The sequence below is a fragment of the Mya arenaria genome, chromosome 5 (assembly GCF_026914265.1).
Source record: "Mya arenaria isolate MELC-2E11 chromosome 5, ASM2691426v1".
Lineage (NCBI taxonomy): Eukaryota > Metazoa > Mollusca > Bivalvia > Myida > Myidae > Mya > Mya arenaria.
The window spans coordinates 46,787,184-46,859,272 of record NC_069126.1 but is presented as its reverse complement, the minus strand read 5'-3'; the positions used below and the strand labels follow the sequence as shown (position 1 = coordinate 46,859,272).

General features: G+C 35.8%; 1 protein-coding gene across 1 annotated transcript; it reads left to right on the top strand.

Annotated features, from left to right (window-relative positions):
• The first annotated feature begins 36,294 nt into the window (after window positions 1–36,294).
• On the top strand, window positions 36,295–51,062 carry LOC128236074 (26S proteasome non-ATPase regulatory subunit 3-like). The gene is made up of 10 exons (XM_052950894.1): window positions 36,295–36,581; window positions 41,281–41,477; window positions 42,766–42,909; window positions 43,760–43,896; window positions 44,675–44,865; window positions 46,407–46,510; window positions 47,951–48,065; window positions 48,791–49,014; window positions 49,722–49,877; window positions 50,351–51,062. Exons 1-10 carry the CDS (start codon window positions 36,467–36,469, stop codon window positions 50,477–50,479), a joined length of 1,512 nt encoding a protein of 503 aa, XP_052806854.1. The 5' UTR covers window positions 36,295–36,466; the 3' UTR covers window positions 50,480–51,062.
• The last annotated feature ends 21,027 nt before the right edge of the window (window positions 51,063–72,089 follow it).

Sequence of the window (72,089 nt, the reverse complement as noted above, 5' to 3'; positions counted from 1 at the left end):
TTAAAAGAAATATCTGATAATTAGTTTTTTACTGGTCGTATGCCTAACTCACTGATTTTGGTAGCCACAGAAAGGACTTTGTCCATTTCGTCCAGCGTTTCTATGGATACGGGGTAAGCGTCATGTCTCATACACTCTTCTATCCCTTCATTTCTGTTCTTCGCTATCCCCAGAAACTCGTAACAGTGCCCGTTAAGGTTCACCCAGCCATACTCGCAATCTGAAACAAGAGTTCAACTAGTGGGTACCGACGTCGCTAGTCTGGAAAAAGAGCTCAAATAGTAAGTACCAACGTTGCTAGTCTGGAACAAGAGCTCCATTAGCGGGTACCATCGTCGCTAGTCTGGAACAAGAGCTCCACTAGCGGGTACCAACGTCGCTAGTCTGGAACAAGAGCTCAACTAGTGGGTATCAACGTCGCTAGTCTGGAACAAGAGCTCAACTAATGGGTACCAACGTCGCTAGTCTGGAAAAAGAGTTGCACTAGTGGGTACCAACGTCGCTAGTCTGGAACAAGAGCTCAACTAGTGGGTATCAACGTCGCTAGTCTGGAACAAGAGTTGCACTAGCGGGTACCAACGTCGCTAGTCTGGAACAAGAGCTCAACTAGTGGGTACCAACGTCGCTAGTCTGGAACAAGAGCTCTACCAGTGGGTACCAACGTCGCTAGTCTGGAACAAGAGCTCCATTAGCGGGTACCATCGTCGCTAGTCTGGAACAAGAGCTCCACTAGCGGGTACCAACGTCGCTAGTCTGGAACAAGAGCTCAACTAGTGGGTATCAACGTCGCTAGTCTGGAACAAGAGCTCAACTAATGGGTACCAACGTCGCTAGTCTGGAAAAAGAGTTGCACTAGTGGGTACCAACGTCGCTAGTCTGGAACAAGAGCTCAACTAGTGGGTATCAACGTCGCTAGTCTGGAACAAGAGTTGCACTAGCGGGTACCAACGTCGCTAGTCTGGAACAAGAGCTCAACTAGTGGGTACCAACGTCGCTAGTCTGGAACAAGAGCTCTACCAGTGGGTACCAACGTCGCTAGTCTGGAACAAGAGCTCAACTAGTGGGTCTCAACGTCGCTAGTCTGGAACAAGGGCTCAACTAGCGGGTACCAACGTCGCTAGTCTGGAACAAGGGTTCAACTAGTGGGTATCAACGTCGCAAGTCTGGAACAAGAGCTCTACCAGTGGGTAACAACGTCGCTAGTCTGAAACAAGAGCGCAGCTAGCGGGTAACAGCATCGCTTGTCTGGAACAAGAGGTCTACTAGTGGGTATCAACGTCGCCAGTCTGGAACAAGAGCGCAGCTAGCGGGTAACAACGTCGCTAGTCTGGAACAAGAGCTCAACTAGTGGGTAACAACGTCGCTAGTCATGAACAAGAGCTCAACTAGTGGGTATCAACGTCGCTAGTCTGGAACAAGAGCTCAACTAGTGGGTACAAACGTCGCTAGTCTGGAACAAGAGCTCAACTAGCGGGTACCAACGTCGCTAGTCTGGAACAAGAGCTCAACTAGCGGGTACCATCGTCGCTAGTCTGGAACAAGAGCTCCACTAGCGGGTACCAAGGTCGCTAGACTGGAACAAGAGCTCAACTAGTGGGTATCATCGTCGCTAATCTGAAACAAGAGCTCTACCAGTGGGTATCAACGCCGCTAGTCTGGAACAAGAGCTCCACTAGCGGGAACCATTGTCGCTAGTCTGGAACAAGAGCTCAACTAGTGGGTACCAACGTCGCTTTTCTGGAACAAGAGCTCTACCAGTGGGTATCAACGTCGCTAGTCTAGAACAAGGGCTCAACTAGTGGGTATCAACGTCGCTAGTCTGGAACAAGGGCTCAACTAGTGGGTACCAACGTCGCTTGTCTAGAACAAGAGCTCTACCAGTGGGTATCAACGTCGCTAGTCTGGAACAAGAGCTCCACCGGCGGATACCATCGTCGCAAGTCTGGAACAAGAGCTCAACTAGTGGGTACCAACGTCGCTAGTCTGGAAAAAGAGTTGCACTAGTGGGTACCAACGTCGCTAGTCTGGAACAAGAGCTCAACTAGTGGGTACCAACGGTGCTAGTCTGAAACAAGAGCTCAACTAGTGGGTACCAACGTCGCTAGTCTGGAACAAGAGCTCAACTAGTGGGTACCAACGTCGCTAGTCTGGAACAAAAGCTCAACTAGTGGGTACCAACGTCGCTAGTCTGGAACAAGAGCTCAACTAGTGGGTACCAACGTCGCTAGTCTGGAACAAGAGCTCCACTAGTGGGTACCATCATCGCTAGTCTGGAACAAGGGCTGAGCTAGTGGGTACCAACGTCGCTAGTTTGGAACAAGAGCTCAACTAGTGGGTATCAACGTCGCTTGTCTGGAACAAGAGCTCTACCAGTGGGTACCAACGGTGCTAGTCTGGAACAAGGGTTCAACTAGTGGGTATCAACGTCGCAAGTCTGGAACAAGAGCTCTACCAGTGGGTAACAACGTCGCTAGTCTGGAACAAGAGCGCAGCTAGCGGGTAACAGCGTCGCTTGTCTGGAACAAGAGCTCTACTAGTGGGTATCAACGTCGCCAGTCTGGAACAAGAGCGCAGCTAGCGGGTAACAACGTCGCTAGTCATGAACAAGAGCTCAACTAGTGGGTACAAACGTCGCTAGTCTGGAACAAGAGCTCAACTAGTTGGTATCCACGTCGCTTGTCTGAAACAAGAGCTCCATTAGCTGGTACCATTGTCGCTAGTCTGGAACAAGAGCTCCACCAGCCAATACCAAGTTCGCTATTCTGGAACAAGAGCTCCACCAGCGGGTACCAACGTCACTAGTGTGTTTTTGTCGAACAGTGGACATAACTCGTACATTATTAAATAAAAGAGGCTCGCTCAAGTTTTTGGACTAAAAATATCAGTTTTTCCGGTTATGCGTCTATTAAAATATTGGATTTTTGTGGGGTGCAATCCAACACCGGTAAAGTCAAGAAAAGTTAAGAAATATCGACGCCTTAACCACAAGACTACAAGGACTTATACACAGTAATGGATATTTTGACATTTTCACATTACATTGATAGCATCATGTGATAATGTCAATCAACCAATTACGCAACAGTTGTCAAAAGCTTTGTGTAACACTCCAATTGATTTGACACACATTATTTCGTAATAAAAAGAAGTGCATTTTACAAACTATGAGCGAGTCCCTTAAATCAGTGTTATCAGCCTTACTACAAATGTGTTTGTCACCAGTGACATGTGTGCAACGTTTCATGTTAACATTCCAGAACGTTATGACCAAGTTTTGCTCTCCGATCACGGAAACAACGACACAAAGGCTATCATAATACCTCAACTTTTTTCTTCAAAACATAACAAAAACACACAAGCAAAGTCGGGGGAAGGCGATTATGTAACTTAAATACTAAACATGTTGTAGACATCCAGCAATATCCGCACATGTACAATGCAGTAAAATACTTTGAGCGACGTGCATCTCCATTTTGAGTAAAGAAAATAGTATGAACGATGTCATCGTCGGCAGCCATGCTACGTTTATCATTTACACTTCAAATTCAATGCGTAAGGCAGTAATTTATAAGGGATATTCGAAGATAGTATACTTTCGATATAAGGAGTTAAATATATCGACATATGTTTGTATCTTTACAATTGTGTCAACTCGTCTTTAGATATTAGAAAATACATGTTTGATAAATGCGATCAAACCTGTTACATGTGTTTCTTCTTCTTCTATTTGTTAACAGAGCACTTCGCCGACAGAGTCAATGGGCGGAACTAGGCATATCATTTACATCTTATATTGTTATGTTTTAGATAACAACCAGAAGCGCTTATGAATTGTTAAATGTTTGTCAATCAAACACATTATACAAGTAGTCCGGGTACCCTGCCGACTGCACCTATCTATCGTAGTCTATCCACCACACAAGTAGTCGCGGTACATTGCCGACCGCACTTATCCATCCGTCTACAATACAAGTAGTCCGGGTACCCTTCCGGCTACACCTACCTGTATGTCCACAATACAAGTAGCCGGGGTACCCTTCCGGCTGCACCTAGCCGTATTCCAGAACACAAGTAGCCGGGATACCCTGCCGGCTCCACCTACCCGTATTCCACAACACAAGTAGCCGGGTACCCTTCCGACTGCACCCACCTATATTCCACAACACCGGGATACCCTTCCGGCTGCACCTACCCGTGTTCCACAACCCAAGTATTCGGGATACCGTGGCGGTTGCACCTACCCGTTTTTCAACAATACAAATAGTCGGGGTAGCCTGCCGGTCGCACCTACCCGTATTCCACAACACAAGTAGCCGGGGTAGCCTGCCGGTCGCCCCTACCCGTATTCCACAACCCAAGTATTCGGGATACCCTGGCGGTTGCACCTACCCTTTTTTCAACAATACAAATAGTCGGGGTAGCCTGCCGGTCGCACCTACCTGTGTGTCCACAATACAAGTTATCGTGCTGCAATTCAAATGAAGCGTTGGCAATACCGACTAGCTGAAGCTCCTCGCAAGATTGTGCTGGCCGCAAACCGGTCACTGGAATAACGGAATTACCATAGTGAACAGTATGTAAAAAACGAGGGTGGTAGTTTAGTGACACCATGTGTATTACGTTCTGCGTGCACGTTACCATTTTCAGAGGCGATTACGATGCTAGGAGGAACCCTAAGCGAATCAAACGCATCATGAACATTTTCCTTTACAGCGATGTAAATTGAAAAAAAACATGACGGTAAAGTTCGGAGGTAGTTGGTTGTTGGGTATTCGAATATTAAACTACCTGCTACATGTGCTATATCAGTTGGGGATTTGAATATTCAACTACCTGCTAGTTGGCAGTTGGGAAATCGAATAATCAGAGCTAGATTTTGATGTTCATATAGTTATTCGCGAATATCCAACTACCTTGTACACAGATGTATCTTTAACTGTTTTATTTAAGTATGTTTTTTACATTCGCCAGCTGGATATTTGAACATTTCCAGTTAGTTATTCGCGATTTTGTCTTGTTTATGTATCTTGGTGCAAACACTGTTTTAAATCACTCTTTTTCGGGCATTGAACAGTAGGTAATTCAAACATTGCAAGTTGGTTATTCACAAATATCCAACAACCAACCGGTTGGTAGTTGGGGATTCAGATTTTGTCTAGTTTATGGTTGAAAGTACAAATGTAAACTAATCAAACAGTTAATGAATTTGTATTCATGTACAAATATGTATCCTCGTTAAAACACTGTTTTAAATCACTATTGTTCGTACATTCGCCAGTCGTATTTTCGACCATTTCCAGTCGGTTATTCGCAAATATTCAACTACAAACCAGTTGGTAGTTGGGGATTCAGATTTTGCCTTGTTTATGGTTGAAAGGTACACATGTGAAGAAATCACACGCCAGATGTACTTTATGCATGTACACAAATGTACATGCGTACCGAACACTGTTTCAAATCGCTATTGTTGGTACATTCGCCAGTCGTTTATTCGACAATTTCTTGTCGACTATTCAACTGCCAACAAGTTGGTAGTTGGGGGTTCAGACTACAAACCAGTTGGTAGTTGGGGATTCAGACTACAAACCAGTTGGTAGTTGGGGATTCAGACTGCCAACCAGTTGGTAGTTGGGGATTCAGATTTCCAACCAGTTGGTAGTTGGGGATTCAGACTACAAACCAGTTGGTAGTTGGGGATTCAGACTGCCAACCAGTTGGTAGTTGGGATTCAGACTGCCAACCAGTTGGTAGTTGGGAATTCATACTGCCAACCAGTTGGTAGTTGGGGATTCAGATTACACTTGTTCTCTATTTCAAAATTGTAAAGAAAGATCACGTTTTGGTATTTTTACACATGTATACATATGTTTTTTTGTTACACACACTGTTAAGTGCACAGTTTTGTACATTCGTACGTAGTTGGGACTACTAATATAATTTTGTTTTGATAATTATGAACACTTTTTGAGTGATCATTATAGCACACATCCTTTACAATGTTCGCTGTTCAAACCTAAAATAACTTTCGTTAAACACGATTTCCAACGGTTTCTGTCAAAATATACTATATTTAAGCTTTTTACACAGCCATAAATGTATGTACCCATGTTCTGCAGCCCATCCCATTTTAACATTCTGGCTTAAAGGTTAAATGAGCAGTGCATTACCGTCTTCAGCTGTGTTTACGACGAAAGCGCAGATCAATTTATTCATTAAATTATCAGCACTAGCATATAGCAAAGCGTGAATGTAACACCCTGTTCTAGCAGCTGTATGAACTTAAATCTATATAAAATAACTGGATTTGAGTAACTTAAGACCGCAACCTATTTCTGCAAGCTTCGAACAATGTGAAAATCTTCGTCGCATAAGGCATCCGTACATTTAACTTATGCATACCGTTTCTGACGGAGTATACACCAGACGCTCCACCGCACCGTTGCATCTCATTTCCCGGACAGACCGTGTCACAATCTGTCCTGTTAATTGCCACGTGAGTCGGCAATGCGTCTTCACAGTGGCACGTGGTTTCGTTAACGAACGCAAACTGTCTGTATCGGCCCTTGCAGTACTGGATACAGAACGTGAGGGACATGTCGTTACGTGTTTCTGTAATATTCCAACTGAATGCTGGAACTTGGCAGATTGCGCAGCTTGGCGTATGTCCTGAAGAGGTATCAAATTTATACATGTAATACCTTACAATTATTAAACGATATTAAACTTACTGAGATACATAGTGAAATAACGTTAAACATGACACTTCAGATAAGCAGTTAGATATTGAAACCATAGCGATTTCAGAACATGTGAACGGCTATTTAGTACCTTACAGTAATCAGAGGAGGGTGTGTGTGTGTGTGTGGGGGGGGGAGAATGCATTCCAAAAGTGTTTAAAACAATGGAGAAAATGAAAACATTGTAAGAATCACAACCATTCGGCAGGGTTTTGTGACAAAATCCCTGGGCTCGGGGATCGGAAATAAATTGTCCCGCTGTAGGAATTCACCCGCCGTCTACCGTCCACTTAAATCACGCTGCGCTCCCACCCACCAGCCTCCCCCGCACCACTACGTTTACCTGCAGGTTTCTTGCACATGACGTTATACGATTTATCTAGAGCGTCCTCAAGCCACTTGTAGGTCTTATTTTCAACGTCAACCATCACCCGCAACTCCACGGTCACGGGTGCTTTTAAAAACTTTGTGAACGCCATCATATTTCCATCTAGCCATGTGTAGATTGACGTATTCATGACGTCAACGTAGCCCAGCCAAAACCTCCCATTTTCCTGGTCTGCCCAGATGTCGTCAAACACTGTAGAATGAACAAATAAAGGATATGATAAATGGAAAGTCCCCAACGTTTTACTTTAAAGATAAATTGCATGATAATTTGCATTTATCTTTATATACGTTTGCTTTATGGTTATCAGTATACAGTTATGGACGCTTATCTGGAGCTTGTTAATGAGGTTGTAAATGGGTTTAAACTGGAAGGTCTGTGGACCGCGTTTGCCGCAGTCTTCTTAGAGTTAAGATGTGTCGTCATAAGGGCTTTGAAATAGGGCGTTCATTTGGATGTGTGGTGTGAAGCTATATGAAAGTGGCCATTGGGCTGTAGCTACAAAGGAGTAGCTCTAGGCGAGTTGTTATAGGGTGTGGCTACTTAGATGTGACTATAGAGATGAGGCTAATGGCGAGAGGCTTTAGGGGAATGGCTTTCTCCTAAAGCCACATCTCTATAGGAAACTTGCTATAGGGGTTACTGGAGCTTTGCTTTAAAGGCGTGGCTCAAGGGGAGTGGCTACAGGGGCTTGAGTATAGGGATGGGGCTATAGAGATTGGGCTATTGGGGCTACAAGGGAGTGGCTTTAGGGTGTGGGGCTATAGGGGATTCGCTATATCTGTGAAGCTTTATGGTGCGGCTTTAGGAATAAGACTTTTTGGGCATCGCTATAAGGGAATGTCATAACCATTGCGCAAAATACCTGCGATGACGTTTTGCGTTTAAACTAATGAATCATGTTATTACCGACTTAAAGTGTTGTTGTTGTGTTTTTAAAAAATCGTTCTTTTAAGATGGTGTTGTTTGTAGGCGTCCAAATTGCTCACAATGCCTGACCTAGCAGAAAGCATATAAATTCGGTACAGAATCAAACAAAGTTAACGTTATCAAGTCTATTTACATGTCCTGGTTTCCTTCAGAAATTCATACTCTACTTCTGACGTAATAGAGACGAGGTCGGCGTCCATTTCTTCACATACGCGTCTGGCGTCGTCAAAGTTCAGCAGGCTTTCCGCATAAAAGTAGAAACAGTTTCCTTGGAAACCAATCCATTCATCATCGCACACCGTGCCATCTACAAAACGTTCACAAACATAGTATTTAGTGTGTATGTGTAGTATTTAGTGTGTATGTATAGTATTTGGTGTGTATGTATAGTATTTAGTGTGTATGTCTAGTATTTAGTGTGTATTTATAGTATTTAGTGTGTATGTATAGCATTTATTGTGTATGTATAGTATTTAGTGTATAGTATTTAGTGTGTATGTGTAGTATTTAGTGTGCATTTATAGTATTTAGTGTGTATGTGCAGTATTTAGTGTGTATGTGTAGTATTTAGTGTGTATGTATAATATTTAGTGTGTATGTATAGTATATAGTGTGCATGTATAGTATTTAGTGTGTATGTCTAGTATTTAGTGTGCATGTCTAGTATTTAGTGTGTATTTATAGTATTTAGTGTATATGTGTAGTATTCAGTGTGTATGTATAGTATATAATGTGTATGTGTAGTATTTAGTGTGTATGTCTAGTATTTAGTGTGTATGTATAGTATTTAGTGTGTATGTCTAGTATTTAGTGTGCATGTGTAGTGTTTAGTGTGTATGTGTAGTATTTAGTGTGTATGTATAGTATTTAGTGTGTGTGTGTATAGTATTTAGTGTGTATTTATAGTATTTAGTGTGTATGTCTAGTATTTAGTGTGTATTTATAGTATTTAGTGTGTATGACTAGTATTTAGTGTGTATTTATAGTATTTAGTGTGTATGTCTAGTATTTAGTGTGTATGTATATTATTTAGTGTGTATGTATAGTATTTAGTGTGTATGTCTAGTATTTAGTGTGTATGTCTAGTATTTAGTGTGTATGTATAGTATTTAGTGTGTATGTATAGTATTGAGTGTGTATGTCTAGTATTGAGTGTGTATGTCTAGTATTTAGTGTGTATTTATAGTATTGAGTGTGTATGTCTAGTATTTAGTGTGTATTTATAGTATTGAGTGTGTATGTCTAGTATTTAGTGTGTATGTATAGTATTTAGTGTGTATGTCTAGTATTTAGTGTGCATTTATAGTATTTAGTGTGCATTTATAGTGTTTAGTGTGTATTTATTGTATTTAGTGTGTATATATAGCATTTAGTGTATATGTATAGTATTATGTGTGCATGTATAGTATTGAGTATGTATGTGTAGTATTTAGTGTGTATGTATAGTATTTAGTGTGTATGTCTAGTATTTAGTGTGTATGTATAGTATTTAGTGTGTATGTATAGTATTTAGTGTGTATGTCTAGTATTTAGTGTGTATTTATAGTATTTAGTGTGCATGTATAGTATTTAGTGTGTATGTCTAGTATTTAGTGTGTATGTCTAGTATTTAGTGTGCATTTATAGTATTTAGTGTGCATGTATAGTATTGAGTATGTATGTATAGTATTTAGTGTGTATGTATAGTATTTAGTGTGTATGTCTAGTATTTAGTGTGCATTTATAGTATTTAGTGTGTATGTATGCACATACAGATACAATTCACTACGAAAGCTAAGAAGAAGATAAAAGTGAAATTAGCAATCAGTCTATCATGCTTACAAGTGAGTTTTATATCTGAATTAAGGATTTTGTAATATTTAATTGCTACTGCCACGGACCTATATAACTTTATATAGGTCCGTGCTTCTGCCAAGATTCTGAATAATGAAATGTTCGTGTCAGGTCACTTTCAACTGCTGTTGAGACTTATAATTATTATCTGCTAAAATTGCAATATCAATAGAAACTAGTAACTCCTGTAAGATACACAATTTCGCCAACAGTTTAATAGTATACAACCTCTGCATTAGGGCCAAGACTAATACCAATATCTGTAGAACATTTAGCATTGTAGAGGCAAACCATGTAATTATCAACTGGACTGTTGTACTGCTACCATTGTTTACCCAATGTCTAGAATAACGAGGTATATTGATGGAGATAGAACAATATCTTTTCACTGTAAACTAAATAACACCTCCAACATGAATGACGCAACGCCGTTGGTCAAGACCATGACTGATTACGCGGTGGTCTCATATTTTTCCATATTGGGTCACTAATATTATATCGTAGCAAAATCGCATCTTTTCCGATTCCGACGAATGAATGAAACATTTATCAATTTAAGCAGGTTGTCGACGTGATATGTACGTTACGGGGTTAGTAGGTGACACGATATGGAATATACTTGGCGCAGGAAACCATATTCAGGGCTTCGCTCTCACCCGGTATGGTTTCCTTTGCCTCATATATCCTATATCGGGTCACCAACTGAACTTACCCCGTAACTTATGTTTCTTTACAGGTCTGTGGCCTTATAAGTGATACTGACTCAGATTATCTAAAGCCATTCACACAAGCTATATATTGGTCATATATTGACAGGTTATTAACTTGATTTGACTGGGAAACTATCCTTGAAAGTAGGTAGTTCGAGATTTCATCCTGAAGGTTAATATCGTTTGTTGTTGTTCAAAGTTATAAAAGAATGACTGTATTGTGATATATTTGGACGGTTCAACTCAACAACCGCTGAAGCCTGGTACATAGATTTCTGGCCAGGCTGGCTTAAAAGCTGCACTCTCACAGATTAAAAGTTTTTACTTTCATTTTATTTATGTTTCAGAATCAGCTGATTTGGGCATCAGTACCGTCAATTCAATCCTATTAATTAACTCACTAAAGTGCCGAAAAACTTTTTTTAAAGCGTTGGTAACGCTTTTAGCCATGAAAGTATCTGATCTTTTGTCAGCAGTCTCGTATCCCTGGTTTCCGGGCATTATAGCAAAAAATGGCTCATTCCCCCACACAAAAAAGTTGTTACAACAGTCAATCTTTGATGGTGCAGCTTTAATAACTGTTAAGCTTTGCCCCTTTTCGTTGCTCGTTGCACCCCCTCGCGGTGTTCTTGTTAGAATTTGGCCTGATGCATGTTACAACATGTATTTGGCAATGTTGTATATTTCTATTGCTACCATTAACCTAAACAGGGCATACATTTAAACGGTAGTTAGTACAAGGTAAGGTAGGCAGGAGTTGACAAACAACATGGATCGGTGTCTTTGATGAAAACTGCAAATAAACATTTGTTATGTACAGAAATCTATTCACATACTAGTATATTACAGGCATAATCGATGTATTTTTCTTGTTACTTCTCAAAACTGCAACTAAAGCATATGTACAGCAATTACGTCTCTATCATATACGTTACATACCTTTAAAGCGGCATAACTCGTCTCTCAGAGGGTCTGTGAGATAGAACCGTGACGACATCCTGACGCCTTTTTCAAAAAGGGTTTCGCACGTATCCGCCGTCAGCTTTACATTATCTGCGGACAAAACATACCACACGTGTCATTAACGAAAACCAGTGCTAAGGGATAATGTGCTGTGGGTGCCGACGCGGCAAAAGCTGAATACGTCGACTGCACCTTGTTCTATCAGTCCGCAAGAATCAGGATGATTTCGTTCAGGGCAAGTTAATTCAAAGCTTGTCCAAAATTGGCCAAGCGTTAGTGTGGCCCTATTGACATAAAGATATTTAGATTATCTACTCAACACAGCCAATGTAAGATACGTACATAGATCGATGACCTTGACGGATCCATTTGAGCACGCAAAGTCTTTCTGGAAGTCGTCTGTTAGAACCAGGAGTGACATATTTGCGCACGCGCACATTTTTGTATCGTATAAAAGCGCGTGCGTGGTGTTACGCCCACGACACACCTCCTGGCACGTGACTCCATACTTCCTTGGCACCGAAAATGAGATCAGTCCTGTCAGGTTCAAGCCCTTGTAACAGCCTCCTGTATTGTAAAGTAAACATTCATAGACAATTATACGTATCTAAATATTTGTAACAAATAATAAACATGTTGGTTGTATTACGGACAGAAAACTACTGCGTTTTTTTAGATCTATGCTCAAGTTATAAAAACACAGTGTATCTCTAAATCCAGCACTTACTACAAAATCTTACACAACACCCATATACCTTCTGCTGCTAAACCGTTATTAAAAAACTCGCAACTTACCAAACGTTGTGTACACGGATGAGAAGTTTCCATCCGAGCCTCCACAAAAAATCTGCTGAGTGGGCAAGGCGCTCTCGTCCGCTCCTGAGCACCGCAAGTCGCACTGGTCTGCTGAAACCGTCGCATTGCCAATATCCAGCTCACCACCGCATAGGCATGTGTCGCCTTGAACTGCCGTGAACCTTGGGTAAGAATATAAGAAGTTCAAAACAGAATGTTTCACCAAAAATGGTTACTGAAAGTTCGCATTGGGCGACAATTAATGTCATACGGCAGTGCGCCTTGGGTTGCTAAATGGCGAATGTCGACCGATGAGCATAATATAGCTAAAGGGCGGATATCGACTGGCACGGCCGTGAGCCTTTGATGGCTAAATTACGAATGTCGACCGACACGGCCGCGAGTCTTGGATGGTTAAATGACGAATGTCGACCGACACGGCAGTGAGCCTTGGATGGCTAATTGGCGAGTGTCGACCGGCAGGGCAGTGAGCCTTGGATTGATAAATGGCGAGTGTAGATTCACATGGCCGTGAGCCTTGGGCGGCTAAATGGCGAATGTCGACCGACACGGCCGTGAGTTTTGGATGGTTAAATGGTGAATGCCGACCGACACGGCCGTGAGCCATTGATGTCTGAATGGCGAATGTCGACCGGCACGGCTGTGAGCCTTGGGTGGCTAAATGGCGAATGTCGACCGGCACGGCCGTGAGCCTTTTATTGCTAAATGGCGAATGTTGACCGACACGGCCTTGGGCGGCTAAATGGCGAATGTCGACCGGCATGGCCGTGAACCTTGAGCGGCTAAATGGCGAATGTCGACCGACACGGCCGTGAGCCTTGGGCGGCTAAATGGCGAATGTCGACCGGCACGGCCGTGAGCCTTGGGCGGCTAAATGGCGAATGTCGACCGACACCGTCGTGAGTCTTGGATGGTTAAATAATGAATGTCGACCGAAACGGCCGTGAGCCATTGATGGCTAAATGGCGAATGTCGACCGGCACGGCCGTGAGCCTTTAATTGCTAAATGGCGAATGTCGACCGGCACGGCCTTGGGCGGCTAAATGGCGAATGTCGACTGGCACGGCTGTGAGCCTTGAGCGGCTAAATGGCGAATGTCGACCAACACGGCCGTGAGACTTGGGCGGCTAAATGGCGAATGTCGACCGGTACGGCCGTGAGCCTTGGGCGGCTTTATGGCGAATGTCGAATGTCACGACCGTGAGCCTTGGGTGGCTTAATGGCGAATGTCGACCGACACGGCCTTGAGCCTTGGGCGGCTTAATGGCGAATGTCGACAGACACGGCCGTGAGCCTTGGATAGATAAATGGCGAATGTCGACCGGCACGGCCGTGAGCCTTGGGCGGCTTAATGGCGAATGTCGACCGTCACGACCGAGAGCCTTGGGTGGCTTAATGGCGAATGTCGACCGACACGGCCGTGAGCCTTGGGCGGCTTAATGGCGAATGTCGACCGACACGGCCGTGAGCCTTGGATAGAGAAATGGCGAATGTCGACCGACACAGCCGTGAGCCTTGGGCGGCTAAATGGCGAATGTCGACAGACTCGACCGCGAGCTTTGGATGGATAAATGGCGAATGTCGATCGACACGGCCGTGAGCCTTGGGCGGCTAAATGGCGAATGTCGACCGACACGGCCGTGAGCCTTGTGCCGCTAAATGGCGAATGTCGACCGACACGGCCGTGAGTCTTGGGCGGCTGAATGGCGAATGTCGACCGACACGGCCGTGAGTCTTGGGTGGCTAAATGGCGAATGTCGACCGCCACGGCCGTGAGCTTTGGATGGCTAAATGGCGAATGTCGACCGGGACGGTCGTGATCCTTGTCTACATTTAATTAAAAGGTGCATAACTTAATAGGTAATAAGAGTTATATGTTTGGCTACACATGTGCATGTTGCCACTGGTAAGATGTGAATAAAGTAGCGTGAAATGATTGAACGGATTTTTTGCTCTTCGACGCCGATCGAAACCTAGACGAGCTAAAAATAAGTTTCCATCACTCATTTGCAATAACAGAACTATTGAGACATTTTTGTAATGCAATATTCGAACCATGTGAGCTACATTTTTTACATATTCAAAACTGATTTTATATCGAATACCGTTTTAGTTGAAGCGCACACCGTTGAGCGCATATGTTGTATCCGCCGCCGAAGACGCTGACTTCGTTCGTTGAGGAAAAAACCATCCCGCTCATACACCCGAGGTACTGGCTGCTTTCTGAAGTAACATGGTTTTAACAATAAGAGACTCATCAAAAAGTATTGATACAAGAAAATCAAAATATTTGTAAAAAAAATGAGTATTGCCTGAATGAATGTTAATAGACGACTTTGACGATACATTTGTCAAAAAAATATGTACATGAGGGTTCATGGTTGCGGGCACCGAAAATGAGTCTTATTCGTGCCAAACCAAGGCATATGGAAAAAATCCACACATAGAAAGGAAAAAGTTATTTTCCATAGCATTTTACAGTCGAGTTTTCATTGAATCGAACGCCCTGAAGTGACCTGACATCAACCTTTAGTTGGACCGATACACTTAACAACATTTACAATAGGTCTGTTTTCAAATTTCAATATATTTCAAGATGTATACGGATTATTAAATTGAACTTAATGATGAAGATGACAAACCGTTTCTAACCAAACGAAAAAAGTGTAACAAATGATATCAAAATGATGAACAACTTACTAACAAATCATGTGTTTATCATTCATTAATGGAATTTGTTTGTCATCCATTTAATGAAAGATTATAAAATAGTAAATATTCACTTACAACTGGTAATCAGTAGCCAATAAGATCAGTGTATTTCAAATGTTCGAGCGGTTTTCTTGATGTAAATACAGCCATGTTGATTAAACTTTCTGGTGATTCCTATTGTTTTGCTGGATATTATCAGTATTTCTCATGGTTTTAAGGCAAATAAACACTCAGTTCAAAGTGTATCTTGAATTATATGGCATTCATTGTATTTAGTACATAATGTGTCATTTAAAAAGTTCTGATATAGCTGGGTAAAATAATGCTTTTTCCGCACAGTTCATGACACAAGGTCTTTCAGACTGGACTTAATTGTTTTGAAAACATGGTCATAATTTTAAAATGTAGTTGGAAAGGGCAATGTTTAAATTGAGTGAATCATAAAGCCCTAAAAATTCACAAAACCTGGTTTATCTCGTATCATGAAACAAGATTTCCTGTTGTCCGAATAATATACCGGCCGGTATTAGCAAGTATCATACAAATGCAGGGCTACAAATAATCAAGCATTCATTCACTCAATCGATCATGCAAAAGTTTTGGTACTTTCAATCTTTCTGGGGAGGGGTGGGGGGGGGGGTAGTTCTCCAGCATTGCATGTATAAATTGATGTTTTAGGAAGCATTCTATGCATAGTGTATATATAGATTTGATATATAAACATTTTGAGATGGTCATTTCAGATAGCTGTGCCAGAAAAAAACAGCTATCCGCATTTTTTTTATCTATAATTATTATTTAATTGGTTGGTATTTTATTTTTCTCTTGCACCTGATTCTGTTATTGACAAGATATGGTAGTCATTTATTGATATGATTTGTTGATAATGCATCGATATGATTTGTTAATCATCTATTGACATGATTTGTAAATCATTTATTTGCATGATTTGAAAGTCATTTTTTACATGAGATTTGTTTGTCATTTAATTAATATGATTTGTTGATAATTCATTAAATATTTCCTTAGTTCTTCATTTGTCATTCATTGATATGATTTGTTTGTCATTCATTGATATGATTTGTTTGTCATTCATTGATATGATTTGTTTGTCATTTGTTTGTCATTCATTGATATGATTTGTTTGTCATTCATTGATATGATTTGTTTGTCATTCATTGATATGATTTGTTTGTCATTTGTTTGTCATCCATTGATATGATTTGTTTGTCATTCATTGATATGATTTGTTTGTCATTCATTGATATGATTTGTTTGTCATTCATCGATATGATTTGTTTGTCATTCATTGATATGATTTGTTTGTCATTTGTTTGTCATTCATTGATATGATTTGTTTGTCATTCATTGATATGATTTGTTTGTCATTCATTGATATGATTTGTTTGTCACTTGTTTGTCATTCATTGATATGATTTGTTTGTCACTTGTTTGTCATTCATTGATATGATTTGTTTGTCACTTGTTTGTCATTCGTTGATATGATTTGTTTGTCACTTGTTTGTCATTCATTGATATGATTTGTTTGTCTCTTGCTTGTTATTCATTGATATGATTTGTTTGTCACTTGTTTGTCATTCATTGATATGATTTGTTTGTCATTTGTTTGTCATTCATTGATATGATTTGTTTGTCACTTGTTTGTCATTCATTGATATGATTTGTTTGTCACTTGTTTGTCATTCATTGATATGATTTGTTTGTCATTCATTGATATGATTTGTTTGTCATTTGTTTGTCATTCATTGATATGATTTGTTTGTCATTCATTGATATGATTTGTTTGTCATTCATTGATATGATTTGTTTGTCATTTGTTTGTCATTCATTGATATGATTTGTTTGTCATTCATTGATATGATTTGTTTGTCATTCATTGATATGATTTGTTTGTCACTTGTTTGTCATTCATTGATATGATTTGTTTGTCACTTGTTTGTCATTCATTGATATGATTTGTTTGTGACTTGTTTGTCATTCATTGATATGATTTGTTTGTCATTTGTTTGTCATTCATTGATATGATTTGTTTGTCATTCATTGATATGATTTGTTTGTCATTCATTGATATGATTTGTTTGTCATTTGTTTGTCATTCATTGATATGATTTGTTTGTCATTCATTGATATGATTTGTTTGTCATTCATTGATATGATTTGTTTGTCATTTGTTTGTCATTCATTGATATGATTTGTTTGTCACTTGTTTGTCATTCATTGATATGATTTGTTTGTCACTTGTTTGTCATTCATTGATATGATTTGTTTGTCATTCATTGATATGATTTGTTTGTCATTTGTTTGTCATTCATTGATATGATTTGTTTGTCACTTGTTTGTCATTCATTGATATGATTTGTTTGTCACTTGTTTGTCATTCATTGATATGATTTGTTTGTCATTCATTGATATGATTTGTTTGTCATTTGTTTGTCATTCATTGATATGATTTGTTTGTCATTCATTGATATGATTTGTTTGTCATTCATTGATATGATTTGTTTGTCACTTGTTTGTCATTCATTGATATGATTTGTTTGTCACTTGTTTGTCATTCATTGATATGATTTGTTTGTCACTTGTTTGTCATTCATTGATATGATTTGTTTGTCACTTGTTTGTCATTCATTGATATGATTTGTTTGTCAATTGTTTACCTCATTTGCATGTGGTTTGGGTTACTATTAAATGACTATCAAATGTATAATTTGTATATTATTTATTATGGTCATCCATTCACACGTTTCTTTCGTTTGGGATATGTCACACTGTTAAGGCGTAGTTCCACCAAATATAGTGAGTAATAAACCCTTATGTGCATTACAGGAATACGTTCATTTCATAAACAGTTTCTTCTTTAAGATAAAAAATTTAAAGTCATGTTCAAATCAGTATTTTATTATCAGAAACATTTTATCTTTCCAAAACTCAGGAGTGGTTTGAACAAAACATGGCGTCAAGCATGAACATGTGAAATTACATCCATTTTGATTGAAAATAGAAGAAAAGTAAACCCTTAAAATAATTGTATCAGTGAATGTCAGCCCAATGAAACTTTCCATACATTATCTGCTGACCAATATTGATATTTCTATTTAGTTACATTTAAAACACTTTTGCGTTTAAAAGCTAATGAATAACTCATTACATTTGCATTGATTGGAATGGTAGAACATGATAAAGTCTCAAAGCTTGAAGTATTTCGATTAACAAGCATTATCGCTTTCAACTAAAACACAATTGCATTTTCTTTTATTCCCTATGAAAATATAATTTGTAAAATATGCCAACTAGAAACTGAAACTGAGTACCAATTTATGATTGTTAAAGAGTTGTACAAATACCTTCTACTGCATGCTTTCAAATGTATTATTTTCAATTTGAATGTATTTAAATAATGTAATGCCTAATGTGACTTTTGGGTTTGAGGGTTACCATTTTAAAGTTACCAAATTTCTTTTAATTCAAACGATATATGAAGCAAAATATTGCACGACAATTATGACCACAGGATTTGCAAAAAAATTGAAATGTTTTTGCTATTTTTATTTAAGAAAAGTGTAAATTATCGGCCCGAAATCGGTACCTTGATTTTGCAACATGGCCTGACATTGGTTAACAAAATCAACTTGTAAACAACATGACGTTGAACACACATATTCTACCGACCTGAAATAGCCCGACATCGGTTAAAAATCGTTTTGATATCGGTCGTCTTTGTTTCTGCATTACTGCGCCACATCAGTCCAAATACGGTTAACAAAATCGACAAAATATTTAAATGAAGTTGGATCGACATACTTTATCGACAATCGGTCCACATCAAATTAATGTCGCTAACACTATTGGCTAGACAACGGTTAAATTTCGGTTCGATATCGGTCCGCCTTGATATTGCAATACGGATGTGTGACGGTGAAGAGCACCAAAATGAAGTTGAATGGATGGATGCGTTATGCAAACAAGTATACATTATAACATTATATGTGAAGGTCCTCTGTTATAAGTGTTGGCTGGTCGTTATGCAAACAAGTATACATTATAACATTACGTGTGAAGGGCCTCTGTTATAATTGTTGGCTGGTCGTTATGCAAACAAGTATACATTATAACATTATATGTAAAGGTCCTCTGTTATAAGTGTTGGTTGGTCGTTATGCAAACAAGTATACATTATAACATTATATGTGAAGGGGCTCTGTTATAAGTGTTGGCTGGTCGTTATGCAAACAAGTATACATTATAACATTATATGTAAAGGTCCTCTGTTATAAGTGTTGGCTGGTCGTTATGCAAACAAGTATACATTATAACATTATATGTAAAGGTCCTCTGTTATAAGTGTTGGCTGGTCGTTATGCAAACAAGTATACATTATAACATTACGTGTGAAGGTCCTCTGTTATAAGTGTTGGCTGGTCGTTATGCAAACAAGTATACATTATAACATTACGTGTGAAGGGGCTCTGTTATAATTGTTGGCTGGTCGTTATGCAAACAAGTATACATTATAACATTACGTGTGAAGGGGCTCTGTTATAATTGTTGGCTGGTCGTTTTCTTGCAACGTGATTAAAGTGTTTGTTGTTGTTGTTTTTATTTACAGCGAATAACTATATTCTATAATAGTTCTATTTACAGAATGGGTAAGAACGGATTACTTAAAGGTTTTTTTTAAATGAAATGAAGAATTTTTTTAACAATTCTTGAATGAAAAATGAACTATTGTTAAAAAAATTCTTCATTTCATTTAAGAAAACCTTTAAGTAATCCGTTCTTACCCATTCTGTAAATAGAACGACCAGACTATAACCGGAAACATTTTTTTTCAAATGACGTCACAATAACGCGGGAAAAGATCAACCACTTGAAATCACTTTAAAACGTAAAATTGTAACACTTCTGGTACCAATATATTTAAAATATAATAAACTAACACTTTTAAAAATGTTGATCTATATTTTACGGGACCTGCAGACACAATACAACCAATAACAAGATCAATAGCTTTCATGTATATTGTTATGCAATGAATTACGATCCGAACATATCCGAAGATGTTGCGTTCATCGATTGATGAACGCAATTGCTGAAAGGCAGTTCATTTAAGGAATGGAAGTTGAGGTGTAAATATGGCGCGATGAACGTCAATAAATCGCCAAATGAACGTTACAGTCCCAAACAACGTATCTTACCTATACATTTGAACCTGCCGACCTCCACGTTAGCGCCATTGACCCAAACGGCTGACGAATTACATGTGGCGTCCAACCGGAACACAGTCTGGGATATTCCTGTACCGGAAACACACTCGTAACGTGCTGAGGCGTTCACCGTCATGTTTGTGTACGTAAGCAGGGCGTTATCTAGGTCAGGGGGTGTCTCGCACGTGATTTCTGAAAATCACGTACATTTGCTCTGCCAGTTTGAAAGTATGTATCTACTTTGTCATTGATGTTATAGTTTATGACATAAAGTAATATTTTAATGCTTAAGAATGGACAGAGTGAGCGTATCGAACGAACCCTTCCTAATCATCAGTATTTTTTTCAGGTCTTCTAACTGACTTAGAATACAACCTCATTAGCTGACACGTTGGCAATGCAAAATCTGACAAAGGGAGTGTGTATCGGATGAGTGGCAGTAGGTGGACCCTTAAATACCCGCGATTTGAAATTGAAATTCTTAATGTTTAAGACTGGTACTTGCCATTCTGCAATTTCATTGGCTGAAAATGAAGATTGTGTTCTAAATCAGTATTAGAACACTGATTATATTTAGATGACATCCTAAAATCCTTCCCAAACAATAGAAACGAACACATTTATGAATCAGTTATCTAAAGCAGTAGTAGATTTTGACCATTTCCAAACAGTCTACTCACTAATTAACGTTTCCCCCCTTTTCCCTGTCATTTGCTATGACTTTTTTCCGTGCTGGTATATGGAATGATAACTCGGTTCAGGCTACTTACTTTAGTTGTAAGCTGTTCATGACATACAGAGAAGAACAAACAATACCGGAACACAAAGCGCTGGACCACACGCCGTCAATGCCGGGGGAATCTAGACAGTCAAGCGTTAGCGTCTCAGTAACTCGTTCCTCGCCGGACCCAGCGTAGTTAACGTCAAACGCGTAGCCGTTTTGGCACTTTACGTTAATGGAATCACCGTAGTAGAACGTGTTATAGACCGATGGCTCAATACCGGTGTCGTTAACCAAACTGCTCAGGGTTGGACAGGCTTTTCCTGTGGTAATCAATGCGTGAAAATATTGTTTAATGGAATCAATGGCAAAATATTTCTACTATAAACTGATATTTGTATTTGATGGTAACTCATTATCAATAATGATAATAAAACTTTCAATAACAACTCTTTAAAATACGCTTGGTGTACAGAAATACTATTTTCTATATGTCACCAATATTGCTTCAGTCTCTATGGGAGCGGGAGTCGAGGGTTGCTGGGCAGTGGGCACTGTCCATCATCCATCAGGATATCGCTTTCAAGTATAATAACATCCATGAAGTAGTAAAACAATGTTTTTTTTATATCAAGGCCCCTGGCCTGGTAATTGTAAAGCGATATATCAATAGTACTAATGGCTTTGCATTTCAGCTTATAATTGATGATTTCATATGGGCATTTTGTTTTACTCATAAATATACCCACTTGCTTCTTAGACAACGGACATGGTTTTCCAGATGCTTTTATCTTCCTCTTGGAAGTTAACCATATAAATGACTTATGACGTATTCCCACTTTATGCATATCCTGTACAGTGTCAAAACTGGAGGAAGCCAGAATTAATTAAGTTGATTTATTTGATTCCAATAATGATTCGCTATTGAACACTGAAAACAGATCTGCCATTAATAATGTTAAATTAAAGTCAAGGTCACAGTTTATTAAAGTCAATGTCACAGTTTATTTGAATAAATAAGCCTCGAATTCAAAATATATTTTCTTTTAATAATTGTTGAAATAATTTTGAATGATTTTCATAAAGACCTCCAATAAAACAAAATTCTAACGAAGACAACATATAAAAATATACTATAACACCATAAAAACAAGGCATGATCTCATGGGTTTTTTTAACGGTAGAAATCGACTCTACTTTGAAACCAAAATGTATATCACTGAATGCAACAAGCTCATTGATTTTTTTCCATTAAACACAAACTTTTCCATAACGGTTTTTATACTGTGACAATTTTAATCACATGATTAACTGTTCTCTTTTTAATTGATAAGCATCACATTTTTTTCTGATTTACAAATCTGAAACTTTATTTGCTTAATTGGCAATATTTCAGCAGGTCATACGTTAACGTTCATTTTGCATTGACGATAAAGATTGTATTTGGATAAAGTAGTATTTTTTCACATAAATCATTAAGATGAAATTAATAAAAATACCTTAAAACGCTATTTAACCAGGGAATGACGTCATGAACACAGTACAAAAACTATGACGTTATCTAACCGGATGTGACGTCACCAATTAAAAGGAAGCCAATTTCGTTAAAAGTATAGTGTTTGTGTTGCGATTTTGAAGTATTCATACTACGTATAAGTTTAACAGTATATTCAGTAATTTCTTCGTGAATACGTAATGTTAGGGGCCTATAAATAAATACACAATTTTCTTTCATGCTTTTCGTTGAAATATGGGGTTTATCAGTGAAATAATAACAGTGAAAATATCAATTTGATATTTTTCACTGCAAAATAAGGAGTGAAAATATCAACTTTCAGAACTACTTTTAAAATCCTCCGTAGTTACTTCCCCTTGATCAAAACAGAAGGCTCCACTTTGAACCAGAAAATGTTGGCAAAAAAATGTTTAAAATTAAAAAAAAAAAATGTTTTATAAATTTGAATAAATATATATTTGGAAATTAACAACTTACCGTTTATTACCGTTTATTACCGGTTATCCCGTTTGTCAAACGTTTTCTTGATATTGAAGCTGACTGTTCGAACATTTGCTTTCATACCAAACAAATTAAAGACGAAAACAACTGTTCAAACATAAATATAATTTTATATCATCGTTCAAATGTATTTTGAACTGTTTCTCGTTGTTATACGTAAAATGAGCCTTCCAGAATATTCACACAGCAATTTACAGATAATCTGATATTTTTTACCCCACCTACGCCTCAAATTTGTCAACAAACTAGCGTGGCATTCACTCTTTACCTGTAAAACAAACCTGTTTTCAAGCGAAACAGACTGGTCTCTGACAGTAGGATGATTTAATATCCATGTATCATGAAACACCCTCTTAAACTAAATGAATGTTTTATATCCAATGAGTATCCGCATTTGTTTTGCTAACACATTTGACCTTCCAAATTTTCATTCATTAAATGGCGGCGTAGTAATTTGGTTATGTATTCATGCCCTGCTTACAATAAAGGTGTTTTCGTTATTTTTAGGAACATAGATGCACTAATAAAATTTCATTGATTACTGTTCATAAAATCCTTGCACTAAAAAACGAGCCAATAATTAACTATAAAAAAGAATATCAGAGATTTTTTTCTCAACAAACAGGAAATAGAAAATTGAAAAGCTACGTCATCAGCTACTGTATAAGTATAATTTTCGTGAGGGGCGTCCCACGTGTAGCGGCGTAAAAAAAACCTTATGTGCATTACAGGAATACATTCATTTCATAAACAGTTTCTTCTTTAAGATAATTTTTTTAAAGTCATGTTCAAATTAGTATTTTATTATCAGAAACATTTTATCTTTCCAAATCTCAGGAGTGGTTTGAACAAAACATGGCGTCAAGCATGAACATGTGAAATTACATCCATTTTCATTGAAAATAGAAGAAAAGTAAACCCTTAAAATAATTGTATCAGTGAATGTCAGCCCAATGAAACTTTCCATACATTATCTGCTGACCAATATTGATATTTCTATTTAGTTACATTTAAAACACTTTTGCGTTTAAAAGCTAATGAATAACTCATTACATATGCATTGATTGGAATGGTAGAACATGATAAAGTCTCAAAGCTTTAAGTATTTCGATTAACAAGCAACGTTAATGGAATCACCGTAGTAGAACGTGTTATAGACCGATGGCTCAATACCGGTGTCGTTAACCAAACTGCTCAGGGATGGACAGGCTTTTCCTGTGGTAATCAATGCGTGAAAATATTGTTTAATGGAATCAATGGCAAAATATTTCTACTATAAACTGATATTTGTATTTGATGGTAACTCATTATCAATAATGATAATAAAACATTCAATAACAACTCTTTAAAATACGCTTGGTGTACAGAAATACTATTTTCTATATGTCACCAAGATTGCTTCAGTCTCTATGGGAGCGGTAGTCGAGGGTTGCTGGGCAGTGGGCATTGTCCATCATCCATCAGGATATCGCTTTCAAGTATAACCACATCCATGAAGTAGTAAAATAATGTGTGTGTTTTTTTATATCAAGGCCCCTGGCCTGGTAATTGTAAAGCGATATATCAATAGTACTAATGGCTTTGCATTTCAACTTATAATTGATGATTTCATATGGGCATTTTGTTTTACTCATAAATATACCCACTTGCTTCTTAGACAACGGACATGGTTTTCCAGATGCTTTTATCTGCCTCTTGGAAGTGAACCATTCAAATGACTTATGACGTATTCCCACTTTATGCATATCCTGTACAGTGTCAAAACTGGAGGAAGCCAGAATTAATTAAGTTGATTTATTTGATTCCAATAATGATTCGCCATTGAACACTGAACACAGATCTGCCATTAATAATGTTAAATTAAAGTCAAGGTCACAGTTTATTTGAATAAAAAAAGCCTCGAATTCAAAATATATTTTCTTTTAATAATTGTTGAAATAATTTTGAATGATTTTCATAAAGACCTCCAATAAAACAAAATTCTAACGAAGACAACATATAAAAAATATACTATTACACCATAAAAACAAGGCATGATCTCATGGGTTTTTTTAACGGTAGAAATCGACTCTACTTTGAAACCAAAATGTATATCACTGAATGCAACAAGCTCATTGATTTTTTTCCATTAAACACAAACTTTTCCATAACGGTTTTTATACTGTGACAATTTTAATCACATGATTAACTGTTCTCTTTTTAATTGATAAGCATCACATTTTTTTTCTGATTTACAGATCTGAAACTTTATTTGCTTAATTGGCAATATTTCAGCAGGTCATACGTTAACGTTCATTTTGCATTGACGATAAAGATTGTATTTGGATAAAGTAGTATTTTTTCACATAAATCATTAAGATGAAATTAATAAAAATACCTTAAAACGCTATTTAACCAGGGAATGACGTCATGAACACAGTACAAAAACTATGACGTTATCTAACCGGATGTGACGTCACCAATTAAAAGGAAGCCAATTTCGTTAAAAGTATAGTGTTTGTGTTGCGATTTTGAAGTATTCATACTACGTATAAGTTTAACAGTATATTCAGTAATTTCTTCGTGAATACGTAATGTTAGGGGCCTATAAATAAATACACAATTTTCTTTCATGTTTTTCGATGAAATATGGGGTTTATCAGTGAAATAATAACAGTGAAAATATCAATTTGATATTTTTCACTGCAAAATAAGGAGTGAAAATATCAATTTTCAGAACTACTTTTAAATTCCTTTGTTGTAACATGTACTTGCCTTGGTCAAAACAGAACACTGGACTTCAGTAAATTATGTCAAAAAAGGTTAAAAAAAATAAAGAAATATTTTATAAATTTAAATAAATATATAATTGGAAATTAACAACTTACCGTTTATTACCGTTTATTACCGGTTATCCCGTTTATCAAACATTTTACTGATCTTTGAAGCTGAATGTTCGAACATTTGCTTTCATTCCAAACAAATTACAGACAAAAACAACTGTTCGAACATAAATAAAATTTTATAGCATCGATCAAATGTATTTTGAACTGTTAACCGTTGTAGTACGTAAAATGAGCTTCCTGGAGAATTCACACAACAATTTACAGATAGATCCGATATTTTTTACCCCACCCACATCTCAAAATGTGTCAACAAACTAGCGTGGCATTTACTCTTCTGGAAAACAAACATTTTAAAGCGAAACAGACTGGTCTCTGACAGTAAGATGACTGTATATTAACTTACTAAAAAACACGCGTATATGCAGTCTTAAACTAAGAAGAATGGTTAAAATCCAATGAGTATCCACATTTGTTTTGCTAACACATTTGACCTTCCAAATTTTCATTCTATAAATAGCGGCGTAGTAATTTGGTTAAAATAAAAAGTGTTTTCATTTTGGAACATTTGTGCACTAATAATACCTCATTTTTACTGTTCATAAAGCTTTGCAATAAAAACGAGCGAATATTAAGCTATAAGAATGAATAGCAGAGAACTATTTCTCAGCAAACCGAAAGTAAAAAAGTTGACAGCTATAATTATGCATGAGGGGCGCGCCACGGGTAGCGGCGTAAAGCCCATCCTTTTCAAAAAAAAGGGGGTAATTCAGAAATAAATAAAAAAACAACAAATAAAACTCCGAAAATAAGCATAAAAGAAACAGAAAATTTGTTTATTTCAGTGTAAGATCGTATTTAATTTCACTCGTGATCATAAAAAAACTACATTTTCACTCGTGGCTTGGCCACTCGTGAAAATATGTTTTTCTATGACACTCGTGAAATAAAATACGATCTTACACTGAAATAAACAAATATCCTCTATTTCTTTCATGCTTTTCGATGAAATTTGGGGTTTATCAGTGATATAACAACAGTGAAAATATCAATTTGATATTTTTCACTGCAAAATAAGGAGTGAAAATATCAACTTTCAGAACTACTTTTAAAATCATCCGTAGTTACTTCCCCTTGATCAAAACAGAAGGCTCCACTTTGAACCAGAAAATGTTGGCAAAAAAATGTTTAAAATTAAAAAAAAATGTTTTATAAATTTAAATAAATATATATTTGGAAATTAACAACTTACCGTTTATTACCGGTTATCCCGTTTGTCAAACGTTTTCTTGATATTGAAGCTGAATGTTCGAACATTTGCTTTCATACCAAACAAATTAAAGACGAAAACAACTGTTCAAACATAAATATAATTTTATATCATCGTTCAAATGTATTTTGAACTGTTTCTCGTTGTTATACGTAAAATGAGCCTTCCAGAATACTTACACAGCAATTTACAGATAATCTGATATTTTTTACCCCACCCACGCCTCAAAATTTGTCAACAAACTAGCGTGGCATTCACTCTTTACCTGTAAAACAAACCTGTTTTCAAGCGAAACAGACTGGTCTCTGACAGTAGGATGATTTAATATCCATGTATCATGAAACACCCTCTTAAACTAAATGAATGTTTTATATCCAATGAGTATCCGCATTTGTTTTGCTAACACATTTGACCTTCCAAATTTTCATTCATTAAATGGCGGCGTAGTAATTTGGTTATGTATTCATGCCCTGCTTAAAATAAAAGTGTTTTCGTTATTTTTAGGAACATAGATGCACTAATAAAATTTCATTGATTACTGTTCATAAAATCCTTGCACTAAAAAAACGAGCAAATAATTAACTATAAAAAAGAATATCAGAGATTTTTTTCTCAACAAACAGGAAATAGAAAATTGAAAAGCTACGTCATCAGCTACTGTATAAATATAATTTTCTTGAGGGGCGTCCCACGGGCAGCGGCGTAAAAAAAACTTTTCAAAAAGGGGTAATTAATAAAATAAATTAAAATACTAATAAAACTCCAAAAATGAACATAAAAGAAACAGAAAATTTGTTTATTTCAATGTAAGATCGTACTTTATTTCACTCGTGATCATATAAAAACTATATTTTCTATGACACTCGTGAAATAAAATACGATCTTACACTGAAATAAACAAATATCCTCTATATATTCAACGAGTTCAGGGATTGTTTTTAATATTGGACGACTCGTGAAAGATCTTATATATATGTATTAAATGAAAACGCATGTCGGATTATTTTAGTACACGAAACATTCGTCGCAAATATTAATAAATATAATTTTCAGTTAAAACCTTTAATGTTAAATTACTGAGGTGTAATTATGTTAATGTCAAATTTATTATATGCTTTACGGTGGTTAATAAAAAAAATGTAAGGGAAATAAACAGGCATTGTCACTGTTTCAAACAGTGACCATCAATTCCAGTAATAATATCAATTTTAGCCCGCTCTTACTTCTAAATAAAACGTCAGCGCGGACAGAGTTGGGACACAATTTCAACGACCTTATTTACGAAATGACGTTATGTTTTCCTATCATATGGCACACTTTTCTGAAAACCTACAGTTAATTTTTAACCCTTTTTAGGAATATAGTAAAAAAGGAAATGGTTTGTTTCAGTGTAAGATCGATACATATTATTAATGCCTATAAGAATGATATACAATTACGGTATGGATACGGGGGTCCGTGTATATACCCGTCATGATTTCAATTTTACTCACTTCACACAATTGGTGGACATTACCGTATATAGGAATATGTTCACACAATTGGTCATTTGGTCATGGACATTACCGTATATAGGAATATCTTCACACAATAGGCCAAGGACATTACCGTATATAGGGATATCTTCACACATCAAGATATTCAGTTGAACATTCAGACATTGTATACTACTGACCCAGGAACGTTTATTTGAAAAAGTGATCGCACGATACGTGCGTTGATTATATAACCCCAAACTTCACACACCAAGTTACTAAAATGATTCTTTATAAAGCTTTCACTTTCAAGTAAAAGTTATTAAGGCATTGTTTCCAAAATATATATGGTCGTTACAAACGTACAAAGAAAGTGGCTTGCCCCAATTTCTTAAACAATCTCAAGTCCATTATTTCACGATGAAGCTAAGCACTATTAGTAGTAGCAGATGGTGGTTGTGGTCGTGGTTGCGGTGTGGTAAAGGTAATGGTGGTAGTGCCAACGTGCATTCTACGTCTTTTCGTCATGGTGCCATATGATTGTATTACTGTTTTGGTCGAAATGTCGTTATATCGACAAAAATAAACTTGAGCTTTTACTGAATGTCAGTATTGCCCCCAAATGCCGCCCTCATAGGAAATGACAATATTGTGGATTCAGTAATGGTTCTCGTACACTGCTTTTCATCTCATTGTGCATTAACGCTGTATTCAGTTTAATTAAATTTCGTCCAGTAGTTTTCAAGTTATGCGCCGGAAAAGAAAAAGACCAAAGGAAAATAACTTTGAAATAAGCTTAAATGGAGTTGTAGTCCCTGTACAGTGCACTTCCCCTTTTTGTGCTTTACCATTGTAAGTAAGTTTTTTTAGATTCCATCAAATAGGTTTCAAGTCATGCTTCGGCAAAAAAAGTAACACAGTGCAGTACACTGAACTTCCTTTCATTTTACTGTTAACCACTGTATGGAGTGGAATTGAATTCCATCTGGTAAATTTCAAGTTACAGTCAGGACAAGCAAAAGTATTAAAGAGCAATCACTCTGTTTGCTCAAATAGAGCAATAATGATGCTTTTCTCACACTTACTTTGACACGTGCCTATGTCCTCACTCCACATCGTCACGTTACTGACCATCTGGCACGTGATGTTCTTCTCGAGCACATATGTGTCGAACACGTGACCCGGTTCACACGTGGCACTGATAGGTTGGTCCCCAACCCATCCGTCGGTCTGAGAGAGCAGCATATGATCACCGGGTACCAAATCAGGGCATTGGCCGGTTCCTGTAATGGTGCATTATAGGATATCTTTCATTTCGAGTGGAATTTTAAATTCGAAAGTGAGAGTGGTCATCAAACAGGTCATGGGTACGACTCTCGCCAGGAGCATGTTCTCTTGCCCTCTAGGCAAATGCTTCGACCAATGAAACAGCTATATCAGCTTATATTCGTTTTCACAATGAAGCTTTGCAGCTCCGTGTAAACCAAAAAAAGTATTTATATTTCTGGCAATTTGCGATGTAATTTATGAAAGTGATTACCAAAGCAGGCTTTTTTGTTCGATGCAAAGAACGCTTTTTATCGGCTTTTTTAATGAACAAAATCACTTCAAAAAAAAATATTGTCAATTATAGTTTAATATAATGGCACGTTGAAGTTGTGTAGGACTTCTTCGCTACATTATTTGGAAAGAAAATCCAGAAAAAAACACCATCAACAAAGATTGATACAATAAAAGATCAGACAAACCATAAGCACAGTTATCTGAATGTTTTGGAGAATTAATAAAATATATAAAAACTATCACATCCATACAAAGCAACCTTACTCAAAAGTTATTTTCTTTAAATTCAAGAGTTGTGTTTTGCAAAATGCTTACCATTTACTGTCAACATGAAAAATTCTTGTAGAAAAAACAAGCAAACTCCATACGATAATCTAAATCTCAACACACGCATACATTGTAAAAACATTTTGATATTTTCACAGCAATCCAATCACAATCTATGATAAGGATGTCATGTTATCACATAAAAATATATTTTTCACGCAAGAAATAGCTGTAACAGAATTACTTCAAGTATGTTAACACTCGAAATTTTCTTTCGTCTATGCCATGGTGTCAAAGCACATAAATACTCATGCTAGGAATGGTCGGTTTTGTATCCAGTTATTTGCTTCTCGGCGATTGGACAATAATACCCAATGAAACAGCATATCGCTTACAGCCATTGTCATTAAGAGGTATGTCACTATTTTTATAGCAGCCAATGCAAATGAAAATATCTAAAGAAGTCCGCTGCTTGACTTACTGTCATACGAACCAGCATCAGTGTCGTCATCAGATATAGATTTCAGGCGCTCACAACTCTTGTGTATGGATTCGAACACAGTATTTTGAAAGGCAAAAATATGTCCGTTTATGATGAAAGTATATGTATGTACGTATTCAAGTCTTTTTTGGGTATATTTATAAGGAAATCCGGTCATAATTGTTTTATGCAAAACACTTTGGATCAGTTGTACAAACATAAATACGCGCAAAGCCAGCACATTATTAGTCGGTGTCAGATTCGCATTTCCACTCGAAGTTAAGCTCCTGTGCATCTGCGACTTTTTGAGGTTTAACTAAAAATGCTTGAAGATTATTAGCAAGCAATATAAGACTACTATGCATGCAGCTAGAAATAAGTTAAACTAAAATACATTTAATCAATTAAGAGATTTGAAAATATATGACCCTAAAAATTGCAGAGAATCATTAGCTATGATTTAAAATAAAAACAATTGCATCCTTGGACGAATTTTGGAAGTATTTAGTATCGTTAATGAAAACGTCAATTCACCTTACACTTGATGTTTCCTATAGATGTAATTTTTCTTAATGCCATTCTAAAGAGTGGTTACATTCCAAACAGTTGAATGGAAGGCATTATTTAACCAATTTATAAAACAATAAAGGTGGAGAATAAAGACCGAAATCTCTTTTAGTTGCTTAGGCAAACTGTTTTCTTGCCCTTTAAATAATAGACATAACACCAATGCAGAAAATTCTAACCTGTTATCGAGAACCAAGCAGGCTTTCGTAGAAAATCCCCAACAGTAGATATAGAGGATATTTGTTTATTTCAGTGTAAGATCGTATTTTAAGATCGTCATAGAAAGACATATTTTCACGAATGGCGATTGGATTTTAAACATTTTTGTTTTGTTTTAGACTACATGTGTTTCATGATAAATGAATATTCAGTCATCTTACTGTCAGAGACCAGTTTGTTTCGCTTGAAAACAGGTTTGTTTTCCAGGTAAAGAGTGAATGCCACGCTAGTTTGTTGACAAATGAGGCGTGGGTTGTGTAATAATATCGGATTATCTGTAAATTGTCCGGGAAGCTCATTTTACGTAATACAACGGCAAACAGTTCAAAATGCATTTGAACGATGACATAAAATTATATTTATGTTCGAACAGTTGTTTTCGTCTGTAATTTGTTTGGTATGAAAGCAAATGTTCGAACATTCAGCTTCAAGATCAAGAAAATGTTTGAAAAACGGGAGAACCAGTAATAAACGGTTAGTTGTTAGTTTCCAAATATATATTTATTTTAATTTATAAAACATTTCTTTAAATTTTAAACATTTTTTGCCAATATTTACTGGTTCAAAGTGAAATGTTTTGTTTTGATCAAGGGAAGTAACTACAAATGAATTTAAAAGTAGCTCCTAAAGTTGATATTTTCATTCCTTATTTTGCAGTGAAAAATATCAAATTGATATTTTCATTGCTGTTATTTCACTGTTAGAACCCCATATTTCATCGAAAAGCATGAAAGAAATCATTTTCATACTATAGACTTTGATTGATATTCTGCATTCCGATAAGAACTTTAAAAAATAACACTTTATTTCTGGTTTGTGGATTTCAAGCATGAATTCGACTCTGTTTGGAGAGAAGGTTCATGGCAGAAATTAATCAGTAATGATATAAATGGACCTTGTTTCAAACGTATAGTTGATATGCACAAGAACATTAAATCCAAAATTAGGTCTTCAGAAGCAGTGTCTTAAACCTTTGTCTATGTTTATCGAGGGGTAGGCAAGGAGAAAACTTACATGTATATCCTTTCCTTTTTTGATGTTTTGAATGATATTGAATGAAGAAATGATATTCAAGGTGGGAATAAAGAAAGTACAATTGGTGGCTTACGGCTTAAACTTAAAGTAATCATACTTTTATATGCAGGTTATACAGTTATATTCAGTGATTTGATCATAGTTCTCCAAAACGCTTTAAATGCTTTCCAATATTATTGTAATACTTTGCAGTTAAAAGCATTAACAAGAAAAACAAAGGTATTAAATATTGGTAGAGGGAGGGCTAGAAACCCTCCGGAATTCAAGTTAGGTGACAATGTACTGGAAAATGTCGATGAATATTAACATCTTAAGTTATACTTGACCAAGAGTGGATCAAATGTTAAGACAAAAAAATCCATGCTGATCAGGCTACAAATGCTATGTTTACGCCCTTTAAGAAAATAAAAGAGACTTTTATGGCCGTATGATATTGAAATTGATTTACTTCATTTGATAAAACAGTTTCACCAATCTTACTTTACGGAAAAAACATATTGGGGTACGGTTATATGAATATATTAGAAGGAGTTTGATTACAATTTTATAGCTATATATTTAGGATGAAAAAACAACAACACCATCAACTGATAACTGATTATTGAGGTTATCAAATTTCTTATAATTATGATACTTAGTTGGTTTATACTAAACCATGTTGGAAATATAACTAGTACTAATTATGAAACATTCCTCTTAACATTTTGTTCTATTTTCTACTCAAGTAATACATGTACGTGTTGCTCATGGTGCAATTCTAAACATTTTCTATGTCTTTTGAACTGCCTTTTACGTTTTGGGATTAATGTTAATAAGTTCATTATACATATTAGTATAAACTGTTACAAATTTTCAGCAATCTTAAGATTTATGTCTTAATTATCAAAATTATGTCAAGTCAAATTTCAAGTCAATAATTTATTTTGTAAATAAAGGTCTTCGGCCCAGAATACATTTCAAAATAGGAAACAGCATACGTAATTCTTATAGTTGTGTCAAAGTACATTTATACATAAGATGAAAAAGTTTACAAAAAGTATAATAATTCTTATTCCTTAATACTGCTAATGGGGCATACAAACTATTCAGATCATCAAAAGATTATACAAAATTAACAAATATTGATTCCTTATATGTGTATATTTTTACAACAAAAAAGACATGATATTCACAATCAATTTCAGATATATTATAGTTCAGTATTATGCATTCCAAAATACATTAGACACAAAATGTTCACCCTGTTAAGATAATCGAATATAACCTTTCAACAATGCTACTGAGTTGCTTTACACTAGACCATATTGAAATTAACACAAATATATAAAGAAAAAAAGCAGCAAGTAACTTCTGCACTGTTATAAAAATGGTTTTCAGTGTTTATTTGTTGTTTATTTCATTTGCATATGTTTCCTGTATTGCGTGCAGGGTTTTACATATTTTTTACAAAAAAAAAACACCATCGAAAGTTGAAATTCTTTATAATTATGCATATTACTTAAGGTTAGAAGATAAGGCTAGCATATCTGCAATTTCTCTGCCTGAAAAATGTAAATTGTATTGTAAACGTTTGTCAGGAAATGCCTTTTCCGAGAATCAATATTATCAATGGATGGCCGTAATTAATGGTTTTATAGCCGTGCACATTAAAGCATATCCAAACATTGGGTCTGTTTTTGAGACAAATCTTGTCCGCTTCATTGTCAAGTACACGTAACAATGTCGCAGACACAGTCATGCCCGTCTGGGTCACGAGAAGCTTACAAAACATTAAACTTGAACCAGTTCCAAAAACAAATCAGCCGACAATAACGATAATAGCGTTTTACATGGTTAATGGTGTTGTCTTTATGCAAACAGATCTACAAAAATCACTCAGATTTCACTTTAAGTGTTTGTCTCATACACAACAAACAACACAAAAATGGAATAATCACATACAGCGTAAAACCTGTAATTTTCATTTTTTGTTCTACTAGTATTTGTTAAAAGGAGTATTCAATGAGCCTTCGGCTACTTCAGTTTAGTTTACATAAATGTGTCAAAATACACCTAGGCTCGATATCCGGTATAAGATCTTGTATAAAAAGAATATCGAGCAGGCGTTCTATAGATCATGTAGGTCATTAAGGGCATACTAATTATGTTAAATATATTTGAATGACGTTTGAAAAATGAACCGTTCCAAACTTTGGACACAATAATAGAAGAAGAGTTGGAGATCATTTATGACGACGAACATCGACTTTGTAAATAATAGCAACATAAGTCACTAGTTAGTTGTTATAACCATTCACTTTTCCAGGGCTAGTACTAAGTTTAACGCGGGGTTTGAATCCGGAACCTTCTGATCAGAGTCCAATGTGTTTAATATTGTAAAAACAAAACAAGTTTTCACTCTCTTTTAAACTAATATTATAATTTCTTGTTAGATATTGCCCTTCAAGTGTATACTAGGAAAGTGCGCAGCTCCTTTTCGAACAGCTTAGACAACCAAAAAAAATAATGTCGAGAATTCAAAATTCCATTTAGTAACGAAATTAACCATCTAATGTCCATTTCTTCATTAATTGGTTTTATTGAGTTATTCGAAGCTCGTACATGCGCACTCACTAGCGGATCCAGGGGTGGGGTGTGCCCCCCCCCCCCCTGAAAGCATCCAAGTTTACTTCAATTTCAATATAGAAAAAAAATAATTTAGGACTAGAAACTGTTACAATTTCGCTACCGAATTGTTTAGACACTAAGTATTACCTAGGAGTGGGAGTTTTGGTCCCAGCTAGTACATCCATGTAGTATGATCTTACTTGAGTTGCCATTTAAAACAACCAGTTATGAAACATTGAGTATGGGAAAACATTCATAAACCGAGCCTTTTACTTAAGGACTTTCATAAGTTTGTTTTGAATGGCAACGAATATTTCTAAATTTGGTATGATTTCATGTTTTCATTTCAACAGTGACATGAGTGAAGATCGAACAGTTGGCTTCTTCTTATTATTTATGAAAGACTGATACGTGGTATACTATTGATCTAAATATCGGCACGAGTGTGGAATTCCTCAAGAATGTGGCAGCAATCTACTGCGGCTGATAGGCGTTTATATACAGTTGTGACGGTGAACTAGATGTATTTGAAGAATATATTACCAGTATGTTGTAAAATGCATTGTTTTGTTGTTTTTTATTATATTTATGTATATTCGTATAAAGAAATTAGATTATTATATACATGTTTTCTATTTAATCAATATTTCATTAATATATGTTTTTATGTAGATTTACAAATCTCATTACAACTATATTGAACTGAAATTTGAACCTTTCTTTTGTTTTCGTTATATTTAAAATAAAAACTAAAATTAAATTAAGGGGCCGAAATCTATCTGTTGAAAATTAGTAAGGGCCGAAAAGTCTCGAGACAATATTTTTAAGGAGCTGAAAATGCAATACTAAAGGTCGAAATATCTCAACGGCCGATTTGGTATGAAACCGAATTGTCTCGCTCCCGTTCTAAACTATTAGTGATGTTTATCCTAATAGTGTAGGGTTGTGTATAATTGGCACTTCCGCCGATTTTTGTTTGTCACATTTGCAAAATCATTCTGTATTTTCGGGATGAATTTATGGTGATAATTGGTCATATCTTTGCACAAAAACTTTAGATTTCATTATAAAAAATTAAAACTCGTTCCAAACCAAGCCATTTGTAAAAATGCCCGTGACAACGGATGTCGAAATGAAGGAAGCGTCGACGCCAGAAAAGGCGAAAAAAGATGAAGAGAAGAAAGAAGAACCACCAAAAGACCCCGAACTTCTAACATTAGAAGGTATAAGTGTTGTTGTTTCACTGTTGTGTAGAAGGCCAATTATAATTTCTCTTTTTTGGTGTACTATTTCAGTTTTTTTTTAATTAAATGATTAAAATTAAGATCTCTTGTTCATATAGCTAAAGTAGTCTAAATTAATAGACGTGTTAACGGGATTCTTCCAATCCCTAACGTCTAAACGGGAATGTGCAAAAAACGGGGGTGTTTTAAAAATATTGAAATTGTTTTAAGTGAAGTATTTTATGGTTGAAATTGATCATAAAGAGTTATATTCATATTTTACCATGTAAGTGAAATGTTATTTTGCACTAAACAAGCATTTAGTGCATTAAAACAAGTTGTTTACCTTTCCAATGAAACGAAAGTTGACTGACACAGACAACAATTATGCGAAGGGGAACAACTCAATACAATCGTAATAGCTCGGCCTCCTCCGACAAAGCTTCGAGATAGACCTCGTTATACAATCGTAACAACTCGGCCATGGCCGAAATGTTCCGAGCGATTTAAAACTGTGCCCTAAAGCCTTGCAGGTGCCCTTCATGTATATATCGTTATGTTTTGACAGAATGAAATGAAAAAAGCCGTCAAACTCATTATTATAAGTTGGATATTTATTTTTTTTTGTACGAAACTAATATAAAATAACATTATCTGGTAATATTTCTTGTTTTTATGATATTTTATAGACGCTATATGCTTTAACCCGGAATCCTGATCGGAACAACTACCCACTTTTGATACTAAACAATTTGTACGTGAAGGATTTGCCATATCAAAAATCTAAAAAAAATCCGTCAACGTACAATTATTTGGACTAATAGCTAAAGATAGCATTGCAACATGACTTTTTTTTAAATAATTTGACATGCAAAAACCTTACATTTCTGTTAATATACATATTTTGTGAGTATAAAAATGCAAGAATTATTGAAATATCTCATTTCAAAGTGAAGATATAGACATTTGTATGCACCCACCCTTCACCGCCATTAAAATGCACTAACTGAAAAGTCACGAAATCCTGACCCAAGTTTTTATTTTCATTGTAAGGCATGTAGAACTGCTCAAAAGGCTTTTTTACTATGCAGACATAATAACTGAATAAAACACAGCAAATAAACAAACTAAAATAAATAAACAGTTTCGTTACAAACTGAAACGAGTTGTACATTAATTGCAATTACCGGTACAGTATTACACTGCTATTTAATAATGTGATATTGATGAAACCAATTATTATATTAATATTATATTATATTTAATAATGATTGTCAATTTATGAGTGAATTCCTTCTTTTTGCTGTTGTCTCCTGTTAAATGGTTTATAAATACTAATTTGTGATTGATTTTAAACATGATTCCCATTTGTAAGTTATAATCACATATAAACATCAACTCTGTATTTAAATAGTACATTTACATTACTTTAAGGCATAAAAAAAGAAATGGGAAACATGCTTATTAATTTTCCAAATAAGCTTAAGTTATTTGTGCAGACTTCCCGAAAGTTGAAAAAAAGTGGCAGACATTTGGTCTGACAAGACATAAAAATCTGTCAGACCGAAAGGAAATCTGTCAGACCGAAACAAAAAACAAATTAATAACATTGCTTTATTCATCAATAGCAGCTTATTTCTTTATAAAGGCTTTATCATAATCACTCTGTCAAAATTCAAAAGTTGATCTTGATATTCAAAACACTCCTCATCAATATCGGGGTTAAGGTCCTGTTTGTCACAGAGAGTGTTAAATCTCCATTTCAAGAGCCTGATGTAAGGACTGTTTCAGTGTTGGACAGGGTGACAACCTCCTGTGATGACAATGGTTCTGGTGTAGTCTGTTCGATTATATGCAGGCACATCTAGACTCTGCCTAAAAGTACAAAATTTATCATGGACAGTGGATGTACAAATAAACTTTTATCAATAAAATTAAAAAGAAATCACAAATAAAATGCCTTTCACAACATGCCAAATATTATATTAGTGGTGAATTTAGATAACACTTTTATGCCTTATTATGGATTTAGTTTTTGTTGTACAGGATATTTTCTTTTAAATTTATAAAGGTAGAGCTATTTTTAAGATAGAAGTAATAATTGCCTACCAGCAAAGTGTCCATAACTTTCTGTTTCTGGAGGTTTGAGTTTCACCATCATCATCGCAGGTTATTACTTGCTTTTCTTTGTCAATAACAAGTCATTTCCTATTTCTTTGCCATTTCGCAAAATAATTCTTTGATGACATTTCGTTTCATATTCATTTTCCTTTCAGAGCATTCATCGATTGATAATTTTCTCTTTATTAACTAGCATTCGTAAAATGTTAAAGAAGCCATGTTTGATGCGCAAATGACTGACAGTATATAACATGCGCATCGATTGGTTCTTCTACGGGCACTGTGCCGAAAGCGAACAATGAAAACTTGTGTAACGTTTTTCTAAGGCCCTCATGCAAAAACCCGGTTACCGGGATTTTATGATAAAACCCGGTCACCGGGAATAAAAAATAGCTGGACAGTCGGACCGATTTTTGTTCAGAAATCGTCGGACCGGATCAAAATTTGCCGGTCATGTCCGTCGGACCGACGACTTTCGGGAAGTCTGTTTGTGTTTAAAAAAAATTCAAAATGAAGCCTTATTTGCATTCACTAAATATGTTGCCTTACTGTTTCAATTTATTTTCTACATTATGTAATATATAATGTGATTTATATGTCATATAACATGACCCATGATTGGAATAAAATTTATCTTATCTTTTCTTATTACACAAAAACAACGTTTCAGTTTGAAAACTACTGATGTAACTTAAATCTGGCATTTTTCTCGGGCTTTATTTTATATCAACACGTCTTGATTACACACTGTAAACATATTTGAGAACGAAACGGTACGAAACTGGGGACGAACACAAACTTTGTGAAAAATTTATTTTACAATTATTTAAAGAATGGACATAAAATGTATTCATTCTTAATGTTTACACCTATTTACACAAGGTGTACTTGCAGTTTGAAGCTGTCAGCAACTGTTTCATGCATTAATCAAACATCTGACTAGGTGAAAACTGTAGTTTATAAAGGTAGTTTCATTTCGCGGCAGCCATTTTGGAATTTTGTTTACATTTTGGCAAAGTCTATAAATGGTCTAAGAACGTTCATAGTCCAATTGTTTTCGTATCAAAAGTTATAAAAAACTATGAGAGACCCCTCCCATGCTTAAAAACAAACCAAATAATCCTTTGTACTTGCCTTAAAACATGAAAAAAACGTTTAATCAAATTTTCACTTTGGTTTTTCTTTTAGAAAAACCACGTTTTCAGTGAACTTTGACTGATTTCCAAAATATTTCATCATCTAATTAACTATAAATAGCCACATGGTTCTCCGCAAATGTTGATATATGTGTTTTAAAGAGTGTATAAAACCGGTACCAACATTGGGTCGCCTTCCGTGAAAAATTAATATTCATGAGATTCATAAAGGGAGACTACTACAATCGACTTGGCATCGCTACTAAAGAACTTCAGCGAACACGTTGTATATTACCGTTTTGGATGTGTTCGCTGAAGAGAACGCCGTATCCAAACCCTACCAGAATACGTGACATTTTTTATGTCAGGCTGTTATTTCACTTGTATGCATCGTACATACAAAATAACTGTATCCTCGGGTAAACGTAGAATGTAGTACACAAACACATTTTCAACACCAAAAAACGCTTTTAAGATAGTTGATTTAGCATTTTAATAAATCACATTACAAGCATTCCTTAACTAGGTCGTAGTTGTGTTCAAATTTAATCACGTGACACCAAAGTTTTCAGAAAATACCCATGTGACCCCCATTTGACCTCACAAATCTAGTGTTTATTTTGCTGTTATTTTTTCTGTTTCGAATAATTAGTACATAACTAATAACAAATTTGTAATAAATCAATTGTTTTTACTTATCAAAAGGTATTTTCAGCCTTACTGCAATTGGATTCAACTAAATGAACAGTGTGATTCCGATACTATAAATAGAATCCATCGACGTCATCATGGTCATGTGATTGCATTGCATCATCACACTCAATTGATTCTGGTTGACTTTACTATGGGGGTTACGCCATAACTTTAATGTGTTGTAAACATCAAAAAAAATATATCAACATTAAAGTTATGGAAGCCAGAACTATTGTTCATACTGCATACAGTTTTATCCAAGTCTGCTATAAGGATAACTTTTATCCTTTTAATGCTTTTAGAAAGCTTAGTTTTATATTGTAACATGTATGTATCTTTATTAACTTAGCTCTTAACTTGTACAGGTTTATTATGTATGTATAAATCAGTGTAAAAAGCTTAGTAGAGCTTATAAATATTATTTGTTATATTGTCAGAGGTATGTTAATAAATGGTACTTGACGTCGGGGACTAAAAGGACCAAAATAAAAAAATATTATTCGTAGTTTATTTGGTATGACTATGAGCAGACTTGTGGCATCCATCACTATTTGGTACTCTGTAATTTTTCTTACCAATGTTTTAACTGCCTGCGCCCTTTTGATTGTTGTTCCTTATATTTTGTTGTTTCAGCCTGTACATTTCCTGAAACAAATCTCAGCACCAAACTTACCATAATTACCTCTATTTAAATGATAAACTTAAATACTGAATCACTTTACCAAATAACTGTTCATTTTCTACTTCAGATATACGTGACTATATTAAGAATATTGAAAAGTCAGTAGCAACTAAGGAGCCAAGGTTTATGCTGCGTGTTTCCCGTGGAATAAACTCAGTCCGACATCGATTGAATAACAACATTTTACGGAAACTTCTCCAGGCTTACCTGCAAGCACAAACACAGCTTCCTGTCAGAGATGAGTTGCTCTTATACCTTGATGAGGTAGGTCTAATAGAATTAATGAATCGATTTTAGGAATTTATTCAATTTCAGCTGGGTATATCTATTGATCAACTTACAATATTTTGAAAAAAAAACTATGTCTAAAATATCAACTTTAACTAAAGATAAAAATTAAAAGCCAAGTATTTTCTTCTTTTTTTCATTTTGAAGTTAATGATATAATTGCAAATACTGGTTGGTTGGTTGGATTATAAGTCAGTAGATTCTTCTCCCGGTGTGAAATATTTTAGACTTTTTGCCAAACTTTCAGCATTGCATCGTTCTACAAAATTCCGTTAATTTTCCAAATTTTGGCCTAAGAATAAGATTGCATCATCAAGTTTTCAAATTTTGGCAAAGGATTACATAATAAAGATACAAGCAAATCTGAAATATTTCACACATGTAAAAGCTGAAAATAGCTTGTCTTTAATAGACTAACAACTACTGCATATCTTTTCTATCACAAAAGAAATTAACATCACTTGTTTGTTTACATTGGTTGTGAGAACCCCTTTGAAGTCACATGATTCCTCTTCCTGAGGATGACCAATACTAGTATGATCCCTATTTTGGGTGATGTGTCAGTTAGTCATGGTCACTGTAAACAGACTCATGAGTTAAAATTTTTGTCTTCACTGAAATAAAAAAAACTTGATGCAACCATCTGATTATCACTGTACTCTTACTGAAAACTCTTTTATGCAATCACCGACATGTACATTTGTGAAACTGAAAAATGGGTGCTTTGAGGGCATAGTATTTAGACAAAACATCTCTTGTTTCTGAAATATTAGTCTAAGATGTTCTTTTCATTAAGAATCCAGAGTGCAGTCATCTGGTTACATTTGATTTGTTTGTATGGAGCATGGAATATACATGTACATACTCATACATGTAGGGACAACTTTGTACATGTCATCTGCGACATCACTCATTCTTTAACATTGAATCTATAATGTTTGAATAACTTGTTGAATCTATATTAAACTTGGTATGCATATTGGTTGTGGTCAGTAGATGACCTCTGTTCTTTGATCTCAATGTCATGGTGGCCTTATATATGATCAGCTAGGTGACACATCCAATTCTTGTTTTCTTTGTTGAACATGTGACTGATTATTTGTTCAATTATTTGACAGATTACAAAAGAGACAGAAAACAAAAGATTATACACACAAATGCGAAACTGAACTATGTGTAGGGGTTTAATACCTGTACAAAGAAAATAATTCTTATCTTCTTCAGTAATGTCGTTTTGATGTAATGTGTCATTTCTTCTATGCAGCCAATGCTGACGAATGGAACGGGTGCTCAGCCATTTCGGCCACGATCAGGCAAGCTGGCTGCCAACCCCGTGATCCCAGAGATTGAGGTGTACCTTAATCTGCTCCTTCTCATCCACCTCATAGACATTAAAAAGTTAGACAAGGTAAGTTAATCAAGTACAGGATCATGAAAAACACAAGAGGCAGTGTTGTTTTTTCTGGCCAATATGGGGCCGTATTTCAGCCACATTCTCAATACTAAAATTATTGTTTTCCTGTAAGTGAAAATAAAATGATGACAAGTTTCTGTTTTGAAAAAATATATAAAAAGATGCATCCCACAACAATAGAAGAACTGGTGTTTATTTAAAAAAAGTAACGCTATCATATTTTTTTAGCTTTTCTGTCTTATTCAGACATCATGAAAGTTAAAAAGTGTCAGTAAGTTGGTAAGACAACCTTTGAAATTTTGTCTTGGTATATAGGAGTTGATGAAGACCTTTCATGGGAGTGCGTTTAGGGCCCCTAGGGTCAAGGTCAAGGTCACTGTTACTATAATATAAAATTTAAAAAAAAAGTTGAAACTGAATCTTACAATGAAGGCTAAAGTTCTATCATATCATTGAAAACCTGGTTGCATTGCTTTGCAGCGTTTCTTGTTTACCTTTTTAATTTGACCTCTTTTTACTGCTTTTGACAGGCACATATTACAGCATTACTGTATTCTTTTTGTAAGACAAGGCAGCATATAGTGGAGCGGGATGTACTATGACAGCTCTTGTTTTCATTTCTAGGCATAATTGGAATTCCCAATTTCAGTCAAAATTGCATGTGGCTTTATTGGGCAAAGGAATTCAAATTGAGGTCTTGTTTAATAAGCCTCATTGATTTCTGATATTTTAACAGCTGTTTTGCCGTGACATCTACTAGTCATTGCCGTCTAATGTCATATAATAGCTGATTGTTAAATGAGGTGGTAGAGGCACATGTCTCAGTATTGACTGTGTGTTTCAGGCATTGGTGTGTTCCGAGAAGCTGATGGTAAAGATTGGCAGCCAGAACAGGCGTACCCTGGATATCCTCGCAGCCCGATGCTACTTCTACCACTCTAGGGTCTATGAACTTAAGAACCAACTAGAGAAAGTCAGGAAGTAAGCAAAGTGTAGTAAATTTGATTTACATTTACCTTCCATTGTTAAAATTGCTCAAATGCTGAAGTTGCAGGAGTTAAAAGATACAAGGAAAAATTATTTCATGTCAAAGAAATTACAATGCTAGCTCACAGAGCTATTTCCAACAAAATGCAAATCAGATAACATATCAAAGATGCAGCACAGAACCTGGAAGATTTAAAAAGTATTAGCAAAATAGTTAATATTAATATTAAAAAGACATTAAATTATATCATATTAAATGATTATTAATAAATCGATTCTAAATAAAAATATTACTTTTGACTTCAAAATTTGTTTTAAATATTAAAAATATGCTTACAAGATTATTGCAGACATTATGCTTATGTTTGACTTTAATATATTGAAAAAAATAGTTTGAACTAAAATTCAAAAATGCAAATAATGCATTAAGTTACACAGTATACTCCAAAGTCACCTGGCCTCATGTATATGACTCTATTGTATTAAGTCCAAGGGACATTACTTCCATGATTATTTTTTTTTCTCTCTAGAGGAAGACTTAAAAATCAATGCATTATAAAACAACGTTTACTATGGATATATAGTAGTGACCACCTTAACAAACGCACATATCGTAAAATTAGTTAATGGTTAGTTTGTTTGAGTTTGCAAGTACTTGAATTTATTGACATTTACTTATTATCTTACTGAAATTCTAAATGTCTGCATATTGTGTGCTCTACTTACCAATGAGATGGTTCTGGAGAATGACCTTTTTTATGCTTTATTTCAGTTTCTTCCACTCCCGGCTACAGACTGCAGTGTTGAGATCAGACTTTGATGGTCAAGCCAGCTTACTCAACCTCCTGTTAAGAAATTACCTGCACTACAATCTCATAGAGCAGGCTGACAAACTGGTATCAAAGTCCACGTTCCCGGACCATGCTTCCAACAATGACTGGGCTAGATACCTGTACTACTTAGGTGTGTATCTCAACTTCCTACACCTCAACCACATGGTGTTGTCCAGTTTGTCCTTCTGTCCTGGTGAATGGGGACAAGTCCACTTTTCCTCATTACTGCATATGTTTCTGAGGTATTGACATCAAACTTGATACACATTTTGACTGTGTTGGGGAGTGCTGTGCCAAAGAAACATTATTTTGTGTATGTTTAAGAGTTATTGCCCTTTTATTATATTTTTATACTTTATAACTCATGGGTGAAAGTTTTCCGGACTGCTCCGGAAGTTCCAGATTTTTGATGTCCTCAGGGATCCCTTTCCAAAACGTGTAAATCCGTTGAGATATCAGAGGGGGGTATAGGTCTACCTCAACCCTGACTTCGACTTTCAAACTGTTGAAACGAAAACGAAAGTAAATTCCAGTGACTCGATCTGTTTTGCGATTTATTTTTAGTAACGATTCGTCATTGCAAGGTGCTCGCTTACAGGTTTTTAAAAGGTAGCCCGGAGCGCGTTCAGCTACGGCCGTAAATAGACTAGCTGGGTTCGACCGTTTCTGCCAATAAGTTCCGAACGGGAAAGCCAATTGCTCCCAATCTGGAATGTTCGCGCTCATCAAGACATTGCAGACACTTTTTAAACGCCTAGGTAGCGGTGAATTACGATATAAAACGACAATTCTGATTGGCTTGCTTTACGCTGTAGTCCAATAAAATAGCTGGTCTTTAAACGGTGAGGTGATTCTTTCAAAAAACAACAACAATATTCTTGTGATAATAGATCGTTGCAAAAAATATTGAAAATGAAGTTTCTACCCCCAGCGTACAACACGAAGGACTTAGAAAGTAAACAAACTAACAAATGGAGATGGGCATGGCTATCTGAATGTGACACTAATGGTGAGAAATGGGGGATTTGGTTAAAAAAACCCAGACATTGCGGGATCTGTGAATGTTGTGCTAAACTGTTGAAGTATGGCGGGGGTGGTAAAAAGACATCAAGAAACATGCAACCTATGATCAATGGTGATATCATGCATTTTTTGCATGTGCATAATATCTGGGACCAATAATACATCTTACTCCCAGATTTTCTCAATTTTCTGGACTCACAAGATTTTCAACTTTCACCCATGATAACTTCTTTCCACATCTCCATTGATAATTACCAGTTGTTAAAAGACCTGTTTGAAACACGTGCTTGGTGAACACTAATGAATATGTGTATTTTGACTTGTTCTTGTTAGTGTTGAGTTGTTAGTTAGTTCAAACACAAAGTAAGATTAGAAGAACAAACTTTTACACTGACAATGTCTACAATGACATGTTGATGAATTCAATCCAATAGTATTGAATTTGTAGACTTCCAATTACTGCTAGTTCTTTGGTTTTTGTTGTTTTGGATCACTCTGGTAAAAGTTAAGATTTTCAAGCCCTATACTGAATTTCAATATTATAACATAAAGTACCAAATGTTATGCATGCCACACTCTATGTATTTAATAGAAGTATACAAATATGCAAAATCTGAGTGGTAACTGATACACATCTTGTTTCTACAGGAAAGATCAAAGCCCTACAGTTGGAGTACTCCGAGGCCCACAAGCACTTGCTACAGGCCCTAAGAAAGGCACCCCAGCATGCAGCCGTGGGATTCAAACAAACAGTATGTTATAGGATTTATGTATTCACACCTTTGGAAGTGTGTTTTAGGTCATGTTTTCAGCGCTGGAGAGCGTTGATCTTCATGCTCATGGAAGTTGAGTTTCGCGTAACAACAGGCCATTGAAAATATTTCAATGACTTGCTGCAATATTTAAATTTTGTTAAATCAAAACAGCAAATTAAAATATTTTTACTCATTTGAAAAAAAAAATCAAATGAAATTGATGGAATTATCTTTACTTCTGTGATATACCTATAGTTCTTTCTCAGCATGAAGTTCTCAGCTACCTTTTTAAGTATTCATCATATGTTTTTCTTAGTTTTGTGAACTGTGTGTTTCATGTCATGACCAGTAAACAAAATGCTCTCATATTTTGGTGAAATATATAGAAACTGTGTATTTAACACCAAATTTTATGGACTTGCCGCGTAATATGAAACACTGCAAGTATTGTTACAGTCCTTTGCATGTGCATTATTCTGGTGAGAATTTTCCATCCACTTCAGAAAAATACATGAAACAGCGTGTGTATACCACGTGATAAATTACGTCATAAATGCAACATCGGAAGGCAACATTTTGCTTAAAATAAAGACTTAAATCAAAGATAACTTTTCTTTACAACACCATCTTAACTAAAACAAAAGGCAGTCTATGCCGATTAAAGAGCCCCGCTTTTGTTTTATTACCGAAATTTGATCAAACACTTCTACGAACCTGTTTCCAAAAAAATGTTTTGACAGTGCTCCGTCAGACAACCGTCTTAAAAGGTTTGTCAAAGTGTTTTAAGAAACTAAACTCTCAATCTAAATTTGGTTACAGACCAAAGGAAGTGCTCCTTATGCGGCGTAGACTGCGCTATGTTTCATTTAAAATGGGGAGAAATAATGAAGTTATCTTTGTTTAAAGTATTTTTTTCAAACCAAAATATTGCCTTCTGATGTAGCATTTGTGACGGAATTCATCACATGGTATACACACACTATGAAAGATACTGAATCTTTTTTGCTAGCCTTTAATTCCTACATTGTTGCTCAAAGCTGGAGTTGAATAATTCTTAAGTTGGTCAGTCCTCACTGGCCTGTTTTCAATCCATCATGCATCACAGTATGTTACTAACTTGTAACATGGTCACACACAGGACTGCAAAATGGCTTTGAAATTTGGAGGCAAATGTTGCACATAGTTTACTAGTAATATTCAGTAAGCTTTGTAAAATACTACATAATTCAACTGAAGTCACAGTTTGGGGTGAAAAAAGCCCAAATATTCACACTAGTGATTGCAAGGAGAATTGTTCAACATGCCCTGCTTTATAAAATAAAAAAAAATTGAGCATGCCCGGAAAAGATTTTGCAAGTGCAGGGCTGGAAGCTTTGGGATAATTTTGTTCACTGACTTCATAGCTTCATCATACATGGCTGTTCTACATACTTGCAGGTACAGCGACTGGCGATAACAGTGGAGTTATTACTGGGAGACATACCGGACAGAGCAACCTTCAGGGTACCGACCTTGAAGAAAACATTAGCCCCGTATTTCCAACTCACACAAGGTCAGTAACTAGTGAATACAATGATAGCATGTGTTTTTAGCTCATCTATATTTTGAAGAAAAGCAGTTCAGGAATTGTCAAAGTCTTGGTGTCTTCAGCGTCTTTGTGCATTTTATTATACAAAAAATAATAAACAAGCATTTTGCTTTTGGCTATTTATTTTTTATACACCCTTTCATAAAAGGGGACATACAATAGTTTTACCTGTGGCGTATGGGCATGTGGTCAGAATTAGTATGGACATAATATTTTGGACAAGTTAAATAACCCAGCCATATCGCTCTAGTCACTAGAATAATTGCCCTTTATTTATAGAAATTACCTAAAATAGGTCTTGTCCAAATAATAATTTTAGAATTCTTCATCCAATCATCATCAAATTTGGTCAGAATGTGTATGGACAAAATGACATTATAAATGACATTATCAGGTTGGCTAACCGGCCAGGTTGCCTCAGTCAATCCAGTTATGTATATGAAACTATTGAATAATTGTGCATAAAGTTTTTATTGTAATGTCTAAATTCTGATAAGGCAATACTGTCTTCAATCTTGTGTATGATTTAGTCTACGGCAAATATCTTTTTATTCAATATTCTAAGTTTTTATGCTTAAAACTTGGATGTCTGCCTCTGACTTTGAAACTGTTCATCCTCTTGGACTTGATGTTTGGGAAAATCATTATGATCATAGCATAGTAAACGTTTTGTTTATATTATCCTACAGCTGTTAGGACAGGTAATCTGCCCCGGTTTAACGAGGTATTGCATCAGTTTGGGGCCAAGTTCCAGGGCGAGGATACATACACGTTGATCATCCGCCTGCGACACAACGTGATTAAGACTGGCGTACGCATGATCAATCTCTCCTACTCCCGGATCTCTCTCATGGATATTGCACAGAAACTGGCTCTTGACAGTCCTGAAGATGCTGAGTACATTGTAGCAAAGGTTAGTTATATCTTTAACACTAAGTGTTGTATGTCATGTTTTGTACTCTTCGAGACCATCTTAGTCACAAACATACGACAAAATGTTGTAAGATCATGATTTCCAATTGAATGCTAAGTGGGTGTTGGAAATAAAATAAAGAAGTAAAAAAAAAATCACTGTAAATCAGAACAAGCTTAGAGTAATGTTTCAAGCCTGGCATTTTGTTTATAAAGAATAAAGGATAAGAAAAAAATAATCATACAATACAGTCTTTGATAAAATGTTCCAATTGTTCTATGCGAAGAGTATTTGCGAATAGTATTACTGTTTATTAACTCATCACAAAATATACAATGACAATCTGGTTAATGATGCGGTACTGTATAGATTCATTGGTGATAGTTTAGCAGGATAGCTTAAACAAATTTGCCCTCAGAAAATACCTTTATCAAATTGAAACGTGTGTTTTTGTATAATTTGATATTTGGCTGACCAATGTTACCATTGACTATGTAATATTACATACATATATATATTTAACTGTTGGAGTAAATACTGTGTGGTCATATTGTCGAACAGATTTGAAATAAATTCTAGAATTACTCATAGCAATTTGAATGTGACATTCTACATGTAAGTCTTGTAAATTTGTTACAAAAGTGTTTTCACTATGTTTATGTGGTAATTTAGGTTATGAAAATATTTACAAGTATTTGTTCTCCCAGGCAATACGTGATGGTGTTATTGAGGCCACTATAGACCATGAGAAGGGCTACGTTCAGTCCAAGGAGACCCTGGACGTGTACAAGACGAGGGAACCAATGGCTGCCTTCCATCAGAGAATCACCTTCTGTCTCGACATACACAACAACTCTGTCAAGGTAATAATGTTAGTCAATGTACCCATTTCAAGGAATGAAAGCATACCAGTATTACATGTGTTTCCTGAGGGCATGTGGGATATCTGGTACCAAGTCACCAGCTAGGTAGTTTGCCTGAGATTTTTCCAGCCATGCACAGCCTTATTCATAAGTCTTTTGTTGGATTTGTTCATTATACTCAACAATGTGTTCTTGTGCTCAATATAAATATTAATTAGAAACTCAGGGATTACGTTGATGCAGAAAACCAGAGAACTTGACGCAATTTGGAAGTTAAGGACTCCTTTTTTGAAATAAGTACGTACATGTACATCTATGGAAGCACCTGAAATAACTATATAAGGACCCCATTTATTACTAGACACACCATGATGGTCACGCTTGGGCCCCTTAGCTGGAAATTAAGGGAAAAACTGTGATATTTGTGTTGTTGCAATACTTGTATAATAGTTATCCCCCTTTCTGTCCTCCAGGCAATGAGGTTCCCCCCGAAGTCTTACAACAAGGACCTTGAATCAGCCGAGGAAAGACGAGAACGGGAACAACAGGAGCTTGAAAGCGCCAAGGAAATAGCCGACGAGGATTTTGATGGCTTCCCTTAACACTTGCAGTGCAGTGTTTTCATGCTTGTACTGCCTCGTGTTATGTTAGACTTTTGTGTATATTTTGGTGCAGTCTTTGACCCATGCAGTTGAGAGTCTTCTATGACTTAATCGTTTATGAATATAGATACTGTTTCATTAATTGGAAGTATATTTGTGTAGGGACTGCATTTTAAAGTAAAAGATATTTCCAGATTGGAGATGAGATCAGAGGTAATAAAGGGAAATGCCTGAATGGAGGTTTTTCTGTTACAAGGTAGATGTTACCTTTTTTCAGAATTGCTCATTGACTATTTATTCAATGTGTTACAAGTGCTAGAAAGTATCATAATAACATATTTATAAGCAAAATGGTTCTGAGTGACATTAAACAAAGAAGGAGATATTTTTCATTTCAGCCCTCAAATTAAACCATATCTACGGTTTGCTTTGGAAATAAGGATTTATAATATGTAGTGAACTTCTAATGTATTTGCTTGTTAAAAGAGTTGGACTGAAGATTTCAAAGGCATCTTATAACACAATCCATTTTATAGTCTATGTCAACTATTATGTTCTATGAAATTAAATTCATATCAAAAAATTTAAATTTCTTTTTTGTTGCTGGTGTATCAACTGTTTGATATGGGATATACACTATTGAGATTAGGACACTATTTATGAATAATAAGTTTGTGGTTTCATGACTGACTCCCACCAAAACAAGAACCCAAATATTTTTGGCCTCTCCTTTGGTCATATTTTTTCAGTTTTCTTTTTCCGAATTTTATTCACCAGCTTCTCTAGATCATGAAGGCCTTGCTAATTTGAATATTCGTTTAGAGGGATGAATGTAAAGGTTTTCTAAACAAAACGTTTGTGTCTGTTGTACGGCGCAAGACTTAAAAACGCAAGTCCCTAGCGTACCAGGCAATCTGACTGGATATGTCCCGAGAATCACATGCCCGACAGACGGAAAAAATATTAGTTCGAATCTTCAATGGCCCATACGCAGATCTCTTATTTCAGCAAACTGTCCTTCGCTTTTAGCTCTACGAGTGAGGAGAACCATACAATGTTACTTACACAGGTCTGTTTCCCGTTATACTTCCAGTGGGGAAATTGTTAACTTCAACTACCGGGTAGTTCTACTGTAATCCAGACAAAACAACTGTGTGATATAAGTATGCAACCGCTGAACCGCCGGGCTCATTACAGAATAGGTGTATCCTTGGACATCCCTTGTGCTGCCCAACCTTTGTCCTTATTGATTCTGTAACTGTGGGAACAGTTATGACTTTCCGCAACCTCGGTGTTTTGAATGCACTCTGCAGGAAGCCGTACGAAATGTTGCCCTGTAACCTGAATACCATCCACATGCATATATATGTGTCAACATAGCAATATTGGGTCGTGTCTATCAAATTTTTAATCAAGTGATCCGAGTCCGGGGGACGTAAATTTTTAACGGATTACCTTTTTATTTTGTTTTATTTGCTCGTATTATTTTTATATGAGTTATGACGAAACTGTTTTGTTCCATCCAAATCACGGCTGCAGATCTCGTGACCATGGTTTTGTAAAGGTTAAACATCTAGTGTCTGCAAAATCGACGAGCGTAAGTTTTCATGTCTTATTGTTTGATTCCTATTTTGCGTAACGCCCATATGTTGGAGCACATTTCCTCGACATATTGGTGTAATGTTCCTTGCCGTATTCTCTTTCTGTTCGCTTCATTACTGATACAAGGATAAAGAGGTACCAGTTACGCGTCAATTTCGCAGTGTTTGTGCATCTATATTGAACTATAAAGTAGAACAGCCGATGGAATTTATTCTACATGCAAAAATGTATACTATTCTCTTATTCATCATATTAAGTGCCTTTTCAAAAATCGACTTAAGTTAAGAAATGACTTAAGATCATCAATGAATAGCAGCTCTGTTTTTATAATCATACCCCTATCTCATAAAATTGAGAAAAGTATGGAATTTCCTTTATTCATCAAGTATTGTTGAATACCTTACTCATGACTAAACACGTCAAACCTTAAACTTTCTACGCAGCTTGACTATGGCTTGACTATGATATCAACCCCATTGCTTTAAAGGTCAATGGGTCAAATGTCAAGGTCGTGGTTACCTTGAGTTCAAAATCGGTTTACATTCAATATCTGACTTGGTAGTATGATTGGTCATGACCAGCAAATGAATACTAATTTGACTTGGATGGATCAAGGGTAAAGTTGATTGTGACCTTAGTGTAAAATCTGTTTCCGGTCAATTTCTGAAATAGACTGGCCCAAGGACCTCAAACTATGTAGTCATGATCAGCAGATGAACCCTTTTGCTTTTGAGGTCAGTGGGTCAAAGGTCAAGGTCGTTGTGACCGTAAGCTGAAAAATGCTATCAATAATTGAAAAAAGCTCTGGCTTAGAGACCTCGAACTTGGTCGAGGTCCTTCAAACATGACCAGCATCCAAACTGTTTGGGGTCATTTGGTAAAAGGTCAAGGTCGTGGTGATCTTGAGCTGAACATCCGAATTCGTTCAATAACTGAAGAATGCTTGTATCCATGTAGCATATGCTGGTGAAATGCATCTTCTTTTGAGCTCTGTTTCAGAAACATTCGCGGTGTCTTTTATGCTTTGCATCAAAATTAGTCTTGTTTTATATTTAGGTATAACATTGAAAACAATACATGGCTCAAAATGTTGTGAAAATGGCGACAATGAGAGACGAATCACAAAACAACAACCAGATATGGACTTGAACTGACAATTATTTTTTCGACTTGAAATCATCCACTAATGAATTAAAATATTACTTAAAGGTGTTGGATTAGTACATCCAGAAATATATTTTCTAGATCAGACAGATATTGTTTGGATGAATACATATTTGAATTTAGTCGATAAGATAAACAAAGAAAAAGCGCAACGCATTAAATTCAAAATTGTACGCTTTCACGCGCTGTGGAAATATAGCTTTGTCAGACACCATGATTTGTATTCAAATACTCATTAATGGGTAGTTATTAATATGTTTTAAATGTAAAATGTCTACAATTTGCGTTTATTTTCAGCCATAAATACTCCAGTATTCTATAACATTATGAGATGAAACACACGTTTGTAGAACGTCGCGAATTTCTATCTAAAGTGCACATAAACATTGGTCATCAATTCATTTTATGCCTTTTCTTCGCAATACATTACTCTCTTAAAAGCTGCAGGTTTCTATAGCGTGTTGACATGAATTAACAATTCCCGCTTATGATGTGGATTATTTTGTTGAAGATTGAGCTAAGTCATGGTTGTAGGTCTATAGATCACGGGTTTATATGAATCTTTAACATGGACCAAAATGAACTGTTCTTACTTATCAAATATTTTTGTTTACTTTTTTGAAAGAAATCCTTAAGAATATACGTGTAATGATACCTTTGAACATTTTGACATGTAGCTATTTTCTGTACCAAAGGTTTTAAAATGAGATACTTGAATATATAACATCACCCCTAAAGACAGCTTACATACAGTACTGTTTAAATAAGCTTTAGTTTCCACGGTATTGTATAACTCGATTGTTAATTATAAACTATTGCAAAATCATTCACTTTGTTCCTATACATGTATTTAAATTTGTGTTGTGTTTATAACGATGAGCTATACATTATTCTGTTCTGTTCTGTTCTGTTCTGTCATAACTGAGGTAAAACATTTATGAATAGGCGTTCATCTGAGTAATACGTTTTAATACGTTTTTGAAAAAAAAAGAGATTATTGTTTTAAAATCTAGTTTTCTTTCGCATTTGTTTTTCTCACTTAGTTTATTGACCATTTATAATCAAAGTTTTTCTTCCATATTTATTCATATTAATGTGTTTCAATGTCCAAATACATCATTTTGTTCCCAAAAAGATTCGTCTATTACCGTGACCTAGACGTACAACCACATTTTCCGCCTGACTAGGTTAGGCCCTGTGAGACATGGACATGACAATGACTCGATATAATATCCGTATGAGTTATGTGAGAACATTAGACGTCAACTGTTCAAAGGAATTCGTGATTTTTGTTAATACAATTATGCCCTCTGGATACTCTTTTTCGATATTTAGTTTAATAATTTAGAAACCTATACTTGTGGTGAATGCGTGGTTAATAAGATAAACGTCCTACTTTTTTCTCATTTGTTTTCAAACATTTGCTTAAACAAAGCTCAATACAAAACAATCATCAGCGATGCATAATAAATCATGTCTACTAAAATATTTTATTTATTATGATGACACGATTCATAAACATATAAACAATACGCCCTATTCTCATTTACGGACACACACATACACGCACGCACCCACGCACGCACGAACACACACCCACCCACACATACACACGCACGCGATGTCCCCTAAACCAGGAATGGAGAAGAGGTGATTACGAAGGCATCGAGGTGGCATACGTGTTATTTTTTTATCTCGTTTTTGGAGGAAGGCAATCAAGATCAATAATATGGTATTGGTCGCTGATTACTGCAAGGCAACCAAGTCATATTTTTAATCTTTATTGTCTTACTCTAAGAACGTAACGTATCAGTCAATTGTAACCACGCACCCCCACCCCCCCCCCGGGGGTATACCGGGGTGAGCGAGGGAAATGGGCCGTGTTTTTACCTTTCAGGTGGCCCTGAAGTGCAGGGTGAATGCGGTGGTTTTGTCTTCCCCGCCAAAAATTGCGGGGAATGGTCCTTGCCTCGGGTCCCGGGGTGCGGGAGTTCGTCCCTGCAGGACGGGGATTTTAGCCGGGCTTAACTGGACCGCAAGTCAAAGTCCCAGCCATTCTCCGGGCATGGGAGAGTGGTTACAATTGACTAGTACATTATTGAAGGTCATGTTGATGACAGGGTAACGAACATACTGTCGCTCCTGGCTATTGCTAACGCCTGCAGCATAAACAAAATGTAAACTAGAGCAAACACAGGCGCTGTTTGTTTGTTAGTTTGTTTAAGGTGTATGACTCAATATTTTTGAAAGTAATGTATGGTGGGCTTTTGCTTGATATTGACGTAGTGTCCCTGGCAACATGAATAGCAAGTTCCATTTGGATTCCCAGAAACGGCCTTAGCGTAAACACACTTAAAGTTCTGTACATCGCTGATGTCAACGCATCCAAGGCTATAACAATAATTTCATTTTCCTTTCTTTATAAACATAGCATGAGAGATAGCCTGAGATAGAGCAAGTTGGGAAGATACCAATTGTTATTTAAACACATTCTGTAGATTCCAGCGAAAGGCAAAACATGGTTTTGCATGATACGGCCAAGTCTATGTAGTGTGTATGCCTTTTACTAAATAATTAAAACAATCAGATGATCAAATATGTTACACTGTAACTATCATTGTGTCAAGTTAAGAAATTCACCATTCAACGTTAGACGTGTGTTCTTTCACATTATAAAACATTTAGTGTGCACGTTGAGATTTCTACAGTACCGCTTGGTTTGACGTTTTCTTTTAAAATGCTGCAATTTTAAGCAAATAAGAAAAGTACAAAAAAATTTACATCGAGAATGCCACTGCAAAACACTTGCGATGAATATTTACGGTATGTTGGGACGCTTTTATAACAAACTGGCCCAACGTGTGTGCGTTGGCATGTCGTGGTTGGAAAATATTGTTTTAATGTTCTCATAAAGTAAAACTGACGTTCTGAAAACCTTATGTGGAATTGGTGTTGTTTCACAATTCTAACCATTGGGTTTAGAGAAAAATACTTTCCGGAGTTTTTTTTCTATAATGACATAAGCGGAATATTCATGAAAAAAGGTCATTCGGAAGACATGGCTGGTACCTATGTGCATGTTATGGACATATCAGGTCCTTTTGAAACATTTTAAATCAAATAACTTAAAGAAGTTTATCAAACTTGGCAAGATATGTAGTTAATTATCACCCGCCTTGAAAAGGCGAGGGGATATAGTAATGGTAGTCGCGCTTCCGTGCGTGCGTGCGTGCGTGCGTGCGTGTGTGCGTGCGTGCGTGCGTGCGTGCGTGTGTGCGTCCGTCCGTCCGTCCCACATTCATTTTTTTGCATCTTCTCTTACATTTCTCATGCGATTTCTATCAAACTTTCACAGATTGATGATCATTTTGTCGGGCTTTCCTGATTTGACCATTTTTGAAAGAGTTATTGCCTTTTGCTTATTTTACATTTAAAATTGGTTTCTTCGCAACTCCTCTTACGTTTTTTTATGCCATTTCTACCAAACTTTCACAGATTGGTGATCATAAAGTAAAGCAGCGCATATTGTCGGGCTTTCCTGATTTGACCATTTTTGAAAGAGTCATTGCCCTTTGCTTATTTTGCATTTAAATTTGGTTTCTTCGCAACTCCTCTTACGTTTTTCATGCGATTTCTACCAAACTTTCAAAGATTGATGATCATAAAGTGAAGCAGCGCATATTGTCGGGCTATCCCGAATTCGACCATTTTTGAAAGAGTTATTGCCCTTTTTTAATTTAAAATTGGTTTCTTCGTAACTTCTCTTACGTTTTTCATGCAATTTCTACCAAACTTTTACAGATTAATGACTATATAGGGACGCAGCGCATATTGTCGGGGTTTCGCGATTCGACCATTTTTGAAAGAGTTATAGCCCTTTCTTTATTTTGTATTTAAAATTGGTTTCATCGCAACTCCTCTTACGTTTATGACTATATAGTGACGCAGCGCATATTGTCAGGCATTTGGAATTTGACCTTTTTTGAAAGAGTTATTGCCCTTTCTTAATTTTACGCATTTCTTATGTTCATGAGAAACTACCCTTACCATTGATTGGCTTTCGTTACAAAAAAACGCCCCCATGAGGCGGGGGATATAGCTGTCTATGACCGCTCTTGTTGAAATAAGCAATTACGGACGGACGACTGCGGAAAAGTGATCACCAGTACGTCGTGTTAGTAATTTTACGTTATTGCTCAAAATGTATTTAGCACAAATAATTGTTTGACACCGGTTGGAAGGCAAGATTTTTCAGGCGGATCGTGTGATTGAAGAATTCGCTTTCCATTGTTTAAATGGGTAGAGTACAACATCTTTCGTATTCAACGCGGATTAGTCAACAGCATTCGGAGCTCCTCGGCCATTTTTATCGACAACAACCTCGGATATATGCCGGTACATCAGTTGAAGTAGTTCGTATTTTTTTTGAATTATATCATTAATGAAATGTAGTGTACGTCCGAGGTTGTTTTCGAAAACAAAAATGGCCGAGGAGGTCCGAATGAGTCAACAGTAAAAAACCGAACACATGCCAATAGTAAACAAAAAGATGCAGATATGTTGAAATGTTGACTTAATTTCTCGCAATTGACCAAGTCGACATTTTGAGTTCTTAGGTCGAAATTTTGATATACCTGCATCGAGTTGTTCATCAAATTACACTATTGCGCTTCCGTTTAGCGGAATAGTTATTTATGTTCTGGTATTTAGGAAGCCTGCAATATGATTAAGTGTTTCCTAATTGGGAACATAGTTCTGCAGTGGTGCACCCAACAGCAGCATTAAATCCAAAAGGCAAACAATTAATCAAACCATTTATATTTTCATACTTAATTGGTTTTGGTCTTTTAAAGTTTAGGTTCAATAATGTATGAATGCCTTTGTTTTTTATTTGGTCAAAATCAATGTTTTTCTTGATGAACCACCATGGCATGAAAATCGTTGAGAAATAAAAAAATAAAACCGACGTAAATGCAGGATTCTTCTATCTTGTAGAAACAATAGCTGAATTGATTTCTAGCCAGATTATTTGCAAATAATTACCGATTGACATAAGTTCATCTCCTTTTCTGTCTGAATATTACGTAATTCACTTATCGGAAATTTTAAATCAATTAGCACTGAAAGCGTCATACATTCCGACGGATACATAAATAAACCACCATTTCACTTTATTGTATCTCCATTATTTTCCTAGATATGTCATATTATTCAAAATGCTTCTGAGAGACAAAAATGGAAAATGTAATACTAAATACTTGCCATAGATTTTCAACAAAGGGCAAAGCGCAGATATACTGTGTTGCCATAGATTTCAACCAAATGAGTCCAGTTATTTGTTTGTCATATTTTTTTAACCATTGTGGAGCTCTGATATGCTCTGTTGCTCTAGATTTTCAGCCAATGCATATCTCAGATATGCTAAAAGTTGCCATGGATTTTTCTACAAATGGCAAAGCTCAGATATTCTACATAACAACTGATAGAGCTTAGATATTCTATATTGCCCTTTGCAATGCTCATATATGCTGTACTACCAATGGCAGAGCTCAGATATTTTATATTGCCAATGACAGAGCTCAAATATTCTATATTGCAAATTGCAGAATTCAAATATGCTATATCACATATGGCAGAGCTCAGATATGCCGTATTTCAAGTGACAGAGTTTAGATATTCTATATTATCAATGACAGAGCTGAGACATTCTATATTACCAATGACATAGTTCAGATATTCTATACTACCAATGGCAGGGTTCAGATATGCTATACTGTCAATGCCAGGGTTCAGATATGCTATATTGCCAATGACAGAGCTCAGACATGGTATACTTCTAATGACAGAGCTCAGACATGCTATAATACTAATGTCAGAGTTCAGATATGCTATAACTCCAGTGGCAGAGCTCAGATATGCTATACTACCAATGGCATAGTTCAGATATGCTATACTCTCAATGACAGAGTTCAGATATGCTATACTACCAGTGGCAGAGGTCAGATATGCTATACTACCAATGACAGAGCTCAGATATGCTATTCTACCAGTGGCAGAGCTCAGATATGCTATACTACCAATGGCAGAGCTCATTTTTTTATAATACCAATGGCAGAGTTCAGATATGCTATAATACCAGTGGTAGAGCTCAGATATGCTATACTACCAATGGCAGAGTTCAGATATGCTATACTAGCAATGGCAGTGTTCAGATATGCTATAATACCAGTGGCAGAGCTCAGATATGCTATAATACCAGTGGCAGAGTTCAGATATGCTATAATTCCAGTGGCAGAGCTCAGATATGCTATACTACCAATGGCAGAGTTCAGATATGCTATACTACCAGTGGCAGAGCTCAGATATCCTATACTTCCAATGGCAGAGTTCAGATATGCTATAATACCAGTGGCAGAGCTCAGATATGCTAAACTACCAATGGCAGAGTTCAGATATGCTATAATACCAATGCCAGGGTTTAGATATGCTATACTGTCAATGACAGAGTTCAGACATGCTATACTACTAATTTCAGAGTTCAGATATGCCATAATACCAGTGGCAGAGCTCAGATATGCTAAACTACCAATGACAGAGCTCAAATATGCTATACTACCAATGGCAAAGTTCAGATATGCTATACTAACAGGGGCAGAGCTCAGATATGCTATAATACCAGTGGCAGAGTTCAGATATGCTATACTACCAGTGGCAGAGCTCAGATATGCTATACTACCAGTGGCAGAGTTCAGATATGCTATACTACCAATGGCAGAGCTCAGATATGCTATACTACCAGTGACAGAGTTCAGATATGCTATACTACAAATGATAGAGATCAGATATGCTATTTTTCCAATGGCAGAGCTCAGATATGCTATACTTCCAATGGCAGAGCTCAGATATGCTATACTACCAATGGCAGAGTTCAGATATGCTATACTACCAATGGCAGAGTTCAGATATGCTATACTACCAATGGCAGAGTTCAGATATGCTATACTACCAATGGCAGAGTTCAGATATGCTATACTACCAATGGCAGAGTTCAGATATGCTATACTACCAATGGCAGAGCTCAGATATGCTATACTACCAATGGCAGAGCTCAGATATGCTATACTACCAATGGCAGAGTTCAGATATGCTATACTACCAATTGCAGAGTTCAGATATGCTATACTACCAATGGCAGAGTTCAGATATGCTATACTACCAATGGCAGAGCTCAGATATGCTATACTACCAATGGCAGAGCTCAGATATGCTATACTACCAATGGCAGAGTTCAGATATGCTATACTACCAATTGCAGAGTTCAGATATGCTATACTACCAATTGCAGAGCTCAGATATGCTATACTACCAATGGCAGTGTTCAGATATGCTATACTACCAGGGGCAGAGCTCAGATATGCTATACTACCAATTGCAGAGCTCAGATATGCTATACTACCAATGGCAGTGTTCAGATATGCTATACTACCAGGGGCAGAGCTCAGATATGCTATACTACCAATGACAGAGTTCAGATATGCTATACTTCCAATTGCAGGGTTCAGATATCCTATACTACCAATTGCAGAGCTCAGATATGCTTTACTACCAATGACAGAGCTCAGATATGCTATGCTACCAATGACAGAGATCATATATGCTAAACTCTCAATGATAGAGATCGGATATGCTATATTACTAATGACAGAGCTCAGATATGCTGTACTTCCAATGGCAGAGCTCATATATGCTATACTTACAATGAAAGAGCTCAGATATGCTATACTACCGATGACGGAGCTCAGATATGCTGTACTTCCAATGGCAGAGCTCATATATGCTATACTTACAATGAAAGAGCTCAGATATGCTATATTACCAATGTCAGAGCTCAGATATACTGTACTTCCAATGGCAGAGCTCATATATGCTAAACGTACGATGAAAGAGCTCAGATATGCTATACTACCGATGACGGTGCTCAGATATGCTTTATTGCCAATGATAGAGCTCAGATATGCTATCGCGCCAACGGCAGAGCTCAGATATGCTAGACTTAAATTAGCAAAACGATTCCAACCAATCCGAAGTTAAAATGTATGCCTATTTTTCGGTTCCAGTGGAAGGGTGCACGTCTGGAATTGCGTCACCACTTTCACTCAATGTCAAATCCTATAACCGCTCCTGATTTTGATAAGAAATTCATGTTGTTCGCAAAGCTGTTTTACTAGCTGGAGCATCTCATTTCTGAAGAACATTTGAAACAAACCATTGCATGTACTTTATTTGTATTAAGAACTTAATATTAACAGAACAGTTGTGGTTTCAATTACTGCCAAGTCCTTAAATTTTGAAACATAGTTCAATCCTGCCTCAAGGCTCGACATGTTTCCAGTGTAAGTTATGGCTTATTTTGGGAAAGACAAGGATATTTGGTGTGTCGTATACATGTAAGTATAATTTCCTATGTCGGTCTGTTTGTTTTGTTCTTTGTTGTTATATGGTCCATGTGGGTTTGATGCCACACTATTTGTTCTGGGTCGTTTTTTTTTCTACTTGAGTAGACATTGTATTTTAAAAGTTAACTAAAAGGTCCAATCGATACTCACTTTATTACCAATTAAATGCCGCCTTGGCGAAAATAACCAAATACCCCCCATCCCCTAACACCCGTTCCACCTTTAAAAATGGATTGTTTTCTTTCGTGCATCCATACCATGAATGGTATGGTGATTGTTTACTTATTGCAACATATGTGTTCAAAGCGTTGAAGTGGTTCAGTGTTAAAGGTGTTCGCCAGTCACACAAGAGAGTGCTTTATGGTATTTCCAAATAAAGTTAGTTCTTGTTTGTACATAGTAATCTGACCCCAGTGTGAATCTTTGATATATTTGTTGCTAAAAGAAATAAGTTTAAAATTGAAACTAAACTATTTTCATTGGGACGAGGGGCTGTGTCAGCAATTGAGTCTCACAATGGCCATGCAATTGGTACCCCCAACCCCCACCCCATCACCCCCGCCTTCTGCCGGTGATACTTGTTGTATACCCCTTCTCCCAGTAATAATACCAATTAATTGGTTTTACAACCCTCATCCTAGTGACGGTTCACCCTAATCTCCAAATGACAAAGACAATGCACGTTTTTGTACACCCATCCTCCCAGTATCAGTGACAAATCAATTGATGTAACACACTCTCTCAGTGACAACGACAATGTTATTTTTGCTACACCTTTTTCTACCTGCAATAGTTGTTTCACCCATTTCCCAGTGACAATCACAATGTTATTACTGGTTGACCCCTCTTCCCGGCGATATGACAGTACCATTGTTGTTACACCCTCATCTCCCGGTGTCAGTGACAGTTCAACTCTTGTAACACCCCTTCCTAGTGACAACGGCAATGTAAATGTTGCTTCACCTCTCTTCCTAGTGACAATGACGACGCAATTGTTGGTAAAACCCTTCCCTCCCAGTGACAATGAATTCAACTTTAATTTTCAGATGTTTAGATCCGCATTATTCGGACAAAAATTAAGTAAAGCTCTACATAAATATATATTTAATAAATCACGTGATACGATGGGACACAAAAACATTAAAAAACAACAAACAAATAATGAACACACAACATAGCATGAAGTATTTGTAATATCACTTTAAGATTTGCATTAAATGATTGCTTATATTGTATTATCATATTAATATACATCTTTAGTAAATTAGTTACGGTTTACATGAAATGTAATGTTCAATATCTTTGTTGCAAATAGATTGAAAGATATAAATTGGAAATACATGAAACATTTTAACAACTATTCAAGATAAAGTTCTTACGACATAATACTGGTTGTAAACCTCCACTAAGCTACCGTAGTGGAGGTTTACAACCAGTATTATGCCGTAAGAACGTGGACTGGTCGTACAGCCAGGGAAGCACCAGTCCACGTCACGTGCACAGTTGTACTAGTCGACTCGAGTAAAAAAAAATAATGATTCCAGGAAAACGAGCAATTACAAAGATTTTTTTTATTTTGCTTCAAAAAAAATATTTCGTACTTGTATTACAATTCATCTGTTTGGATGAATATCCATCTGATAAACCGATGTGTAAACGGCAATTTAACTTTCTCTGAATTCATTATAACATATTTACAAATCGGAGGTGCAAAAAGCTGGTACGATATAAATATGATATAGAATTAGACAATGGGAAACTAAGAGTTCAAGTGATGAACCATTTGATCGCTTCATGCTCCTACACACAGGAATCGAACCAGCCATTTTATGGACCTGCACAAACGAAGGCTCTAGAAGTTAGCAATCTTAAGATTGACCCTTGTATATATGAAGATAAGTCAGCTATGGTTAGTCACGCGTGTGGCGGTTACACCCTATATAATCATAAATAATGTAATAAACCAAGTACTGTTTTCACGGTATTTATCGACTGATATAAAAACTAGTTTTAAAAGTACGCTTTCAGAAATCTTTCCGGACGACATATGTTCGTTGATTTCGTTTGGTTATGAGGAGGCTAAGTTCCAATATTTGATTGGGAAAATACATTTTGCTTTCGTAGATAAGAAAGTGCACAGAAATTTCATGAAAATAGCAATTACTTTGTCTACAAATGGTTAACAAGTTTGCAAATACATTTCACCTCCAACTAACATGTAAACACAAGTTAACGCAAATATTCAAGGTGTGAATTCAATGATTTGTGATCGATCATTAAATTTTACATATTGTATATTTATGTAATAAATAGTTTGCTTTAAGATAATATCGATACACGTGTTAAGTGAATACTAGTATCGTACATTTACGTTCTTTTGTCTTCTCTCTCCGTTAGTAATCATGTTTGAAAACCTTTTTTAATTGTTATTTGCACATACATTTATCCTGACAACGGAAGATTGTTGGCTTGTTCGCTAAAACATTTTTTCTCTTTTCTTTGACACAAACAAATTCTTTTCAAATACATTTATTTTGCCATATTGTATTATCTGTCTGTTTGCAAATGAAAATCTGATCATGTCTTTAGTTTATTTCTACATGTATTTATCTTGACATATTTCATTTCTTTTGTTTGATTATTATAATATTAAATATATGTGACTCGATCAGAGGAAATAAAGAGCATATATGCCATTCTATGTGTACCTTAAACTATTTCCACTGTTCCATTTAAAATGTCTATTAATGCATTTAAGTCTATCATTTGCAAATATATTGCACGAAAGCAAATAATGAAACTCATCACCAACAGTGTCGCATCCAGTACATTTTCTTTTACCGATGGCTTTTAATCCCATCTTTCCATTTCGATAGGTAGATAAATATGCCTATAAAAGACAAAAATGCTTTAGATGTGATGTATGTGTCAACAGGTCTTTTATATAACTACTATGTGAAAGTGTTACGTTTATAATTTTGTAGGAGTTCGATGATGGTGTTCTTTTAATATCAGAGTGCCATTGTTGAATGAAACAGTCGCTAAATCTTCGGTGGTCTGATTTTACCAGCCATTTACTATTAACAAATCTTTGACTGTACCATATGCCAGAATAGCCGTTATTGCCAAGAATAATTTTGATATTTTCGCGCCAAGGGAATTTCACACGTCTTTGTGAAACTAGTTCGGGGAGTCTTAGGTATAGTTTGGTGTGTAACGTCATAACTGGGTGCTGTTCTTTAATATCAATAATTCTGGCCCAGTAAGATTTATTTCTTGTTTCATTACCTATCAATAATGGTTGGATACCTATTTCGCCGTACACGATGCAATTTGTTGTAGATTTGTTACGACTAAAAGCATATTTAAAGAATTTCAATATGACCCTTTCTAAAACATCAATATTTCCGTGTCCCAAAATTTCGCATCCATATTATATAATGGGTTATACACATTTCTCATAAGATCAATTTTAATATCAAAAGGCAGCGTATACAATAATAATAATAATAATAATAATAATAATAATAATAATAATAATAATAATAATAATAAAATAATAAAAATAATAATAATAATAATAATAATAATAATAATAATAATAATAATAATAAAATAATAAAAATAATAATAATAATAATGATAATAATAATAATAATAATAATAATAATAATAATAATGATAATAATTATATTCTTTTACTTTCCCTGATATTGTGTCTCCTATTTTGGAACTCAGAGCGTTCGCTCGTCGCCATTTGCCTATTGTAATGTTTTTTGTTTTTCCTGTATTAATTTGTTATTTTCATGTGTCACAGTATATTCTAAAAACATCTTATTCATTATGCCATTCCTCGGCACTGTCACTTAATATTACTGTGTGTATAACCATAGCTTTCCACCCATGCATACAGTCTGTTAACGCGAGCATTTCATTTAAACGCCACTATTGACCTTGTTGTAGCATTCCTACTAATACATCAGGACATAAATTGAATTTATACCAGGTGGGGAAGAGGGAGGTGCGGAAGTAATCATAAGGAAGGGGAGGAACCCATTTCTCAGTAAAGCATTAATTGGCTCTGTTGGTGACTTCTACGTCCTATGCCTATTGTGGGTTACCGAGAATCATTGTGGTGACGTCACAATCAAAGCTTCTAGCGATCGAGAATCACCATAATATTTTCTGCGTCTCGTGTCCTTAGTATGCATGTACAAGTAAACTGTTTTTGTGGTCAAATAAGTCCAGGATCGCGAAAATGAGTCCAAGATCCATGTCAAATTCTTCGGCGAAAACACATATGTCAATGTTAATCTCAATGACGGGGCAAATGCCAGACTAGTTTAACATCAATTTACCATATTTCATGTTTTCAACAGTTCAATTGACAATTTGACAACAGATATATATATATATATATATATATATATATATATATATATATATATATATATACCAAATTTGGTCTATGAAAACGAGATTTACAATAATAAGGAAGTTCTATGCCATATTTTAATCAGTCCTGCATTATGTTTATTGTCTGTTTTTGGAGAAACATCCTATTTTACGACACAGTACAAAGATACACATGTTTGTGAAGCTGTTGACATCTACAGGATTACGGAACTAAGTTTAAACGGCACAAGCTGCGCCTGTAAACTAAATGCATACACCGGTATTAAAGGGCAGGACCAGTTGGATACTTCCTATCGCTGCAGATGAGCGCAGATCTTCGTGTCAGTAAGATTATGAGCAGCCAGAGTGCCTCTATCAACATAGAAACTAGATACCAAAAGTCGAGGGGTAGGCCATCCCAGGACGGTAGCGAGTGCGTTGCAATATAACTTTAATTATATGTCTTCTCGTTCCAGCGATTATGACAATGCCATAGGTGTTACTTGTTCTCCCAGTAAAAATGACAATGCAAAAGTTGCTACAATCATCATCCAAGAGACAGTGACAATGCAATTGTTGTTACAATCATCATCCAAGGGGCAATGTCAATACATTTGTTGTTACCATCTTCATCCAAGGGACAATGTCAATGCAATTGTTGTTACAATCATTATCCAAGGGACAATGCCAATGCAATTGTTGTTACAATCATCATTCAACGGGCAACGTCAATGCAAGTGTTTTTACAATCATCATCCAAGGGACAATGCCAATGCAATTGTTGTTACAATCATCATCCAACTGGCAATGTCAATTTAATTGTAGGTACAATCATCATCCAAGACACATTGTTAATGTAATTGTTGTTACAATCTTCATATCAGGGGCAATGTCAATGCAATTGTTGTTATAATCATCATCCAAGGGACAATGTCAATGCAATTGTTGTTAAAATCTAAATATCGGGGACAATGTCAATGCAGTTGTTGTTAAAATCTTCATATCGGGGACAATGTCAATACATTTGTTGCTACCATCATCATCCAAGTGACAATGTCAATACATTTGTTGCTACCATCATCATTCAACGGACAATGTCAATGCAACTGTTGTTACAATCATCACCCAAGAGATGATGTAAATGCAATTGTTGTTATAATCATCATCCAAGGGACAATGTCAATGCAATTGTTGTTACAATCATCATCCAAGGGACAATGTCAATGCAATTGTTGTTGTTATAATCATCATCCAAGGGACAATGTCAATGCAGTTGTTGTTAAAATCTTCATATCGGGGACAATGTCAATACATTTGTTGCTACACTCATCATCCAACGGACAATGTCAATGCAATTGTTGTTACAATCATCCAAGGGGCAATGCCAATGGAATTGTTGTTACAATCATCATCCAAGGGGCAATCTCAATGCAATTGTTGTTACAATCATCATCCAAGGGACAATGTCAATGCAATTGTTGCAACAATCATCATCCAAGGGACAATGTCAATGCAATTGTTGTTAAAATCTTCATATCGGGGGCAATGTCAATACATTTGTTGCTACAATCATCATCCAAGGGGCAATGTCAATGCAATTGTTGCAACAATCATCATCCAAAGGACAATGTCAATACAATTGTTGTTACAATCATCATCCAAGGGACAATGTCAATGCAATTGTTGCAACAATCATCATCCAAGGGACAATGTCAATGCAATTGTTGTTACAATCATCATCCAAGGGGCAATGTCAATACAATTGTTGTTACAATCATCATCCAAGGGGCAATGTCAATACATTTGTTGCAACAATCATCATCCAAGGGACAATGTCAATGCAATTGTTGTTACAATCATCATTCAAGGGACAATGTCAATGCAATTGTTGCAACAATCATCATCCAAGGGACAGTGTCAATGCAATTGTTGCAACAATCATCATCCAAGGGACAATGTCAATGAAATTGTTGTTACAATCATCATCCAAGGGACAATGTCAATGCAATTGTTGCAACAATCATAATCCAAGGGACAATGTCAATGAAATTGTTGTTACAATCATCATCCAAGGGCCAATGAAAATGCAATTGTTGTTACAATCATCATCCAAGGGACAATGTCAATGCAATTGTTGTTACAATCATCATATCAGGGGCAATGTCAATGCAATTGTTGTTACAATCATTATCCATGGGGCAATGCCAATGTGTGTGTTACAATCTCATCGATGAACGCAACATCTTCGGATATGTTCGGATCGCAATTCATCGCTTAAAAATATACATCAATATTTTTTTTCTTGTTATTGTTTGTATTGTGTCAGCAGGTGCCGTAAAACATTTAAGAAGATATTAAATAATGAGATGTTACCCGTTTACACAATGACAATGGCAATACAATTGTTGTTTCACCATCTCTTCAAGTGCGATATGGCTTCGCCCAGGAGATAATTTCAGGCAATGAATTCATTCGATAGAAAAAAAATGATACCTTATTAATACGTTGTTCCATTTGGTGATCCAAAATTGAACCAATATACGATTGATCAGAACTACAATTCCAATTTCCAATTATTATGCAATTGTATCCAATATTTCAGTCTAAGTGTGTCATTTGTATTATTCAAATATTTGTTTTGGCCATGTAAACTTGATTAACAGGATTAGTTTGAGGTCGAATTAAAGGCGACCCTTAACCTTTGCTGTTGTCTTATGTTCCAATAATGGTATATTTAGATCTCTGAAAGATATTGTAAAATTCTATATGTGAATAATTGATAACACTTTTTCCAATTGACTTAACCTGTCTGTTTGATAAAAGTTACGGGTTGAAACGTACGTTTGCATTTGTATTGCAAAATGGCATTGGAATTAGTGCTGTGTCTCTCACTCGGTGAAAATGTTCTTGACTGACAATGAGCCGGGATACACTTGTTTCCATGTTTTATTTCACTGCTGTAACACTAATTATTGGTGTGGTGAATACACAGCACGTTAATCAATTTCGACGTCGTTTTGAAAGATGCTCGAGTGAAAGGGGCCACGTGGTTTACCAGGGACTCTCAATAGGCGAGTGCGTGACACGTTGCGCGTTTAGGTCATGGTGCACTATGGTCCAGTTTGACCGGAAGTTTCTGTTCTGTGACCTTTACATGGAAGGCGTGATATTAGCCAATGGTAGCAAGACCGACCACAACTGCGTATACGTTCACAGAGCCGACATTGACCCCACGGTAAAATTGTTATATAAAAATAGAGATTTAGGACTTTTATAAACAAATTGTAGTTTTTAATATATTAGGAAATAGGTGAATTTTAAGGCATTACAACTGATATTAATAACACTTTAAAATGACCATAATATATCCGATGTAAAATCATGTGGAAGTTTGGATTATTTTTGTAACACATAAAAGGGTTAGGAATGTGTAGAGGAAGATTATCATAACATTATACCGAACGCAATATTTGAATTTTGGAAACTATGAAAAAATCGGACATTACACTTCCTATTTAACACTGTGTGTGTGAAGTCTTTGATGAAAGTTATCAAGATTCAAGATTTATTTAGATCACGGGTTATTACAACCATGTGATCAGAACAATAACACTTTAACAAACAATTAATTAAACATATATATATATATATACATATATAACCAAGTAACATATATTACATACAGTTTCCTATAATAGGAAATACTAAGACAAATAAGTCGTATTGTTTTAAAGGAGAATGACTATTTGACATTAGATCAAAGGGACTTCCAAAATATAGCCAGTTTAATAAGTTGTTTTTTTTACTGTTCATTAATTGATCTAACTTAATACAATTAGAGTTACGACAAAAGTACAATTTTTTAATATTTTTCTTTCTATCGTCTGAAAAATGTTGACATTCAAACAAGTAATGAAATTCATCATTTAAATTTTCAACTTCTAAATCCCACATATTACAATATTCTAGCATGGCATTCAATGCCGTTTGCAAGTCGGCGTGAGATTCGGCGAGAATAACTGTGTCATCAGCATAAAGTAATATATAAAGACGTAGGTAAACATCTACATCATCATCACTTAAACATTCAAAGGTACTTTTAGAAAAGGTTTCAAGCCCTTCAAAGTTACTTGACATAAACTGAGTCAAATCATTAAGAAACAGAGAAAATGGTATCGGGGAAAGGTTCTCACCTTGCCTAACACCAGTTTGACTACTAAAAACTCTGATAATGAATTTCCAATTTTAAAACATGACTTAGCAATATCATACATACTATTAATTATCTTAATACATTTACCATCTATATTATTTTCTAAGAGTTTGTGCCACAAAGCTATTCTATCAACAATATCAAATGCTTTCTTATAATCAATTAAGGCACAGTAAAGTTTTTTACCTTTCATTAAATAAAAATCAATCAAGATTTTCAAAGAAAAAACATGATCAATGGTACTATAATTTTTCCTGAAACCAGCTTGCTCCTCACAGAGCAAATTGTGGTTAACCAGGAAAGAGTTTAATCTGTTATTTAGGACACCATATCAAACTCTGGTAATTAAACGAAGGCGAGGCTCTTCAAGCGGCATAGACTGCCCTTTATTTCATTTAAAATGGTGTTGTAAAAGGAAAGTTATCTTTGTTTTAAGTATTTATTTTAAGCAAAATGTTACCTTCCGATGTAGCATATATGACATAATTTATCACGTGGTATATACACACACTTTCTAAGTTAAAAGAAATAACAAAAATCAGCCTACAGTACCCTTTCAAATGATTCTAATGTTGTACGAGGTCGATAGGCATCAAAATAAACCATAATGACCAATGGCTGAATAGTTTGACAAATTTCTTCTTTAAAAACCGGATACCTTTAGTATTCAGCAGCTTGATTCTTCAGAAGGTGAACATGAATAATAGTATTATTTATTGTGTCAAGTAGTGTTTATTTTTATAACATTCTTGAACTGGTATATTATATTCAGTACACCTATTACAAACAAAAGTATTTATGATGAAACATATTGATAAGATGATAAGAAAGTGAACTATCTAAAAAAAAGATCTGACAGCGTGTTCAGGTTGAAGATGTCGCTATGTCTGCGCAGTTTCAACAAGAATTAAAAATTTACTTTCGATTGAATTAAATTCCACTTTATTTTATTTTTAATCAAACCCGTGATTTCCCTGACTGGAAGGTAGCAATAATCAAATAGCAGATTAATATGTTTGTGCAAAAGCTTTGAGCTTTTAAAACATAGTTCGATTTTCCCTTCGTTTTATAAATCAATTTAATTACTAGCATGAGAAGACCGCTTTTAGCGCTTTTGAAATGATGTGTTTCCATACCATACATGATTAAGTTTTGTTTGTTGTTGTTTTTGATGTGTGTGGGATTTTTTATTGTATTGAAAATAAGTTTAACCTGAAAAATGGCAGAAACATCTTCCTTATGAAAACTTTCGACAATGCCATGGTTCAGATAGTTGTGTATTTTGCTAACAAAAAGTTAACAAAAACATTAAATCAAGCTATTGTTCTTTCATGATGCATTGGCAAATATTTCGTTTATGCAACTCACATTAGTAGGCGGTATAGGCTAGAGTTGGATTGAAAAGATCCAAAACATGTTCATTATAGCGAGAAGTCAATTATGTCATATTTATCAATGTATAAGAGTTAAAAGATTGTTTAAAACATTATGAGTATTAGGGCGTTTTTGTTGATACCAAACCAGTTTCAGTTTTGGTGTCAATGGTTTCAGCAGTTTCGAACTCGGTTTTAATAGTTTGGCTTTAAGTAACAAATGCATGGTTTTGTGTACAGTTTAAACACCATGGCGGAGCTACTGCATGTAGCGATTATTTCCAATTATAAATATAACCTCATTTAGCTCATGTGCCCATTGTAAGGCATTGTTATCAAAAGGATTGAGTTTCAACAAACGTGGTTGATCACTTTCCGCCATGTTGGTTTCAAAGTAAACTAGTTTT

Coding starts and splice junctions, on each gene's coding strand:
- LOC128236074 (XM_052950894.1), top strand. CDS start 36,467: ATGCCCGTGACAACGGATGTCGAAATGAAGGAAGCGTCGACGCCAGAA. Junction 43,897..44,674: donor CAACTAGAGAAAGTCAGGAA/GTAAGCAAAGTG, acceptor GCTTTATTTCAG/TTTCTTCCACTCCCGGCTAC. Junction 46,511..47,950: donor CCGTGGGATTCAAACAAACA/GTATGTTATAGG, acceptor ACATACTTGCAG/GTACAGCGACTGGCGATAAC.